At 41.8% G+C, this 72089-nt stretch overlaps 1 protein-coding gene across 3 annotated transcripts; it reads right to left on the bottom strand.

The window, feature by feature from the left end:
- Positions 1 to 23153: 23153 nt before the first annotated feature.
- Positions 23154 to 55073, bottom strand: LOC308321570 (rho guanine nucleotide exchange factor 26-like). Of its 3 annotated transcripts, XR_013964629.1 has the most exons (16): positions 54771 to 55073; positions 52823 to 54420; positions 51934 to 51985; positions 51298 to 51440; positions 49029 to 49085; positions 48228 to 48388; positions 44421 to 44573; positions 44107 to 44236; positions 43294 to 43368; positions 42820 to 42909; positions 41293 to 41447; positions 33798 to 34004; positions 26215 to 26285; positions 25724 to 25828; positions 23661 to 25305; positions 23154 to 23504 (listed from the first exon to the last, which is right to left on the bottom strand). XR_013964629.1 is itself a non-coding variant. In XM_080772522.1 (15 exons), exons 2-15 carry the CDS (start codon positions 54308 to 54310, stop codon positions 25163 to 25165), a joined length of 3030 nt encoding a protein of 1009 aa, XP_080628648.1. In that variant the 5' UTR covers positions 54311 to 54361; positions 54771 to 55073; the 3' UTR covers positions 23154 to 25162. The 3 variants fall into 3 exon arrangements, 2 of the variants coding, with proteins under 2 accessions (XP_080628648.1, XP_080628647.1); XM_080772522.1 differs by having other exon boundaries at positions 23154 to 25305; positions 52823 to 54361; XM_080772521.1 differs by having other exon boundaries at positions 23154 to 25305.
- Between the last annotated feature and the right edge of the window lie 17016 nt (positions 55074 to 72089).

The following is a 72089-nucleotide window of genomic DNA, read 5'->3' on the forward strand; positions in this document are numbered from 1 at the left end:
ATGATGAGAAACGAGGCTAACTTTTTTTTTTCAAAATTTCAAAAAACATGGGCTATAGCCCACCGTTTTTTTCATTTTTCATTTTTTTCAAATCCTCAAAAATAATGAAAAACGGCGTGCCATAGTATGCCGTACGATATGGGCTATAGCCCACGGTCCAAAATGATGAGAAACGAGGCTAACTTTTTTTTTCAAAATTTTAAAAAACATGGGCTATAGCCCACCGTTTTTTTCATTTTTCATTTTTTTCAAATCCTCAAAAATGATGAAAAACGGCGTGCCATAGTATGCCGTACGATATGGGCTATAGCCCACGGTCCAAAATGATGAGAAACGAGGCTAACTTTTTTTTTCAAAATTTCAAAAAACATGGGCTATAACCCACCGTTTTTTTCATTTTTCATTTTTTTCAAATCCTCAAAAATGATGAAAAACGGCGTGCCATAGTATGCCGTACGATATGGGCTATAGCCCACGGTCCAAAATGATGAGAAACGAGGCTAACTTTTTTTTTCAAAATTTAAAAAAACATGGGCTATAGCCCACCGTTTTTTTCATTTTTCATTTTTTTCAAATCCTCAAAAATAATGAAAAACGGCGTGCCATAGTATGCCGTACGATATGGGCTATAGCCCACGGTCCAAAATGATGAGAAACGAGGCTAACTTTTTTTTTCAAAATTTCAAAAAACATGGGCTATAACCCACCGTTTTTTTCATTTTTCATTTTTTTCAAATCCTCAAAAATGATGAAAAACGGCGTGCCATAGTATGCCGTACGATATGGGCTATAGCCCACGGTCCAAAATGATGAGAAACGAGGCTAACTTTTTTTTTCAAAATTTCAAAAAACATGGGCTATAACCCACCGTTTTTTTCATTTTTCATTTTTTTCAAATCCTCAAAAATGATGAAAAACGGCGTGCCATAGTATGCCGTACGATATGGGCTATAGCCCACGGTCCAAAATGATGAGAAACGAGGCTAACTTTTTTTTTCAAAATTTCAAAAAACATGGGCTATAACCCACCGTTTTTTTCATTTTTCATTTTTTTCAAATCCTCAAAAATGATGAAAAACGGCGTGCCATAGTATGCCGTACGATATGGGCTATAGCCCACGGTCCAAAATGATGAGAAACGAGGCTAACTTTTTTTTTCAAAATTTCAAAAAACATGGGCTATAGCCCACCGTTTTTTTCATTTTTCATTTTTTTCAAATCCTCAAAAATGATGAAAAACGGCGTGCCATAGTATGCCGTACGATATGGGCTATAGCCCACGGTCCAAAATGATGAGAAACGAGGCTAACTTTTTTTTTCAAAATTTCAAAAAACATGGGCTATAGCCCACCGTTTTTTTCATTTTTCATTTTTTTCAAATCCTCAAAAATAATGAAAAACGGCGTGCCATAGTATGCCGTACGATATGGGCTATAGCCCACGGTCCAAAATGATGAGAAACGAGGCTAACTTTTTTTTTCAAAATTTCAAAAAACATGGGCTATAGCCCACCGTTTTTTTCATTTTTCATTTTTTTCAAATCCTCAAAAATAATGAAAAACGGCGTGCCATAGTATGCCGTACGATATGGGCTATAGCCCACGGTCCAAAATGATGAGAAACGAGACTAACTTTTTTTTTCAAAATTTCAAAAAACATGGGCTATAACCCACCGTTTTTTTCATTTTTCATTTTTTTCAAATCCTCAAAAATGATGAAAAACGGCGTGCCATAGTATGCCGTACGATATGGGCTATAGCCCACGGTCCAAAATGATGAGAAACGAGGCTAACTTTTTTTTTCAAAATTTCAAAAAACATGGGCTATAGCCCACCGTTTTTCTCATTTTTCATTTTTTTCAAATCCTCAAAAATGATGAAAAACGGCGTGCCATAGTATGCCGTACGATATGGGCTATAGCCAACGGTCCAAAATGATGAGAAACGAGGCTAACTTTTTTTTTCAAAATTTCAAAAAACATGGGCTATAACCCACCGTTTTTTTCATTTTTCTTTTTTTTCAAATCCTCAAAAATGATGAAAAACGGCGTGCCGTAGTATGCCGTACGATATGGGCTATAGCCCACGGTCCAAAATGATGAGAAACGAGGCTAACTTCTTTTTTCAAAATTTAAAAAAACATGGGCTATAGCCCACCGTTTTTTTTTTCATTTTTCATTTTTTTCAAATCCTCAAAAATAATGAAAAACGGCGTGCCATAGTATGCCGTACGATATGGGCTATAGCCCACGGTCCAAAATGATGAGAAACGAGGCTAACTTTTTTTTTCAAAATTTCAAAAAACATGGGCTATAACCCACCGTTTTTTTCATTTTTCATTTTTTTCAAATCCTCAAAAATAATGAAAAACGGCGTGCCATAGTATGCCGTACGATATGGGCTATAGCCCACGGTCCAAAATGATGAGAAACGAGGCTAACTTTTTTTTTCAAAATTTCAAAAAACATGGGCTATAACCCACCGTTTTTTTCATTTTTCATTTTTTTCAAATCCTCAAAAATGATGAAAAACGGCGTGCCATAGTATGCCGTACGATATGGGCTATAGCCCACGGTCCAAAATGATGAGAAACGAGGCTAACTTTTTTTTTCAAAATTTCAAAAAACATGGGCTATAGCCCACCGTTTTTTTCATTTTTCATTTTTTTCAAATCCTCAAAAATAATGAAAAACGGCGTGCCATAGTATGCCGTACGATATGGGCTATAGCCCACGGTCCAAAATGATGAGAAACGAGGCTAACTTTTTTTTTCAAAATTTCAAAAAACATGGGCTATAACCCACCGTTTTTTTCATTTTTCATTTTTTTCAAATCCTCAAAAATGATGAAAAACGGCGTGCCATAGTATGCCGTACGATATGGGCTATAGCCCACGGTCCAAAATGATGAGAAACGAGGCTAACTTTTTTTTTCAAAATTTCAAAAAACATGGGCTATAACCCACCGTTTTTTTCATTTTTCATTTTTTTCAAATCCTCAAAAATGATGAAAAACGGCGTGCCATAGTATGCCGTACGATATGGGCTATAGCCTACGGTCCAAAATGATGAGAAACGAGGCTAACTTTTTTTTTCAAAATTTCAAAAAACATGGGCTATAGCCCACCGTTTTTTTCATTTTTCATTTTTTTCAAATCCTCAAAAATAATGAAAAACGGCGTGCCATAGTATGCCGTACGATATGGGCTATAGCCCACGGTCCAAAATGATGAGAAACGAGGCTAACTTTTTTTTTTCAAAATTTCAAAAAACATGGGCTATAACCCATCGTTTTTATCATTTCGTCATTTTTTTCAAATCCTCAAAAATGATGAAAAACGGCGCGCTATAGTATGCCGTACGACATGGGCTATAGCCCATGGTCCAAAATGATGAGAAACGAGGATAACTTTTTTTTTTCAAAATTTCAAAAAACATGGGCTATAACCCATCGTTTTTGTCATTTTTTTCAAATCTTCAAAAATGATGAAAAACGGCGCGCTATAGTATGCCGTACGATATGGGCTATAGCCCACGGTCCAAAATGATGAGAAACGAGGCTAACTTTTTTTTTCAAAATTTCAAAAAACATGGGCTATAACCCATCGTTTTTTTCATTTTTTCATTTTTTTCAAATCCTCAAAAATGCGTACTGCGGCGTGCCATAGTATGCCGTACGTTATGGGCTATAGCCCACGGTCCAAAATGATGAGAAACGAGGCTAACTTTTTTTTTCAAAATTTCAAAAAACATGGGCTATAGCCCACCGTTTTTTTTTCATTTTTCATTTTTTTCAAATCCTCAAAAATAATGAAAAACGGCGTGCCATAGTATGCCGTACGATATGGGCTATAGCCCACGGTCCAAAATGATGAGAAACGAGGCTAACTTTTTTTTTCAAAATTTCAAAAAACATGGGCTATAACCCACCGTTTTTTTCATTTTTCATTTTTTTCAAATCCTCAAAAATAATGAAAAACGGCGTGCCATAGTATGCCGTACGATATGGGCTATAGCCCACGGTCCAAAATGATGAGAAACGAGGCTAACTTTTTTTTTTCAAAATTTCAAAAAACATGGGCTATAGCCCACCGTTTTTTTTATTTTTCATTTTTTTCAAATCCTCAAAAATAATGAAAAACGGCGTGCCATAGTATGCCGTACGATATGGGCTATAGCCCACGGTCCAAAATGATGAGAAACGAGGCTAACTTTTTTTTTCAAAATTTCAAAAAACATGGGCTATAACCCACCGTTTTTTTCATTTTTCATTTTTTTCAAATCCTCAAAAATGATGAAAAACGGCGTGCCATAGTATGCCGTACGATATGGGCTATAGCCCACGGTCCAAAATGATGAGAAACGAGGCTAACTTTTTTTTTCAAAATTTCAAAAAACATGGGCTATAACCCACCGTTTTTTTCATTTTTCATTTTTTTCAAATCCTCAAAAATGATGAAAAACGGCGTGCCATAGTATGCCGTACGATATGGGCTATAGCCTACGGTCCAAAATGATGAGAAACGAGGCTAACTTTTTTTTTCAAAATTTCAAAAAACATGGGCTATAGCCCACCGTTTTTTTCATTTTTCATTTTTTTCAAATCCTCAAAAATAATGAAAAACGGCGTGCCATAGTATGCCGTACGATATGGGCTATAGCCCACGGTCCAAAATGATGAGAAACGAGGCTAACTTTTTTTTTTCAAAATTTCAAAAAACATGGGCTATAACCCATCGTTTTTATCATTTCGTCATTTTTTTCAAATCCTCAAAAATGATGAAAAACGGCGCGCTATAGTATGCCGTACGACATGGGCTATAGCCCATGGTCCAAAATGATGAGAAACTAGGATAACTTTTTTTTTTCAAAATTTCAAAAAACATGGGCTATAACCCATCGTTTTTGTCATTTTTTTCAAATCTTCAAAAATGATGAAAAACGGCGCGCTATAGTATGCCGTACGATATGGGCTATAGCCCACGGTCCAAAATGATGAGAAACTAGGCTAACTTTTTTTTTCAAAATTTCAAAAAACATGGGCTATAACCCATCGTTTTTTTCATTTTTTCATTTTTTTCAAATCCTCAAAAATGCGTACTGCGGCGTGCCATAGTATGCCGTACGTTATGGGCTATAGCCCACGGTCCAAAATGATGAGAAACGAGGCTAACTTTTTTTTTCAAAATTTCAAAAAACATGGGCTATAGCCCACCGTTTTTTTCATTTTTCATTTTTTTCAAATCCTCAAAAATGATGAAAAACGGCATGCCATAGTATGCCGTACGATATGGGATATAGCCCACGGTCCAAAATGATGAGAAACGAGGCTAACTTTTTTTTTCAAAATTTCAAAAAACATGGGCTATAGCCCACCGTTTTTTTCATTTTTCATTTTTTTCAAATCCTCAAAAATAATGAAAAACGGCGTGCCATAGTATGCCGTACGATATGGGCTATAGCCCACGGTCCAAAATGATGAGAAACGAGGCTAACTTTTTTTTTCAAAATTTCAAAAAACATGGGCTATAGCCCACCGTTTTTTTCATTTTTCATTTTTTTCAAATCCTCAAAAATAATGAAAAACGGCGTGCCATAGTATGCCGTACGATATGGGCTATAGCCCACGGTCCAAAATGATGAGAAACGAGACTAACTTTTTTTTTCAAAATTTCAAAAAACATGGGCTATAACCCACCGTTTTTTTCATTTTTCATTTTTTTCAAATCCTCAAAAATGATGAAAAACGGCGTGCCATAGTATGCCGTACGATATGGGCTATAGCCCACGGTCCAAAATGATGAGAAACGAGGCTAACTTTTTTTTTCAAAATTTCAAAAAACATGGGCTATAGCCCACCGTTTTTCTCATTTTTCATTTTTTTCAAATCCTCAAAAATGATGAAAAACGGCGTGCCATAGTATGCCGTACGATATGGGCTATAGCCCACGGTCCAAAATGATGAGAAACGAGGCTAACTTTTTTTTTCAAAATTTAAAAAAACATGGGCTATAGCCCACCGTTTTTTTTCATTTTTCATTTTTTTCAAATCCTCAAAAATAATGAAAAACGGCGTGCCATAGTATGCCGTACGATATGGGCTATAGCCCACGGTCCAAAATGATGAGAAACGAGGCTAACTTTTTTTTCCAAAATTTCAAAAAACATGGGCTATAACCCACCGTTTTTTTCATTTTTCATTTTTTTCAAATCCTCAAAAATAATGAAAAACGGCGTGCCATAGTATGCCGTACGATATGGGCTATAGCCCACGGTCCAAAATGATGAGAAACGAGACTAACTTTTTTTTTCAAAATTTCAAAAAACATGGGCTATAACCCACCGTTTTTTTCATTTTTCATTTTTTTCAAATCCTCAAAAATGATGAAAAACGGCGTGCCATAGTATGCCGTACGATATGGGCTATAGCCCACGGTCCAAAATGATGAGAAACGAGGCTAACTTTTTTTTTCAAAATTTCAAAAAACATGGGCTATAGCCCACCGTTTTTCTCATTTTTCATTTTTTTCAAATCCTCAAAAATGATGAAAAACGGCGTGCCATAGTATGCCGTACGATATGGGCTATAGCCAACGGTCCAAAATGATGAGAAACGAGGCTAACTTTTTTTTTCAAAATTTCAAAAAACATGGGCTATAACCCACCGTTTTTTTCATTTTTCTTTTTTTTCAAATCCTCAAAAATGATGAAAAACGGCGTGCCGTAGTATGCCGTACGATATGGGCTATAGCCCACGGTCCAAAATGATGAGAAACGAGGCTAACTTCTTTTTTCAAAATTTAAAAAAACATGGGCTATAGCCCACCGTTTTTTTTTTCATTTTTCATTTTTTTCAAATCCTCAAAAATAATGAAAAACGGCGTGCCATAGTATGCCGTACGATATGGGCTATAGCCCACGGTCCAAAATGATGAGAAATGAGGCTAACTTTTTTTTTCAAAATTTCAAAAAACATGGGCTATAACCCACCGTTTTTTTCATTTTTCATTTTTTTCAAATCCTCAAAAATAATGAAAAACGGCGTGCCATAGTATGCCGTACGATATGGGCTATAGCCCACGGTCCAAAATGATGAGAAACGAGGCTAACTTTTTTTTTCAAAATTTCAAAAAACATGGGCTATAACCCACCGTTTTTTTCATTTTTCATTTTTTTCAAATCCTCAAAAATGATGAAAAACGGCGTGCCATAGTATGCCGTACGATATGGGCTATAGCCCACGGTCCAAAATGATGAGAAACGAGGCTAACTTTTTTTTTCAAAATTTCAAAAAACATGGGCTATAGCCCACCGTTTTTTTCATTTTTCATTTTTTTCAAATCCTCAAAAATAATGAAAAACGGCGTGCCATAGTATGCCGTACGATATGGGCTATAGCCCACGGTCCAAAATGATGAGAAACGAGGCTAACTTTTTTTTTCAAAATTTCAAAAAACATGGGCTATAACCCACCGTTTTTTTCATTTTTCATTTTTTTCAAATCCTCAAAAATGATGAAAAACGGCGTGCCATAGTATGCCGTACGATATGGGCTATAGCCCACGGTCCAAAATGATGAGAAACGAGGCTAACTTTTTTTTTCAAAATTTCAAAAAACATGGGCTATAACCCACCGTTTTTTTCATTTTTCATTTTTTTCAAATCCTCAAAAATGATGAAAAACGGCGTGCCATAGTATGCCGTACGATATGGGCTATAGCCTACGGTCCAAAATGATGAGAAACGAGGCTAACTTTTTTTTTCAAAATTTCAAAAAACATGGGCTATAGCCCACCGTTTTTTTCATTTTTCATTTTTTTCAAATCCTCAAAAATAATGAAAAACGGCGTGCCATAGTATGCCGTACGATATGGGCTATAGCCCACGGTCCAAAATGATGAGAAACGAGGCTAACTTTTTTTTTTCAAAATTTCAAAAAACATGGGCTATAACCCATCGTTTTTATCATTTCGTCATTTTTTTCAAATCCTCAAAAATGATGAAAAACGGCGCGCTATAGTATGCCGTACGACATGGGCTATAGCCCATGGTCCAAAATGATGAGAAACGAGGATAACTTTTTTTTTTCAAAATTTCAAAAAACATGGGCTATAACCCATCGTTTTTGTCATTTTTTTCAAATCTTCAAAAATGATGAAAAACGGCGCGCTATAGTATGCCGTACGATATGGGCTATAGCCCACGGTCCAAAATGATGAGAAACGAGGCTAACTTTTTTTTTCAAAATTTCAAAAAACATGGGCTATAACCCATCGTTTTTTTCATTTTTTCATTTTTTTCAAATCCTCAAAAATGCGTACTGCGGCGTGCCATAGTATGCCGTACGTTATGGGCTATAGCCCACGGTCCAAAATGATGAGAAACGAGGCTAACTTTTTTTTTCAAAATTTCAAAAAACATGGGCTATAGCCCACCGTTTTTTTTTCATTTTTCATTTTTTTCAAATCCTCAAAAATAATGAAAAACGGCGTGCCATAGTATGCCGTACGATATGGGCTATAGCCCACGGTCCAAAATGATGAGAAACGAGGCTAACTTTTTTTTTCAAAATTTCAAAAAACATGGGCTATAACCCACCGTTTTTTTCATTTTTCATTTTTTTCAAATCCTCAAAAATAATGAAAAACGGCGTGCCATAGTATGCCGTACGATATGGGCTATAGCCCACGGTCCAAAATGATGAGAAACGAGGCTAACTTTTTTTTTTCAAAATTTCAAAAAACATGGGCTATAGCCCACCGTTTTTTTTATTTTTCATTTTTTTCAAATCCTCAAAAATAATGAAAAACGGCGTGCCATAGTATGCCGTACGATATGGGCTATAGCCCACGGTCCAAAATGATGAGAAACGAGGCTAACTTTTTTTTTCAAAATTTCAAAAAACATGGGCTATAACCCACCGTTTTTTTCATTTTTCATTTTTTTCAAATCCTCAAAAATGATGAAAAACGGCGTGCCATAGTATGCCGTACGATATGGGCTATAGCCCACGGTCCAAAATGATGAGAAACGAGGCTAACTTTTTTTTTCAAAATTTCAAAAAACATGGGCTATAACCCACCGTTTTTTTCATTTTTCATTTTTTTCAAATCCTCAAAAATGATGAAAAACGGCGTGCCATAGTATGCCGTACGATATGGGCTATAGCCTACGGTCCAAAATGATGAGAAACGAGGCTAACTTTTTTTTTCAAAATTTCAAAAAACATGGGCTATAGCCCACCGTTTTTTTCATTTTTCATTTTTTTCAAATCCTCAAAAATAATGAAAAACGGCGTGCCATAGTATGCCGTACGATATGGGCTATAGCCCACGGTCCAAAATGATGAGAAACGAGGCTAACTTTTTTTTTTCAAAATTTCAAAAAACATGGGCTATAACCCATCGTTTTTATCATTTCGTCATTTTTTTCAAATCCTCAAAAATGATGAAAAACGGCGCGCTATAGTATGCCGTACGACATGGGCTATAGCCCATGGTCCAAAATGATGAGAAACTAGGATAACTTTTTTTTTTCAAAATTTCAAAAAACATGGGCTATAACCCATCGTTTTTGTCATTTTTTTAAAATCTTCAAAAATGATGAAAAACGGCGCGCTATAGTATGCCGTACGATATGGGCTATAGCCCACGGTCCAAAATGATGAGAAACTAGGCTAACTTTTTTTTTCAAAATTTCAAAAAACATGGGCTATAACCCATCGTTTTTTTCATTTTTTCATTTTTTTCAAATCCTCAAAAATGCGTACTGCGGCGTGCCATAGTATGCCGTACGTTATGGGCTATAGCCCACGGTCCAAAATGATGAGAAACGAGGCTAACTTTTTTTTTCAAAATTTCAAAAAACATGGGCTATAGCCCACCGTTTTTTTCATTTTTCATTTTTTTCAAATCCTCAAAAATGATGAAAAACGGCATGCCATAGTATGCCGTACGATATGGGATATAGCCCACGGTCCAAAATGATGAGAAACGAGGCTAACTTTTTTTTTCAAAATTTCAAAAAACATGGGCTATAGCCCACCGTTTTTTTCATTTTTCATTTTTTTCAAATCCTCAAAAATAATGAAAAACGGCGTGCCATAGTATGCCGTACGATATGGGCTATAGCCCACGGTCCAAAATGATGAGAAACGAGGCTAACTTTTTTTTTCAAAATTTCAAAAAACATGGGCTATAGCCCACCGTTTTTTTCATTTTTCATTTTTTTCAAATCCTCAAAAATAATGAAAAACGGCGTGCCATAGTATGCCGTACGATATGGGCTATAGCCCACGGTCCAAAATGATGAGAAACGAGACTAACTTTTTTTTTCAAAATTTCAAAAAACATGGGCTATAACCCACCGTTTTTTTCATTTTTCATTTTTTTCAAATCCTCAAAAATGATGAAAAACGGCGTGCCATAGTATGCCGTACGATATGGGCTATAGCCCACGGTCCAAAATGATGAGAAACGAGGCTAACTTTTTTTTTCAAAATTTCAAAAAACATGGGCTATAGCCCACCGTTTTTCTCATTTTTCATTTTTTTCAAATCCTCAAAAATGATGAAAAACGGCGTGCCATAGTATGCCGTACGATATGGGCTATAGCCCACGGTCCAAAATGATGAGAAACGAGGCTAACTTTTTTTTTCAAAATTTAAAAAAACATGGGCTATAGCCCACCGTTTTTTTTCATTTTTCATTTTTTTCAAATCCTCAAAAATAATGAAAAACGGCGTGCCATAGTATGCCGTACGATATGGGCTATAGCCCACGGTCCAAAATGATGAGAAACGAGGCTAACTTTTTTTTCCAAAATTTCAAAAAACATGGGCTATAACCCACCGTTTTTTTCATTTTTCATTTTTTTCAAATCCTCAAAAATAATGAAAAACGGCGTGCCATAGTATGCCGTACGATATGGGCTATAGCCCACGGTCCAAAATGATGAGAAACGAGGCTAACTTTTTTTTCCAAAATTTCAAAAAACATGGGCTTTAACCCACCGTTTTTTTCATTTTTCATTTTTTTCAAATCCTCAAAAATGATGAAAAACGGCGTGCCATAGTATGCCGTACGATATGGGCTATAGCCCACGGTCCAAAATGATGAGAAACGAGGCTAACTTTTTTTTTCAAAATTTCAAAAAACATGGGCTATAGCCCACCGTTTTTTTTTCATTTTTCATTTTTTTCAAATCCTCAAAAATAATGAAAAACGGCGTGCCATAGTATGCCGTACGATATGGGCTATAGCCCACGGTCCAAAATGATGAGAAACGAGGCTAACTTTTTTTTTCAAAATTTCAAAAAACATGGGCTATAACCCACCGTTTTTTTCATTTTTCATTTTTTTCAAATCCTCAAAAATAATGAAAAACGGCGTGCCATAGTATGCCGTACGATATGGGCTATAGCCCACGGTCCAAAATGATGAGAAACGAGGCTAACTTTTTTTTTTCAAAATTTCAAAAAACATGGGCTATAGCCCACCGTTTTTTTTATTTTTCATTTTTTTCAAATCCTCAAAAATAATGAAAAACGGCGTGCCATAGTATGCCGTACGATATGGGCTATAGCCCACGGTCCAAAATGATGAGAAACGAGGCTAACTTTTTTTTTCAAAATTTCAAAAAACATGGGCTATAACCCACCGTTTTTTTCATTTTTCATTTTTTTCAAATCCTCAAAAATGATGAAAAACGGCGTGCCATAGTATGCCGTACGATATGGGCTATAGCCCACGGTCCAAAATGATGAGAAACGAGGCTAACTTTTTTTTTCAAAATTTCAAAAAACATGGGCTATAACCCACCGTTTTTTTCATTTTTCATTTTTTTCAAATCCTCAAAAATGATGAAAAACGGCGTGCCATAGTATGCCGTACGATATGGGCTATAGCCTACGGTCCAAAATGATGAGAAACGAGGCTAACTTTTTTTTTCAAAATTTCAAAAAACATGGGCTATAGCCCACCGTTTTTTTCATTTTTCATTTTTTTCAAATCCTCAAAAATAATGAAAAACGGCGTGCCATAGTATGCCGTACGATATGGGCTATAGCCCACGGTCCAAAATGATGAGAAACGAGGCTAACTTTTTTTTTTCAAAATTTCAAAAAACATGGGCTATAACCCATCGTTTTTATCATTTCGTCATTTTTTTCAAATCCTCAAAAATGATGAAAAACGGCGCGCTATAGTATGCCGTACGACATGGGCTATAGCCCATGGTCCAAAATGATGAGAAACTAGGATAACTTTTTTTTTTCAAAATTTCAAAAAACATGGGCTATAACCCATCGTTTTTGTCATTTTTTTCAAATCTTCAAAAATGATGAAAAACGGCGCGCTATAGTATGCCGTACGATATGGGCTATAGCCCACGGTCCAAAATGATGAGAAACTAGGCTAACTTTTTTTTTCAAAATTTCAAAAAACATGGGCTATAACCCATCGTTTTTTTCATTTTTTCATTTTTTTCAAATCCTCAAAAATGCGTACTGCGGCGTGCCATAGTATGCCGTACGTTATGGGCTATAGCCCACGGTCCAAAATGATGAGAAACGAGGCTAACTTTTTTTTTCAAAATTTCAAAAAACATGGGCTATAGCCCACCGTTTTTTTCATTTTTCATTTTTTTCAAATCCTCAAAAATGATGAAAAACGGCATGCCATAGTATGCCGTACGATATGGGATATAGCCCACGGTCCAAAATGATGAGAAACGAGGCTAACTTTTTTTTTCAAAATTTCAAAAAACATGGGCTATAGCCCACCGTTTTTTTCATTTTTCATTTTTTTCAAATCCTCAAAAATAATGAAAAACGGCGTGCCATAGTATGCCGTACGATATGGGCTATAGCCCACGGTCCAAAATGATGAGAAACGAGGCTAACTTTTTTTTTCAAAATTTCAAAAAACATGGGCTATAGCCCACCGTTTTTTTCATTTTTCATTTTTTTCAAATCCTCAAAAATAATGAAAAACGGCGTGCCATAGTATGCCGTACGATATGGGCTATAGCCCACGGTCCAAAATGATGAGAAACGAGACTAACTTTTTTTTTCAAAATTTCAAAAAACATGGGCTATAACCCACCGTTTTTTTCATTTTTCATTTTTTTCAAATCCTCAAAAATGATGAAAAACGGCGTGCCATAGTATGCCGTACGATATGGGCTATAGCCCACGGTCCAAAATGATGAGAAACGAGGCTAACTTTTTTTTTCAAAATTTCAAAAAACATGGGCTATAGCCCACCGTTTTTCTCATTTTTCATTTTTTTCAAATCCTCAAAAATGATGAAAAACGGCGTGCCATAGTATGCCGTACGATATGGGCTATAGCCCACGGTCCAAAATGATGAGAAACGAGGCTAACTTTTTTTTTCAAAATTTAAAAAAACATGGGCTATAGCCCACCGTTTTTTTTCATTTTTCATTTTTTTCAAATCCTCAAAAATAATGAAAAACGGCGTGCCATAGTATGCCGTACGATATGGGCTATAGCCCACGGTCCAAAATGATGAGAAACGAGGCTAACTTTTTTTTCCAAAATTTCAAAAAACATGGGCTATAACCCACCGTTTTTTTCATTTTTCATTTTTTTCAAATCCTCAAAAATAATGAAAAACGGCGTGCCATAGTATGCCGTACGATATGGGCTATAGCCCACGGTCCAAAATGATGAGAAACGAGACTAACTTTTTTTTTCAAAATTTCAAAAAACATGGGCTATAACCCACCGTTTTTTTCATTTTTCATTTTTTTCAAATCCTCAAAAATGATGAAAAACGGCGTGCCATAGTATGCCGTACGATATGGGCTATAGCCCACGGTCCAAAATGATGAGAAACGAGGCTAACTTTTTTTTTCAAAATTTCAAAAAACATGGGCTATAGCCCACCGTTTTTCTCATTTTTCATTTTTTTCAAATCCTCAAAAATGATGAAAAACGGCGTGCCATAGTATGCCGTACGATATGGGCTATAGCCAACGGTCCAAAATGATGAGAAACGAGGCTAACTTTTTTTTTCAAAATTTCAAAAAACATGGGCTATAACCCACCGTTTTTTTCATTTTTCTTTTTTTTCAAATCCTCAAAAATGATGAAAAACGGCGTGCCGTAGTATGCCGTACGATATGGGCTATAGCCCACGGTCCAAAATGATGAGAAACGAGGCTAACTTCTTTTTTCAAAATTTAAAAAAACATGGGCTATAGCCCACCGTTTTTTTTTTCATTTTTCATTTTTTTCAAATCCTCAAAAATAATGAAAAACGGCGTGCCATAGTATGCCGTACGATATGGGCTATAGCCCACGGTCCAAAATGATGAGAAACGAGGCTAACTTTTTTTTTCAAAATTTCAAAAAACATGGGCTATAACCCACCGTTTTTTTCATTTTTCATTTTTTTCAAATCCTCAAAAATAATGAAAAACGGCGTGCCATAGTATGCCGTACGATATGGGCTATAGCCCACGGTCCAAAATGATGAGAAACGAGGCTAACTTTTTTTTTCAAAATTTCAAAAAACATGGGCTATAACCCACCGTTTTTTTCATTTTTCATTTTTTTCAAATCCTCAAAAATGATGAAAAACGGCGTGCCATAGTATGCCGTACGATATGGGCTATAGCCCACGGTCCAAAATGATGAGAAACGAGGCTAACTTTTTTTTTCAAAATTTCAAAAAACATGGGCTATAGCCCACCGTTTTTTTCATTTTTCATTTTTTTCAAATCCTCAAAAATAATGAAAAACGGCGTGCCATAGTATGCCGTACGATATGGGCTATAGCCCACGGTCCAAAATGATGAGAAACGAGGCTAACTTTTTTTTTCAAAATTTCAAAAAACATGGGCTATAACCCACCGTTTTTTTCATTTTTCATTTTTTTCAAATCCTCAAAAATGATGAAAAACGGCGTGCCATAGTATGCCGTACGATATGGGCTATAGCCCACGGTCCAAAATGATGAGAAACGAGGCTAACTTTTTTTTTCAAAATTTCAAAAAACATGGGCTATAACCCACCGTTTTTTTCATTTTTCATTTTTTTCAAATCCTCAAAAATGATGAAAAACGGCGTGCCATAGTATGCCGTACGATATGGGCTATAGCCTACGGTCCAAAATGATGAGAAACGAGGCTAACTTTTTTTTTCAAAATTTCAAAAAACATGGGCTATAGCCCACCGTTTTTTTCATTTTTCATTTTTTTCAAATCCTCAAAAATAATGAAAAACGGCGTGCCATAGTATGCCGTACGATATGGGCTATAGCCCACGGTCCAAAATGATGAGAAACGAGGCTAACTTTTTTTTTTCAAAATTTCAAAAAACATGGGCTATAACCCATCGTTTTTATCATTTCGTCATTTTTTTCAAATCCTCAAAAATGATGAAAAACGGCGCGCTATAGTATGCCGTACGACATGGGCTATAGCCCATGGTCCAAAATGATGAGAAACGAGGATAACTTTTTTTTTTCAAAATTTCAAAAAACATGGGCTATAACCCATCGTTTTTGTCATTTTTTTCAAATCTTCAAAAATGATGAAAAACGGCGCGCTATAGTATGCCGTACGATATGGGCTATAGCCCACGGTCCAAAATGATGAGAAACGAGGCTAACTTTTTTTTTCAAAATTTCAAAAAACATGGGCTATAACCCATCGTTTTTTTCATTTTTTCATTTTTTTCAAATCCTCAAAAATGCGTACTGCGGCGTGCCATAGTATGCCGTACGTTATGGGCTATAGCCCACGGTCCAAAATGATGAGAAACGAGGCTAACTTTTTTTTTCAAAATTTCAAAAAACATGGGCTATAGCCCACCGTTTTTTTTTCATTTTTCATTTTTTTCAAATCCTCAAAAATAATGAAAAACGGCGTGCCATAGTATGCCGTACGATATGGGCTATAGCCCACGGTCCAAAATGATGAGAAACGAGGCTAACTTTTTTTTTCAAAATTTCAAAAAACATGGGCTATAACCCACCGTTTTTTTCATTTTTCATTTTTTTCAAATCCTCAAAAATAATGAAAAACGGCGTGCCATAGTATGCCGTACGATATGGGCTATAGCCCACGGTCCAAAATGATGAGAAACGAGGCTAACTTTTTTTTTTCAAAATTTCAAAAAACATGGGCTATAGCCCACCGTTTTTTTTATTTTTCATTTTTTTCAAATCCTCAAAAATAATGAAAAACGGCGTGCCATAGTATGCCGTACGATATGGGCTATAGCCCACGGTCCAAAATGATGAGAAACGAGGCTAACTTTTTTTTTCAAAATTTCAAAAAACATGGGCTATAACCCACCGTTTTTTTCATTTTTCATTTTTTTCAAATCCTCAAAAATGATGAAAAACGGCGTGCCATAGTATGCCGTACGATATGGGCTATAGCCCACGGTCCAAAATGATGAGAAACGAGGCTAACTTTTTTTTTCAAAATTTCAAAAAACATGGGCTATAACCCACCGTTTTTTTCATTTTTCATTTTTTTCAAATCCTCAAAAATGATGAAAAACGGCGTGCCATAGTATGCCGTACGATATGGGCTATAGCCTACGGTCCAAAATGATGAGAAACGAGGCTAACTTTTTTTTTCAAAATTTCAAAAAACATGGGCTATAGCCCACCGTTTTTTTCATTTTTCATTTTTTTCAAATCCTCAAAAATAATGAAAAACGGCGTGCCATAGTATGCCGTACGATATGGGCTATAGCCCACGGTCCAAAATGATGAGAAACGAGGCTAACTTTTTTTTTTCAAAATTTCAAAAAACATGGGCTATAACCCATCGTTTTTATCATTTCGTCATTTTTTTCAAATCCTCAAAAATGATGAAAAACGGCGCGCTATAGTATGCCGTACGACATGGGCTATAGCCCATGGTCCAAAATGATGAGAAACTAGGATAACTTTTTTTTTTCAAAATTTCAAAAAACATGGGCTATAACCCATCGTTTTTGTCATTTTTTTAAAATCTTCAAAAATGATGAAAAACGGCGCGCTATAGTATGCCGTACGATATGGGCTATAGCCCACGGTCCAAAATGATGAGAAACTAGGCTAACTTTTTTTTTCAAAATTTCAAAAAACATGGGCTATAACCCATCGTTTTTTTCATTTTTTCATTTTTTTCAAATCCTCAAAAATGCGTACTGCGGCGTGCCATAGTATGCCGTACGTTATGGGCTATAGCCCACGGTCCAAAATGATGAGAAACGAGGCTAACTTTTTTTTTCAAAATTTCAAAAAACATGGGCTATAGCCCACCGTTTTTTTCATTTTTCATTTTTTTCAAATCCTCAAAAATGATGAAAAACGGCATGCCATAGTATGCCGTACGATATGGGATATAGCCCACGGTCCAAAATGATGAGAAACGAGGCTAACTTTTTTTTTCAAAATTTCAAAAAACATGGGCTATAGCCCACCGTTTTTTTCATTTTTCATTTTTTTCAAATCCTCAAAAATAATGAAAAACGGCGTGCCATAGTATGCCGTACGATATGGGCTATAGCCCACGGTCCAAAATGATGAGAAACGAGGCTAACTTTTTTTTTCAAAATTTCAAAAAACATGGGCTATAGCCCACCGTTTTTTTCATTTTTCATTTTTTTCAAATCCTCAAAAATAATGAAAAACGGCGTGCCATAGTATGCCGTACGATATGGGCTATAGCCCACGGTCCAAAATGATGAGAAACGAGACTAACTTTTTTTTTCAAAATTTCAAAAAACATGGGCTATAACCCACCGTTTTTTTCATTTTTCATTTTTTTCAAATCCTCAAAAATGATGAAAAACGGCGTGCCATAGTATGCCGTACGATATGGGCTATAGCCCACGGTCCAAAATGATGAGAAACGAGGCTAACTTTTTTTTTCAAAATTTCAAAAAACATGGGCTATAGCCCACCGTTTTTCTCATTTTTCATTTTTTTCAAATCCTCAAAAATGATGAAAAACGGCGTGCCATAGTATGCCGTACGATATGGGCTATAGCCCACGGTCCAAAATGATGAGAAACGAGGCTAACTTTTTTTTTCAAAATTTAAAAAAACATGGGCTATAGCCCACCGTTTTTTTTCATTTTTCATTTTTTTCAAATCCTCAAAAATAATGAAAAACGGCGTGCCATAGTATGCCGTACGATATGGGCTATAGCCCACGGTCCAAAATGATGAGAAACGAGGCTAACTTTTTTTTCCAAAATTTCAAAAAACATGGGCTATAACCCACCGTTTTTTTCATTTTTCATTTTTTTCAAATCCTCAAAAATAATGAAAAACGGCGTGCCATAGTATGCCGTACGATATGGGCTATAGCCCACGGTCCAAAATGATGAGAAACGAGGCTAACTTTTTTTTCCAAAATTTCAAAAAACATGGGCTTTAACCCACCGTTTTTTTCATTTTTCATTTTTTTCAAATCCTCAAAAATGATGAAAAACGGCGTGCCATAGTATGCCGTACGATATGGGCTATAGCCCACGGTCCAAAATGATGAGAAACGAGGCTAACTTTTTTTTTCAAAATTTCAAAAAACATGGGCTATAGCCCACCGTTTTTTTCATTTTTCATTTTTTTCAAATCCTCAAAAATAATGAAAAACGGCGTGCCATAGTATGCCGTACGATATGGGCTATAGCCCACGGTCCAAAATGATGAGAAACGAGGCTAACTTTTTTTTTCAAAATTTCAAAAAACATGGGCTATAACCCACCGTTTTTTTCATTTTTCATTTTTTTCAAATCCTCAAAAATGATGAAAAACGGCGTGCCATAGTATGCCGTACGATATGGGCTATAGCCCACGGTCCAAAATGATGAGAAACGAGGCTAACTTTTTTTTTCAAAATTTCAAAAAACATGGGCTATAACCCACCGTTTTTTTCATTTTTCATTTTTTTCAAATCCTCAAAAATGATGAAAAACGGCGTGCCATAGTATGCCGTACGATATGGGCTATAGCCTACGGTCCAAAATGATGAGAAACGAGGCTAACTTTTTTTTTCAAAATTTCAAAAAACATGGGCTATAGCCCACCGTTTTTTTCATTTTTCATTTTTTTCAAATCCTCAAAAATAATGAAAAACGGCGTGCCATAGTATGCCGTACGATATGGGCTATAGCCCACGGTCCAAAATGATGAGAAACGAGGCTAACTTTTTTTTTTCAAAATTTCAAAAAACATGGGCTATAACCCATCGTTTTTATCATTTCGTCATTTTTTTCAAATCCTCAAAAATGATGAAAAACGGCGCGCTATAGTATGCCGTACGACATGGGCTATAGCCCATGGTCCAAAATGATGAGAAACGAGGATAACTTTTTTTTTTCAAAATTTCAAAAAACATGGGCTATAACCCATCGTTTTTGTCATTTTTTTCAAATCTTCAAAAATGATGAAAAACGGCGCGCTATAGTATGCCGTACGATATGGGCTATAGCCCACGGTCCAAAATGATGAGAAACGAGGCTAACTTTTTTTTTCAAAATTTCAAAAAACATGGGCTATAACCCATCGTTTTTTTCATTTTTTCATTTTTTTCAAATCCTCAAAAATGCGTACTGCGGCGTGCCATAGTATGCCGTACGTTATGGGCTATAGCCCACGGTCCAAAATGATGAGAAACGAGGCTAACTTTTTTTTTCAAAATTTCAAAAAACATGGGCTATAACCCATCGTTTTTGTCATTTCGTCATTTTTTTCAAATCCTCAAAAATGATGAAAAACGGCGCGCTATAGTATGCCGTACGATATGGGCTATAGCCCATGGTCCAAAATGATGAGAAACGAGGATAACTTTTTTTTTCAAAATTTAAAAAAACATGGGCTATAACCCATCGTTTTTGTCATTTTGTCATTTTTTTCAAATCTTCAAAAATGATGAAAAACGGCGCGCTATAGTATGCCGTACGATATGGGCTATAGCCTACGGTCCATAATGATGAGAAACGAGGCTAACTTTTTTTTTCAAAATTTCAAAAAACATGGGCTATAACCCACCGTTTTTGTCATTTCGTCATTTTTTTCAAATCCTCAAAAATGATGAACGGCGCGCTATAGTATGCCGTACGATATGGGCTATAGCCCACGGTCCAAAATGATGAGAAACGAGGCTAACTTTTTTTTTCAAAATTTCAAAAAACATGGGCTATAACCCACCGTTTTTTTCATTTTTCATTTTTTTCAAATCCTCAAAAATGATGAAAAACGGCGTGCCATAGTATGCCGTACGATATGGGCTATAGCCCACGGTCCAAAATGATGAGAAACGAGGCTAACTTTTTTTTTCAAAATTTAAAAAAACATGGGCTATAGCCCACCGTTTTTTTTCATTTTTCATTTTTTTCAAATCCTCAAAAATAATGAAAAACGGCGTGCCATAGTATGCCGTACGATATGGGCTATAGCCCACGGTCCAAAATGATGAGAAACGAGGCTAACTTTTTTTTTCAAAATTTCAAAAAACATGGGCTATAACCCACCGTTTTTTTCATTTTTCATTTTTTTCAAATCCTCAAAAATAATGAAAAACGGCGTGCCATAGTATGCCGTACGATATGGGCTATAGCCCACGGTCCAAAATGATGAGAAACGAGGCTAACTTTTTTTTTCAAAATTTCAAAAAACATGGGCTATAACCCACCGTTTTTTTCATTTTTCATTTTTTTCAAATCCTCAAAAATGATGAAAAACGGCGTGCCATAGTATGCCGTACGATATGGGCTATAGCCCACGGTCCAAAATGATGAGAAACGAGGCTAACTTTTTTTTTCAAAATTTCAAAAAACATGGGCTATAGCCCACCGTTTTTTTCATTTTTCATTTTTTTCAAATCCTCAAAAATAATGAAAAACGGCGTGCCATAGTATGCCGTACGATATGGGCTATAGCCCACGGTCCAAAATGATGAGAAACGAGGCTAACTTTTTTTTTCAAAATTTCAAAAAACATGGGCTATAACCCACCGTTTTTTTCATTTTTCATTTTTTTCAAATCCTCAAAAATGATGAAAAACGGCGTGCCATAGTATGCCGTACGATATGGGCTATAGCCCACGGTCCAAAATGATGAGAAACGAGGCTAACTTTTTTTTTCAAAATTTCAAAAAACATGGGCTATAACCCACCGTTTTTTTCATTTTTCATTTTTTTCAAATCCTCAAAAATGATGAAAAACGGCGTGCCATAGTATGCCGTACGATATGGGCTATAGCCTACGGTCCAAAATGATGAGAAACGAGGCTAACTTTTTTTTTCAAAATTTCAAAAAACATGGGCTATAGCCCACCGTTTTTTTCATTTTTCATTTTTTTCAAATCCTCAAAAATAATGAAAAACGGCGTGCCATAGTATGCCGTACGATATGGGCTATAGCCCACGGTCCAAAATGATGAGAAACGAGGCTAACTTTTTTTTTTCAAAATTTCAAAAAACATGGGCTATAACCCATCGTTTTTATCATTTCGTCATTTTTTTCAAATCCTCAAAAATGATGAAAAACGGCACGCTATAGTATGCCGTACGACATGGGCTATAGCCCATGGTCCAAAATGATGAGAAACGAGGATAACTTTTTTTTTTCAAAATTTCAAAAAACATGGGCTATAACCCATCGTTTTTGTCATTTTTTTCAAATCTTCAAAAATGATGAAAAACGGCGCGCTATAGTATGCCGTACGATATGGGCTATAGCCCACGGTCCAAAATGATGAGAAACGAGGCTAACTTTTTTTTTCAAAATTTCAAAAAACATGGGCTATAACCCATCGTTTTTTTCATTTTTTCATTTTTTTCAAATCCTCAAAAATGCGTACTGCGGCGTGCCATAGTATGCCGTACGTTATGGGCTATAGCCCACGGTCCAAAATGATGAGAAACGAGGCTAACTTTTTTTTTCAAAATTTCAAAAAACATGGGCTATAACCCATCGTTTGTCATTTCGTCATTTTTTTCAAATCCTCAAAAATGATGAAAAACGGCGCGCTATAGTATGCCGTACGATATGGGCTATAGCCCATGGTCCAAAATGATGAGAAACGAGGATAACTTTTTTTTCAAAATTTAAAAAAACATGGGCTATAACCCATCGTTTTTGTCATTTTGTCATTTTTTTCAAATCTTCAAAAATGATGAAAAACGGCGCGCTATAGTATGCCGTACGATATGGGCTATAGCCTACGGTCCATAATGATGAGAAACGAGGCTAACTTTTTTTTTCAAAATTTCAAAAAACATGGGCTATAACCCACCGTTTTTGTCATTTCGTCATTTTTTTCAAATCCTCAAAAATGATGAACGGCGCGCTATAGTATGCCGTACGATATGGGCTATAGCCAATGGTCCAAAATGATGATGAGAAAAGGAGGCCATAGACTCTATTGCCATAGTCTATGGCAATAGCACAAACTTTGGCATGCTACTAGTCCTACATACTTACACCTAGAAACACCATTCAAACCCATTTAGGTTCATCTTACGGTGGACATGTTTACCTGAAAAGGAATCTTTGAAATGTGTCATAGTTTTAGAAATATAGTGCTTTTAAATTCAGAATGGGTGTCAATGGCAGATTTTGGCAAGTAAAGATTTGAGTGGGGTTTGAACCCACAACCTCTGAGAACAGCATGCACAGTGGCTCACTGGGTACAGAGCCTGCCTGGGAATCAGGAGGCCGCAGGTTCAAGTCAACTTAAACGCCCAATGCCTTCTCAATGGCAATAGCACAAACTTTGGCATGCTACTAGTCCTTTTTTAAATTACATTTTATATAAAATACATTCAATGCAGCCTAATCTGATTGCTTAGATTTTTACTCAAATAATTACAATCAATAGAAAGCTGAATTTTACCAAGCTTGTAGCCTTTACCCACAGGCTGTCAGGCTGTTGAATGAACAACTTTTTTTTTTTTTTTTTGATGCCAGTGGTGAAGCTCTAAACTGAATTTCATTGTTTCATGCAAGCAATGACAAATAAAGATCTATCTATCTATCTGTATATTTTCTAACTTCGTCCCTTATAAATGAAATAAATTTTGTTTGGAATGGATACCAAACAAATTGTGTCACTACATTGCTGAGAAATGCTTGTAAAACACATGGTTACGCTTTTATTAACAAGCAGTATGGCAAAGTTGACTAGATATTCTCACAGGTTTATGGCATAATAATGTACACATTGGGGATTTTTAGGCTTGGTACATACATGGTGATTTACAATGGAAAAGCAAACTGAGTGAGTGGTATCTCATTTTCCCTGAGCGCAAATGCAAAACCTGGACTGGTTTTCATTTGTCCCTTTCTGAACAGGCAGCTGTTCTTATGGTGCAGGATTGTGTCTACTGTACATAACATCTAGCTCTGCATCTGATCAGGGCCAGCACAGGGTTTGATGGGTGGTGCTATCACCTTACTCTGACCTGCCATTCATTTAATTTATTTGGACTTAAAAAATGATGTACGCTGACAAACAAGTTAAGCCACAGCTGGGAAAAGACACACACACACACACACACACACACACACACACACACACACACACACACACACACACACACACACACACACACACACACACACACACACACACACACACACACACACACACACACACACACACACACACACACACACACACACACACACACACACACACACACACACACACACACACACACACACACATTTCTAAGGGGTATATTTGTATATTTACTCTACATCTGGCAAAGGCACCTATGCTCAAGCCATATGCCAATGCCTGGCTATCATAGTCACTTATGACACATTTGATGAAATTAACCTGCTATAGAAAAATACACAATAGATTATCTTCTGTAAGCCAACACCACAGATGGAAATATATAAACAATATGGACAATCTGACATTGCCCAGATGAACTTTCTAATGAGATATAATTAATGGTCCTCTCCTATTTACACAAAGTGCTTTGGGCTTTTGAGAATGGATGGATTCATTTCATCTCCAATTCAAAACATAAACTACAATCAGTTGTTTAACAATGTCATATACAGTACATACATACAGTAGCTATGCATGCTGTTGTACATATGTGGGGGTGTATATATATATATATATATATATATATATATAAACAGATAGCTTCTCATTAAGTTGTACGAGTCTTTATGAGCCGAATGAGTCTTTGAGTTGTATGAGTCTTTATGAGCCGAATGAGTCTTTGAGTTGTACGAGTCTTTATGAGCCGAATGAGTCTTTGAGTTGTACGAGTCTTTATGAGCCGAATGAGTCTTTGAGTTGTACGAGTCTTTATGAGCCGAATGAGTCTTTGAGTTGTATGAGTCTTTATGAGCCGAATGAGTCTTTGAGTTGTACGAGTCTTTATGAGCCGAATGAGTCTTTGAGTTGTATGAGTCTTTATGAGCCGAATGAGTCCTTATGAGACATATGAGTCCTTATGAGCCGAATTAATCTTTGAGTCGTACGGTAACCTCCTCAGTGTCCATTTAACTTCAGGTCCAGACAGATATATTAGCACTGAGGACTGTACTGTGCCACAGTGGCACTGTAGTTGTACAACTGCATTTGCGCACCACTCCAACATGAACAGCTCTGAGAAGCATGACGTCACACCAAGCACGCTTTTTGGCAGTTTCCAAAAACGTCCCCAAGTGTGAATGATATGAATCCCTCCTGAATATAGAAGAATGGCAATTAAAAGTAGCCGGCCCATCCATTGTTCTTCTGGACACAGCTTTTCGCATGAAGCCACAGATGACAGACTGCAACATTGAATCCCACCCAAGGATGGAAGACTGACCATTAAAAGAAGCAGGTCCAATCCATTGTTCTTCTGGACACGGCTTTTTGCTTGAATTCACAGCTGACGGACAGCAATGGATACCTGCCATGTCGGAAGCAGACAGTACTGTAACCCTTTACTGCCAAAACAGTCACCAATGATGGTTTCAGCATGCTAGAGTGACAAGCTAGGTGCTAGTCAACACAGACAGCAGGTCACTGCCACTATTAAATGATGGAACAAGCTCATTAGATGGGTGTTGTTGAATGTGGGTCATACGGGCAGAGCTAGTGCTCACCAACTGAGAGAGCTCTTATACAGCGGCAGACTCTCTTAAATCATACAAGCCAATCTTGTTGGGTTCACACGTTGGTCTCTACACCCTGGAGGCGGTCCATCCTCTGCATGTTGCGCTCAATGGTGGCCTGGCACGTGATCGGTTGGGCACATTCCGACAGGAACCATCCTCTTTCCCCGTCACGTAGTCTCTCACCCTCATACCAGCCTGAAAGAGGAGAGCTCAAATTAAAACAGTGAAAAGAGATCTGTGTGTGTGTGTGTGTGTGTGTGTGTGTGTGTGTGTGTGTGTGTGTGCGCGCACTGCCGGAGCTAAAGATGACTTTTTTTTTCATCTATGGCATAGGGAGATCAAGCAGCATAGATTCTATGCTGCTTGATCTCCCATTACCCTTTCAACATGAAAGACAGTTGCCATGTATGGACACATACAGGGATGTGACCTTTGGCCTCAGAGTGTGGTGTGTGCGTGCGCGTGTGCGCATTAGGAACGTGCACAATGACTAATATCGCTCAACATGGTGAGAGAGTTTTTGAAAATGGGGGAGTCCTGTTAGAAGAATGGGAACAAAGAATGTGGATGAACATGGTAAATGAACACAGTGGAAAGATGTGGGAAGGCATACCATCTTCTACTGTCTCTGACACGAGAACCACGTCAGCCACCTGCAGGGACAACTCATCAGGCTGCTTGGCTGTGTATGTCCTGGTCACTTCCACCTGCATGGCATCTAGGACACGCAAGAAGGAAATCACTTTACAATTTAGGCATTTAGCAGACACTCTTAATCCAGCGCGATTTACATTAAGCAAGATCAAAACATGGCGAGACATCATAAAGACTAGTTATCATGAAACATACGTAAACTACGATCATAACAGTGGAATATATCTATATAATGAAACTATGCATATACACTATATGGTGATATGTCTACATAAAATGCAGCAGACCTTATTTGGGAAATGTAAACTTGTCTTATTATTACTGTATATATAAAATAGATCAATGGCACTTTGATTAAACCACCACACGGTGGTGCTGTAGGCTACAATTACTGCAAGTTAGAATGCTTTGTTGGTGTGTGTGTGTGTGTGTGTGTGTGTGCTCACTCACTAGTTCTGTCCTGGTTTTTCTTGTCATTGTTGCTCTGACCCAGGGCTCTGATCCATCGAGCACGCTCATTCCTACACAGATATTGGACACAACACATGTTTCACACTTGGTTACACCTTTGAACTAAAGTACTGGAACAGTTACAGTATGAACAGATGCCAAGAGGCTTTATTGACCTACAGTGACATCTCTCCCACCATGTGTCCTCATTACACATTCTTAATGTATTCGCCTGTCTCTCCCCCTCCCCTGTCTGAACCAGTCTATGCTATGCCCAGTCACGACTGTTCTGTGTGAACATGCATACACACAAAGGCCATTCAGAAATGAAGAAGAGCAGTCTGGCAACAAGAACTACGTCACACGGCCCGGACGTTTAGCTCAACCGTCTGGGCACCTACTGTAGGCTGCTGAGCCAGTCTAACGGGGGCACCTAGGCTGCTGAGCCAGTCTAACGGGGGCACCTAGGCTGCTGAGCCAGTCTAACGGTGGGCACCTAGGCTGCTGAGCCAGTCTAACAGTGGGCACCTACTGTAGGCTGCTGAGCCAGTCTAACGGTGGGCACCTAGGCTGCTGAGCCAGTCTAACGGTGGGCACCTACTGTAGGCTGCTGAGCCAGTCTAACGGTGGGCACCTAGGCTGCTGAGCCAGTCTAACGGTGGGCACCTAGGCTGCTGAGCCAGTCTAACGGTGGGCACCTAGGCTGCTGAGCCAGTCTAACGGTGGGCACCTGGGCTGCTGAGCCAGTCTAACGGTGGGCACCTAGGCTGCTGAGCCAGTCTAACGGTGGGCACCTATAGGCTGCTGAGCCAGTCTAACGGTGGGCACCTAGGCTGCTGAGCCAGTCTAACGGTGGGCACCTAGGCTGCTGAGCCAGTCTAACGGTGGGCACCTAGGCTGCTGAGCCAGTCTAACGGGGGCACCTAGGCTGCTGAGCCAGTCTAACGGGGGCACCTAGGCTGCTGAGCCAGTCCAACGGTGGGCACCTAGGCTGCTGAGCCAGTCCAACGGTGGGCACCTAGGCTGCTGAGCCAGTCCAACGGTGGGCACCTAGGCTGCTGAGCCAGTCTAACGGTGGGCACCTAGGCTGCTGAGCCAGTCCAACGGTGGGCACCTAGGCTGCTGAGCCAGTCTAACGGTGGACACCTAGGCTGCTGAGCCAGTCCCTCCTGTCTGTCCACAGCACACAGTAAGTGAGAGAACAGAGGTGTGTTTTTAATCGGAGAGCATTCTGCAGGACCAGGAACAAAAGGCCAATTCTCATGAGGGACAGACCTGCTTTTGCTCACTCACACACAATCTGGTGTGTGAGAATGGGTGGAGACTGGAGAGACATAGGTCAGATTCCAGGTAACTCTAGAGTACCTCTAACTCATAGAGAGAGAGAGAGAGAGAGAGAGAGAGAGAGAGAGAGAGAGAGAGAGAGAGAGAGAGAGAGAGATGAGAATGAAGATGAGATGAAACGGGCGAATAGACAGAAAGGGCAAATATATACAATGTACAGGATATATGTATACACACACAGCTGGCAACTGCAGCACACAGTAATAAAAACAAAACAAACAACAACGTCGAGTATCGGTATCACACACACACTTGATATAGAGGCCACAGTGAACTGTCACAAAGTAAGACTATGAACTCTCGTGGAGCTGAGCAATAATGTAAGTTTACAGCCTTTCCTCCCTGTGCAAAGGTTGCCTATTGAATTGATGGCAGATTCCTCAGCTCTGCAACAATCTGACATATTTCCTTGTGGCTTTTACGAGTCATTCATTCATTCTACAGCCATTTGGGCGGCTGTGGATCAGGAGGTCGTCCAATGTTATTCATGTCCTCACTGTATTGCATCATGTCCTCACTGTATTGCATTACTGCTCTTGTTTTTTAATGTTTATGCCTTGCTTTTCTTTTTTTCTCCATTGCTCTGTAAAGCACTTTGAGCTGCATTTCATGTCATGAAAGGTGCTATACAAATAGTTTTATTATTATTATTAATGATCCATGGGTCGGCGGTTCGAATCCCAGCTCCTCCTGTCAATATGTCGAAGTGTCCTTGGGCAAGACACTGCACCCTACATTGCCTCCACTGAGTCGGTCGGTGCCTCACATGGTAGCGTGCCACCTTTGGTGTGTGAATGTGGGAAGTGAGGACGCTGGCCTTGACTGTCCGCCGCTTCACCTCCCAGTGTATGAATGGACCATTGTAAAGCGCTTTGAGTGCCTAGAAAAGCACTATAAAAAATGCAATGAATTATTATTATATTTTACATATAGTAAGTCCCTTAACACATGGAATAACAAACATATGGATTAATTGAGAAATGGTTTGCTTACAGTATGTTCAAGTAGTGTATGCCTATCTCCTCTCCATGACTACAGGAGAACACAGCTTTTCATCGAAACTGCTTAAACGTGGGAAAGGCAGCAGTTGTCCTTGACAGCCAGGCACACATGCAAACACATACAGTACATTGTGTGTGTGTGTGTGCGCGCGCACACACACACACACACACACACACGCACACACACACACACACACACACACCTGCCAGAGTCTCATGGAAGACGTGAGACACACACAATGAACCAAGTTGGTACAACACATGGATCTCCATGTGGAGCTGATTATCATCACCTGGATCTCCATATATGAAGATCACGACACTGACCTCTGAAACCCTGAGGATAGCCATGCATGGTTTGACGTACTATAACGGCATATATGAGCCGGCCAGCAACTCTACATCTGACCTCACTGACACCAGATTAATAGTTTAACTCCTGCTTCTCAACTGTGCTGTATTAAGAAGCTCTATTGTTTCAGCGCGACCTCGCCCTCAGGTGTCTTACTGGTATTATGGACTATGAACTTAAAACAAAAATGTCCTGTGTAATTTTGCAGAAACTGCGATTCCCTCTTATTGCGACCATACTAAAAACCTGTCAGTCCGTCACACCACCATATATGGCCTGTGTGAGTACCAGATCTTCTCGGCTGCAAGAAGTTCCCGGCAGTCCGTCATGCACGGGCAGGGCGTCTTACTGGTATAGGATACTGTAGTGTGTATGTGTGTGTGTGTGTGTGTGTGTGTGTGTGTGTGTGGTGTACTGAACATGTAGGCGTATGAACCGTGCATAAGCGCAACCAGGTGTTTGTCTTCCTCTCCCACAGATGGAGCGGTGTCTGTACAGGACCTGGCTATTCAGGGTAGAGAGCCCCCTGTCTGTCTGTACAGGACCTGGCTATTCAGGGTAGAGAGCCCCCTGTCTGTCTGTACAGGACCTGGCTATTCAGGGTAGAGAGCCTCCTCTTTCTGCCCATTCATCCCTCTGAACAGAAGAAGTCCATGCATCATAATTCCATTCAAGCTCTATTGTCAAAGGGTCCTATTTCACCTCTGAGAGCATGTGAGAGGGGAGGCCTGGCTGCAATATGAGGCTCTCGAACACAGCCATAGAGAGGCTGATGACATTGTCTGTCTCTCTCTCCCTTCACTGCCAACTCCAAATCACTTACAGACTGATGTTTTTCATCAGTTCCTCCGCCCCCCTCCCCTCCCCTCCCCTCCATAGCTCCCCTGTTCCCCCGGTCTTGTTTGTTTACTCTCAAACACGTTCCTCCTTCCTTCCTTCATACACTTAACCAGCTGAATTCCCACTACGAGAGACCAAAACACTCCACTCTGTTTTTACATACAGACCGTAGTTACTACACAGTAAAATCCTCAGTCCATTTGGCTACATTTGTTTACATACAGACCGTAGTTACTACACAGTAAAATCCTCAGTCCATTTGGCTACATTTATTTACATACAGACCGTAGTTACTACACAGTAAAATCCTCAGTCCATTTGGCTACATTTGTAACTCTCAAGATAAATGAACAATGAGGATTTTACTGTGTAGCCAAGAGTAGTGTGCATGTTTCCAGTTTAATGGTAACTAATCTTTTATAAAAAAAGGCAGGTCTCGGGTAGGCCGGAAGAGGGAGTGATTTCAGTCAAGTTTCTCCTTTATCATAATTGAAAGCAGACATGCTTTTGTTTGTGATGTGCTGAATGAAATGCCACAACAGTGTGTGTGTGTGTGTGTGTGTGTGTGTGTGTGTGTGTGTGTGTGTGTGTGTGTGTCCAACAGAGAAGGAGAGCTTGGCTGTTATGTAAGCAGGGCTGCACTGTATCTCTCTGACCCATGGTTGTTTTGAGCAGACTTCTGTGGCTGTACTGTTCTCCTAATAGAGAAGCACTGTCGACTGTCTCAAGTCAACAACAACAGGGTCAGCGCACACACACACACACAGTATAATTGTATAAATGCTTTTTTTTACTCTTTTTGCCATGTCTGACCCTCACCCGCTTTAATCCAAAGCCCTTAATTTACATAGATTGTGATATACTTGTATGTTGCGGATCAAAAATAGATCTAAAAGCTCACAGCGTGTTGCAGCTTGTAGATCTGGTATTTACGGTGTACGACACCAGCACACGACTAAGTACAAATCAGGCATAACACTAACCCCAACCCCTAAACCTAGCCTTTAAATGCCTAATGTGAATATCTTAGTAAATGTAAGCCTAACTCCCCAAATGCTTATAAACTATAAAACAACGTGTATTTGTGTGTGCGCTCGCACACAGTCACACACCTCACTTTTACTCTCTCTACCTACTAAGGCCAGTATCTTCGACTGGCCATTGTTTTGTCCTCTGTGTGTGTTCTGAAGTCCTGCTGTTTTTGTTATTTAGATACTTATCCTTGTGAAACAAACACACACACACACACACACACACACACACACACACACACACACACACACACACACACACACACACACACACACACACACACACACACACACACACACACACACACACACACACACACACACACACACACACACACACACACACACACAAAAGAACAAAACAATGTTAAACAGGCTGTCTGGGCCACAGAACAGAGGCATCCTTGTGCCAGTCCTATTCCAGCTGTCTGTTTGTCTGGCTTAGTTATTATGTCACTGTTGTGGTCGGTGCCAAAACGAGTGGTCTACTGCAGTTTAACATTTGCAGTTGCTACAGTATCTTCCCAGATAGCCTACACAGCCTGGACCACAGCCTGGACCCTCGGCCCCAGACAGCACCACACAGCCTGGACCCTCGGCCCCAGACAGCACCACACAGCCTGGACCCTCGGCCCCAGACAGCACCACACAGCCTGGACCCCAGACAGCACCACACAGCCTACACAGCCTGGACCCTCAGCCCCAGACAGCACCACACAGCCTACACAGCCTGGACCCTCTGCCCCAGATAGGCACAGACAAATACAATACAGCAGTGGACGAGCTGAAGGCAGTCAACCACCAATACATACGGGGAAACCACAAAGTCAATAAAGTCCAGCTCTGTGAAGAACAGCGGAGCCCCGCCTCCTGTCAGAATGTGTGGAATTTCACGTTTGAGCCACAAATGCTCAACAGCACTCCTTTTCTCGTCCATTGTGGCAGTATTTGGGACTGGTCTCTTAATACCTTTCGGTATGAACTTGGCATTGCTGTTTAGAAATGTTTTGAGGCAAAACATCTCAAAAGTAAAAAGAAAATAGCAGACTTAAATCAAATTAATTCGAATTGAGTTTGCACATTCTGACAAAGTATCGTCAAAACATTGGTAATCAGTAGGACAAAATCAGGATCAGATCAGACCCAAAAATCGGGCACTGGTCAGGCTCTACTTTAAACACCCTCTCTCTGTGAGAGTGCTCGATGCTGGATAATATGATGCCACTTGCACCCGTCATGTTAGGATTAGACCAGTCATCTGGGATGAAGGGCTGGAGGAAGACAGAAGTTATGCCACGGCTATTGAGAAGACAATACGTATACAGAGCACAGTGTAACAGAGGAGACAACATGGGGCACGATGGGACAGTCATAAAAGGGGAAGTGGGGACAGTCGTGGGAACGAGCCTGCTCGACAATGGTCCGGTGCTAGGCAACCACTGTAACAATGCCTAGCAACCGCTATATAACAATGGACGGTCGCCACGGAGTCCTTTTGTCAACTCATTCAGTCAGCAATACGGTGCTTAGCTCCATTAAACAACACATACACACACACACACACACACACACACATACATACACACACACAAGACACAGACATACATACACACGCACACAAAAATTAGCCAGGGGCCCCACCAGACCCTCGCTTTCCAAGGGGGTCGAGGGACTTTCCAGGACAACAAATACACTTGTACTGTAGGGACAGTTAGAAGAGACCCCCTACCCCATCCTGTATGACTCAGGATTCTGTCACAAAACCTAATTTCCTCACTTGTCTCCCCCAGTTTTCCCCTCTGCAACACTCTGTCTGACTCACATCAGTAGCCCCAATTACCAAATCAATATACACCCCTCGCATTCTTTCTACAGAAAACGTCCTCCCAGAGATATATAGATGCCACATCATACACAGGGTATAATTAAGATATAATAAAATATATAATTAAGATCTCGTGGCGACTTCAGAGCCAACAGAAAGTTGAGACACGTTCAACATTGTTGTGGTTTGTGAGTACAGTGTACTGCGTAGCCCTTTAGTAATGAGCACACTGAGGGAGGTTCTACATCCTTAAAGGAATGAGGAGGAACAGGCCCTGCGTGTGAAAACACTTCATAACAAAGCCACCTTGAACCACAGCAAATACACAGTAAAATCATCAGCGTTCATTTAACTCTGAGTGTCAAAATGAACACATAATTGTACAGTTAACCACTTAAACACTATACTTCATTGTACGAGTGCCCCAGGAGTCTATACTAGGCTGCCATATTCTTTTCCCCCTCTACACCATATCCCTTTGTCAAAAATATCCAATCTACAAGCTCACAGTGAGCTTGTAGATTGGCTCCATGTGGTTAGATTAACACTGAGGATTTGACTGTGTAGTTACAGCACAAAGCAGTGCGTATGTGTATGTCTGTGTGTGACAGATTACACATTACAGTACTGTACAATGCCTGCTAGTTTATAAACAATAGATAGAACAAACACACCCAGCATTGAGTCTAATAAAAGGACAGATGTGTTTGTTTCTGTGCGTTACATAATCTGTGGATGATTGTTCAGACAGATAGAGCTGTTTAAGCTTCACCAACACAGCCAAATTATGGCCGGAATGTCAAGGAAGTAAAGCACAAGCTGATTTAATTTCTAGCTCATAAGTAATCATTCACACCCGGCTACAAACTTCAGCATATGCCAGCCAACTTTAAACAGTCTTGCTGCCTCCGGGGAGATTCCTGGACTGTGGAGACGCCCAATCAGACAAAACCATTACGGTGACAAGCATCATGCATAACTTACAAATGTCTCCGCATATCATGCAGCTAGTACACGGACAAATTATTTCAACCTCATTAGCATGGTTTAAAGAGATATGTTGGTGTCATATTTTGAAGTGAACAAACACATCACATTGATTTGTATTTGAACGTACACATGAAAAAACTTAACTAAACTAAAACAAAAAAATAACGCAGACAAGTTGGAGAGGAAAAATAAACACTCACATCAGTTCCACCCCCAGGATCATCAGCACTTCACCAGAGTGGTTGCTGTGGAAACGCAGGCGGAAGAGGTGGTTGGTGCCAGGCTGTCGTGAGGTCAGCATGCTGGCAGTAGTTCTGATTGGTGACAGACAGAGATCCTCCGGCTGGCAAGGACCCACCGAGATCTGGTCCCTCAAGGCGTAGTCTATCACCGTATAGTTGTCTTCGCTGGGAAAGAGAGAAGGGAGGCTAGATAAGATTGAGTCCAGTGTATTCCAGCTATCATGGTCGAACAACAACTATTCGAGTGAAAAGTGGACCTTGCAAGACGTGCAGATTTGGTCTCCAAATGGCCACTTCTCCACTATGGCTGTTACCTTAATGCTTGACTACATTTCCCATAAGCACCATTTTAACATGATCATCCACCCAACAGTTATTCCCGTTAGCTGGAGACATCTGGAATGCATAATAAAAAAAACCTCCCATGAGACCTCTAATTCATTGCTGTACTGAGAAAGAGAGAGAGAGTATTCATTCCATGTGGCCCCACTTCATGATAGCTGAAACCTACCTGTGTTATGTCATTCAGGAGTCCAGAACAGCAGTCGGGCAAAGAGAGTGCTGGACAGGAACTAGCTTCCTGTGAGCCAGCATATGGCATGCACTCTACTTCACACGCACACATGCACTCCACTACACACGCACAAATGCACTCTAGTACACACGCACACATGCACTCTACTACACACGCACACATGCACTCTACTACACACGCACACAGCTACCCAAGGCTTTTGTTTTCAATTCAGTGACTGTTTTCAATTCAGTGACTCATTGGTGGCTCTGCTAGTTTTAGTTGAGCTTTCTATTTTTGTTTGTATTAACACATGCACCAAATGCATCCCCCTGCTTGCTGTATTGACACATTTGATGACTTCTGAATTTAAAAAATATATATAAATCTAAAAACATATTTGGTATATATCGTTTCAATATAATTTCAATTAGTCCCCCCCCCCCCCCCCCCCCCTCCTAGTATTTTATTTATGTTTCAGTTATATATTTATTTTTTCACCTAGCTTTAGTTTGGTTTTAGCTAACTCACACATGCGCACGTACAGTCGCACACACACACACACACACACACACACACACACGGTCGCCAGGCTTGGGAATCGATTCTGTGGCTCACTGACAGGATGCACTGGAGCCTAATGCCTATGTGTGGTATGCACCGTAACCGCTAGGCCATCAGCCCCCCCCCTCACAGCAATTGGAACAATACAGAGAAGAAATTAGAACGAATCGTTACAGAGAAGAAATTGGAACGATACAGAGAAGAAATTGGAACGATACAGAGAAATTGGACGATACAAATTGGAACGATACAGAGAACCAATAGACGGGAGTTGCGGATGCATGGATAACAGAATAGGTCATAATGACTACTACATGTGGAGTCAACTCCCGCAATTTCCTTCTTCCCATAGTGCTCTGCAACGTAACTGGGATGTTTCTATGTTTCTAGTAATATACAAAAGACAAGACAAATAAACAAAAATAAGAAAAACAGGAGAAGATAAAGACTGTTTACTGTTACATGATTCTCTCACCGACTCATCCGGTCTCCATTCCTAAAGCTTATTTTGAATGAGAGAGAGAACCAATTGAAATACTTTCTGCAACGGAGGCTTCGATCACGGATATGACATTTCAAACTTCAAGTTTGTCTCCTTTTGTGCCACAGAGACGTTTAAACAGCTGGTGCATGGCATTTCTGACTGAGTGTCAGATTCCTTTTGGGGGACTAGGCATTTCAGGCTCATACAGCCCATGTATGCAGACCCTCCTTGCAAACCCTCCAGCCCAAAATGTCTGGAATGCCATTTACATTACACTGTGGAATGGGATGGGTGGATATTCTACATGTGGGATGTGTGTGGGCGTGGTGGTGGTGGTATGTATGTGTGTGTGTGTGTGTGTGGGGGGGGGGGGGGGGGGGGTATTAGAAATGTGCGTGCAAAGGGGGGGAGGGGGGGGTGTGTGTGCGTGCAAAGTTTCACAGCAATTGGACGCTGCGTCCATGATTTGAGGCATTTGTGTAAAGTTTAGATGTAAATCGTAGTCAACCACAATGGAATATTAACATGACACAGATCTGTGTTGATCACATGACTATAGAGATCATGTGTACCGATTTGCGTGACGTTTGGATAAAATCTAAAGGAGTAATATAAAAAATGTGTTTTACATAAGTCAGCCTCCTGATGGCGCTATAAGGGGCAATTTTTCCTTGTCCTCTAGGTGGTGTACATACAAAGTTTTACACAGATCTGTGCCGTTATACAGTAGGTAAAAACATGAATCGGCCTGTTATAGCAACACCATGAGGCTGATCTGAAATTCGTAAGAGAATTATGAAAAACCTCTTCCTCGGCCTAGAGGGAATGTGCGTGCATAATTTTACGGAAACCGCACGCTGTGTTCATGATTTGAGGCATTTGAGATAAAACCATGCAATTAGCAGAGAGGAATAGAAAGGGAGTGATAAAGAAAGAAAGAAAGGAGAGAGAGAAAGAAAGAAAGAGAGAGAGAGAGAGAGAGAGAGAGAGAGAGAGCGAGAGAGAGAGCGAGAGAGAGAGAGAGAGAGAGAGAGAGAGAGAGAAAGAAACTGTTCCACACATCCTCAACAATAACAGTGGTTGGATGTGAGGCCCAGCAGTATGAGACAGGAGGAAAAGGGGGTGGGCTGAGCAAAGATGAGAGAGGGGCCAGCTGGTGTAGTCAGTATTATATAAGTGTTCCAGAGTGCCAGAGCTCTGCAGCACATTGTCCTGCCGTGAGACTCCATCACAGTGGAGTCTATTCTCACAGGACACGACTAACCATAACCAAGCTGAGCTTACTAGTTCTCAAACATTTTCATGTCAAGGACCCCCCACCCCACCCCTCCCCCATCTGAAACTATCTTGTACCAGTGACCCCAATACAACATTTGTGTTGTTAAATGTGTCTAAAATATTCTGACATTATTAAAATAGCAGATCTACAAGCTCACCACGGCCATTTTCTAAATTAATGCCCTATATATCATATGATTGTTGATTGACAGCTTCATAAGTGCCAATATTTGGCATTTTCTAGGACGCAGCAGATTAAGACATCATGAATCCAACGTTTCGGTCGGTTAAGCCTTCATCAGGGAATGCAGAGCACATAGTAGTTCACTGAGTCATACAACCAATCAGAAGGGAGTAGGGAAACACGGTTTTAAATAAGACCAGCCCCTGTGCTGTGAGAAGTCGGGATCATGGTCATGTGGTGTTTCAAGTTCAAATAAAGGAGGGGTTAGCTCAAAAGTGACTATAAGGCCTCAATTATAAGAGGCTCTGGAATATTAATTCCTTGTCAGAGACAATTAAATAAATAATAAATGAGCATTGGGCCTGTCACAGACATGCGCAGAGCAAGTTGCTGCCGGCCGTTAATTGGGCAGCCTCAGCATCACGTTCTCATTCACATGATTCACTTCATCCAATCACACACTCATTCCAGTTCCATACCGGCTATTTAAACTGGAAGTTTGCTCTGCTCAATCTGCTTGCTTACTTGCTGCTGCACACTGATACTGCTACGCTGCTGCCTGCTTAAACTTTGCTGCTCACCCACCTCCACCCCAGCTACCACCTATCATTTTGGATCTGCTGTTTAGGTACGGGGGATTTGGAGTCCCTATGGTTGGGACTGATGCACTTGATCTCAGTACCTAAAAAGCAGATTCATCGCCAAACCATAATAAATATATTGCTCATTTTATATTCAATAAATATATATTCCATCCATTCTAGAGTTGTCCTGACTGAAATAAAATATTGGCACTTTGGCTATTAGCATGTGCGGCCTTTCTTGTTTATTCAAGATTCCCTCTGCACATCATTGTCATTGACCATATCATTGATTCTGGTGACACAATGTTATAGATTCATGTTCGAGGAAAATTTGTACCAGTGGTACATGTCCTGCGTACCAGCACAGGTATACGTACCAGTGGTCACTGGTTGGTAACCTCTGTTCTAGGAGAAGCGTTTTGGGCAAACACCATATAAGACCTCACACTCTTGAACCTCTGACAGGCCAGGCAGAGTGTACCTTTCTGCAGTGGAATAAAGCAAGATACATTTTACCTGCATTGTTCTTGCTTTTTGTTTGGCTATAGTTCTACAAACTTAGGAATGTTTATATCTATTGTCTGTGTCCTGTGGTTTTGGGCCCTTGAGAGATTTAAGCTTATTCAGTTGTTTCACTCGTAAGTCGCTCAGCTAAATGCCTAACATGTAAATACAAATGGGACATGGAATCCCACCGAGCTATTAAGTTGCTTTTGGCATCCATGTGTGGGTTTAGCTGCAAAGTGGCTTTAACTGCTCAAGTCGAAATGCCAAGGGAGAGAACAATTATGCATTCTCCGACCTGTGCTTGCCCAACCTGCTCTATAGCCTCATGTACCCCTGGAGTGTTTTGGTTTTGGTTCCTGCAGATGGAGTGCAGTGCAGTAGAGTAGCGTGCCACAGCAGGACTTCCTTTTCTCCACGGAACAAACCAATATTATAACAGCTTCTCCCATTCTCAAGCATAGAGCACGCACACATACACACTCTAATTCCGGAGCACTCCCTATCCACAATCCCTCCTCCAAACACGCGACTGCCACCGCACACTGCTGGAGCCTGCTATTGCGTATCAGATTCCCAGAAAAATATCATATGGAATGTTTTTTATGATTCTTAGGAATTCTGAGTAGCGAGTGGCAGGACAATCAGTTCCAGGCACTGTGGGGGATGGAGGGGAACTTTTTTCCCCCCCTTGTTCTTAATGGAGAAAATAGACACATGTGTGGACTGTGCATACCACGCACAATCGAAAAACGGCATTTCAAGGCAGCTCTCTTATGTGGCTTACTTCTTAACGTTGCAAGAAACTATGCAAAACGCGGGGGATAAACTCCTTCTGACAGGGCTGACAATGAACAGCTCCACTCAGCTCACACATATGACAGCACATGTGCAATGCTCTATGTCTGTCTTGACTGTCTATCACATGAAAGGTTCTCCAAAAGCAGCCCATCCATACGGGGAATCGGGAACACATTCCAAACAGCAGCACTGCACTAGCAGTACATACAAAGAAAGAATCAATGAAGACAACCATATAATCAATAGGCAATGCTGGAGCATGTTCAGGTGGAATGACAGTCCAAGGCCTTATATAGCGCCTGTTCAACAGTCACACACCTGTGCATGAGTCTACAATACAGTGTTGAAAAGTACTTACATTTACCGTCCAGTTCACCAAAACGTTGCTCAAAAGGAATGTTATTGCCATGTTACGGCCTTCGCGCCATGTCTGTGAAATGATGCATTTTGCGCTTTCTTGACGGTTCATATGTTTCAAGGGTCTCACACTCACACTCTGGCTAGGCGATCTGGAGACCCAGCTCATTGGGCCTGCTTTCGTCTAATAAGAAATAAATGCACATCCTCTCTTAGAAAGGCTACATCGGACTACTACCTAAATTTAATTACACGTTCACAGGGAAACTCTGTGGAATTCTGGAAAGAAGTAAATTCCCTTAATAATAACTCCTCTTCTATGCTACCTCCTCAAGTAACCGACAGTAATAATAGTTTAATCTCTGACCCTGTGGAAGTTTGCTCTGCTTTTAATTTGCACTTTGCAGAAGCTGGTCACTTATTTAACAATACCTACAACACACCCCCTCTTACCACTCATCACCACAATACTAGAAATAGCTCAATAGACCAGTTTTCCATCCAGCCGCTCTCTACATCTGTTGTTCTGGAAGCCCTGCTTAATGTCAATCACAAGACCTCCACTGGAGAGGATAACTTAGACCCTTTCTTTTTAAAAACAGCAGCACCTCTCATTGCAACACACATTACACATATCTTCAATCTCTCTATTTCAACCAATTGCTTTCCCCGTATCTGGAAACTAGCTCATGTGCTCCCACTACACAAAGGTGGTGACAAGCAAAATTTAAATAATTACAGACCAATCTCTAAACTGCCCTGTCTTGCCAAAATGTTGGAATCCCTCATAAATTCACAGCTCAAATCATTCCTCACACGTTTTTCAATCTTAAATATAAATCAATCTGGCTTCAGAACCAACCATAGCACTATAACTGCTGTCACCTTAGTTACAAATAACATTTTAATTGCTTTGGACAACAAATTGCATTGTGCCGCCCTCTTTGTGGATTTGTCGAAAGCGTTCGACACAGTACATCACACTATTCTCTTACAAAAATTACACAACATTGGTTTTAGTAATACTTCTTCAGAATGGTTTTATAGTTATTTACATGGCAGACATCAATCAGTGAAGTCCGGGAGCTCCCAATCTGAGTTTTGTCCAGTCTCCATGGGGGTCCCCCAGGGCTCAATCTTAGGTCCTGTGCTTTTGGTCCAAAGCAGCTTTTTCTGTCAGTGCTCCTTTTGATTGGAACAAACTCCAAAAATCCTTAAAAATCAGATCACTGCCTTCCCTAGGTCAATTCAGGGAAATTATTTCTAGCACTTTTACTCAGCAATGTAACTGTTTTAATTGAGTCTCATCTATTTATTATATTTATTCTAGCTTTGGACACTTTCTGTTTTACATTTCATATTTTGATATTGCTGTATTTCGGCTACATTGAAAATGAGGGCTTGCCCCTCAATTGTACTCCGAGTTTAAATAAAGGTCATGATGATGATGATAATGATTGAGTGGACTGGAAAGTTTAGTCCGTCTAAAAACAACCAGGCACACATGCACTTGTTTCCCAGGACCAAACCCATTCGGTGAATGGAGACAATATGACACACCAAGACCAAGACCTTAGTTCTTACCACAACATAATTGTGCGCATATGGTAAATGGTGCATTTATATAGCACTTTTATCCAAAGCACTTTACATGTGCATGTACATGTGCATTACATTCACCCATTCATACACCGATGGCAGAGGAAACTATGCAAGGCACCAACCTGCACATTGGGAGCAATTAGGGGTTCAGAGTCTTGCTCAAGGACACTTCGACACCGACTCTGGGGAATACCGCGATCAAACTATATCTGCCTGCTCTACCGGCCACTCTATTCCTGAGCCACCATCACTGCAGTGCCACCCCTATACATACGGCATTACGGCACACCTACCCACCCACATCCATACAGGTACAGGCTTTAGTTCCGACACTATTATTGAGCCGACAGTCATTAGACCGATAACCAACCTCAAACCCTAACCTAACCATAACCGCAAGCACAGGAGCAGCACATGTTCGAGCGCTAGTCCGACCGTTCCCGCATGTCGGACTAATGCTCCGTCGGAATTACCACCCAAACACCCACCCCCACACACACACACACAGCCGTTATCTCTTGCTAGGCTAGTAGTGAATAGCTGCTGAGTGAATATAGTTGCCAGTAGTGATATAGGCTCACCTCTTCTTCCTGGTGATGATGAGGACGTCATTGAAGAGGAAGAAATAGACTTGTTGTCGTGACACCCTTTTGGAGAAGATGCCATTCTCCTCCCCTAAAGCTGTGAGCTCGCCTCTCTTCACCATCCACCTGGAGGACGAGACCAGAGGGAAAGCCTGGGGGCAGCAAAGTGAGAGAGAGTAAATTAAGATTAGATCAGAATTATAAAAGCTCTAAAACCAAACAAAAAAACATGTATGGTTATGTGGTAAGCATGATATAAATTACACACCACTTGGGCAACAGTGGCTCGGGTGATAGAGAGAAGCCGCTTGGGAATCGGAAGGTTATAATTTCGATCCTTGGCTCACCCTGGATTAGTGTTGATTCTGTTGAAGTGTCCTTGAGCAAGACACTGAACCCCTAACTGCTCCCGATGAGTAGGTTGGTGTCTTGCATGGTTTCCTCTGCCATCCCCACATCGATGTGTGAATGAGTGTATGTATGGGTGAATGCAATGCACAGTGTCAATAACTTTGGATAAAGAACCTTTTACCATTTATCTATCTATATAAGGTTTGGTGTTTTGTTCAGCTATGTGTTTAGCTACGAATGCCACGTGGACGGACCACATCAGAAATGTCGTCCTCTATGGGGACGTACAACAGGTCTCAGACAAAGTCGGAGAGAGAAGGATGAGGCTGGCAGGGCACTGCATCGGGCACCTGGAAGTGGAACTAGAGTAAAGGAAATACTATGGGAACAAACCCAGGGCATAGCCAGGATAGAAGCGCACCACCTACATTATAGAAGCACTGTGGTGGCATGACAGCTTAGCTGACAACACTGTAGAGCTCAAGAACCTGATGTTAGATATCTATGGACTCCTATCCTGGATCGCTGCCCTCCACTCTCTCCTATCATAGGAGAGAGTGGAGGGCAGCGATCCAGGAGTCCCGAGTTGGTATTGACTAGACCGCACTCTCACATCACGCATTGTGTATGGCTGCGTGCACGAGTGCATGAACAGCTGGCTATGCAGTTTGAGGATATGTTCAGACATCTGTTAATTCCAAATGTGCCAAGAGGTTTTTCCCACAGTGCACACGTGTGCACACACACACACACACACACACACACACACACCTGTGACTGTCTGTATGTGCACATACGTGTGACCATGCTGCATATATGTTCTTCTACATGTGTTATGTTGTACATGTGTCTGTGCATGGTTGTATGAAATAAAACACTCCATGTCCATATCACAATATTAGAGACACCTGTCAGCACATCCATGCCAATTGCTAACAGGAATGAATAATATGTATGTTTCAAAAAGAATGCATGGGAAACAGCTTGGGAACAGCCTGTGTGTGTGTGTGTGTGTGTGTGTGTGTGTGTGTGTGTGTGTGTGTGTGTGTGTGTGTGTGTGTGTGTGTGTGCGCGCGATTGCAAAGTCTACCAAGTGTACCAAGTACAGAAAGGCATGCCATTGTTTTTTGTTGCATTTTCCTGCCTGGTGTATTCTTCACCCCGCATCCTTACCTTGATCTTGAATTCCAGCTGGGAGTTGATGGTGTACATCATCTCTGTTCTCTCCATGGTGCGAGCTCCTTCATTACACTTCCTTACCACCTACACACACACACACACACACACACACACACACTTTAGTTCTTTATTTGATTCCACAAATTACAATTAATTTTACAAGGAAACAAAAATAATGGGGTTGACAGTTCATGTTCACTTAAGGGTACACATGGCACCTCCTCCTCCACACAGACAAACTGCCTATAACAGCCGAAACAGAACAGTATTTGGCAAGTTGTTTGGCTTTGCTCTTTGTCATGCCAGCTATTCTTAGGCCACTCATGGTCAGTTTATGCACATGGGCCAGGCTTCAGAATATCAGTATGGCAAATCTACAACTACATTTTTCAAACATTTTAACCATCCCATTGGTGAGTGTGTATGAACATCGAAAGTTCACCCCTAGCTGATTTCCGAGTGACTGACCTTGCTGATTGCTTGTAATGCCTTCTTACATTCCTCATATCGAGGAGAGTCTTTTGGCGTCTTCTGACAAATAGTCTGCAAGAGAGGGAACAAGGGAACAGGTCGGGTATGTTGACATTCCACCCTAAAAGAATCATGTTGGTACATTTGCACGGCAAAACCTTCAACATTGAACGCATGGAATTTCAGGGCTCAACGCGCCTTGACGTTATCAAAATACTGATAACACATTGAAGCCTAAATAAAGTGAAATCTAAAACTTTCTCAGGGTCCACAAAGCCTCAGAGGAAGTCTACAAGCTTTACAAACCAGAGTCCCCGGGGAGCCTCTGACAGAGCATGAGAATGGAGACGGATGAAAGCAGAAAGGAAGAGCAGGAGTGAGAATATGAGGGGTAGAGGCTAGAAGAAATCAGATAAAAGAAGCATGAAAAAAGGGGAAGTAAAGTTCTATTATTCTGGTCTGGAAAATGGAGGGATAAACTAAAGTAAAAGCTACTTTGTCTAGGTATGGGATGTTGGATTGATCGTAGGGGAACGAAATGTGCAGACAGTCTTTTTGGAGGAAGTGTTCAACAAAGGATGCCAAATTGTCTCCTAAATGTAATAGTCTTGGAGAGGAAAGGGGACTTAGGGGGAAAGTAAATGCCAGCGCAAATGAATGATGCTAAAAGAAAAAAAAAATAACAGATTGGAGAGCAATATAAGTCATCAACTTCTATAGTATAGTAATCGTTGCGCAAGTTGAGAGTCCACAGAGCCAACATCCTGGGCTGTGTCTGGCAGTCAAGTACAGTTGAATCTGTGTACTCACGTCCATGAGTAGCGGCAGCCGTGTGATCCTCTGCATGGGGAGGATAAGGAAGGAGATCATGGGGAGGTTCTTGCAGTCAGGGTGGCCTTCTATCCTGGTCAGAACCTCTTTAAACGCTGCGCTCTTAGACCTGCAGTGGGAGGAATTCATTGGTTGGAAAATAATTCTGGTTCAAAGAACAGTTCACAGTGTATCTGTGTTATCAGTCACTGATAAGATAACACATCGCTGAGGGATATAATAAGGGCAAATGTGTCGTGCATCATGCATGTGTGTGTGCATGTACGTGCATTTGAGTGTCCATGTTCACTCACACTAGCCTCTGCAGGCTCCTCTGTTGGTAGACCTCGTTGGAGCAGTAGGTGATGTAAGGATCAAAGTTGGCCTGGGCGTGTTTGAAGACGATGTCACTGATGTCGTCAATCACTATGTTCTGCTGGTGTCTGTCTTCCAACTCGTTAAAGAACCTGGGTGGTGGGGACAGAGTGGTAGCAGAAGTAGGGTTAGTAGTAGTGTTGGAACTAACTCCCTTACATTAAGTTACTTTACATAAAGTAACTTGTAACGTAACTCTTTACATTTTTCCATTCAGTAACACCATTATAGTTACTGTGTTTTCAATGGGTGAGTTATTAGTTACCCACGTTACGTAATGTAATACAAAAGAACCGTCTCCTTCTCCTGCCAGTGTGGAGTCTGTCATGTAAACTGACATGGTGCGCTGAGTGGGCTCCCAGAGTGAAACACATTCCACCTGAGAAAGAGGCTTCCACAGGGCATCATCATAATGATGATGATTGGTCAACATAGGGTAACATAGGGTAATTACTTTAGGCCTGTCTGTGCATGGGCAGGGCATCAGTATTATATCCCTATCATTAGACTGGATATTGTCTGCGTTTTTTAGAGTAGAGCTTAAAACAAACCACAACTGGACCAGTGACATTAGGGAATATTTGTGTCTGAATTGGAAAATCTTATATATTTTTAAACCTTTATTTGTTTTATAAAGTAGAGTAAAGTAACTAGTAACTAGCTACTTTTATAATTTAGTAACTAGTAATGTAATTAGTTACTTTTTCAGACTAGTAACTAGAACTAATTACTTTTTAAAAGTAACTTGAACAACACTGGTTAGTAGTAGTACAGTATGTCAGAGATGTGCCATACATGGAAAACACATTAAGTCAAAAGCACCGGACCACTTTCATCATCCCACTAAAGGAAAATGAATATAGGATACATGGTCAGACACAAAGTCAGGAAGCATAGTGTCAAACATGTTTCTTCTAACCCCCCGTTATAAGATCACAGAAGAGGAACTCCTCGGCCGCCTAAAATAGGAGGGAGCGGCTATTAGACGTGTAACACAAAGGCTTTCCTCTTCCTGCACACGGACAGATGGCTCGTTTAATAGCACGCCATTCCAGCCACCAGTGAGTATGTGTCGCCATGTTTCAAGGTGACAAACAGGAAACTCTGACACAGGCACAGGAAGCTGACCTTGACCAGATGGAAGTTGGTTTGAGCTCATCTGTAGAGCGGAGCCATTCTACTCTAGGACCCATTTCATCACTGTGTGTGCACGCACATGCAAACACGCACACACACGTTTCCATCACTGTGTGCACGGCACGCGCATGCAAACACGCACACACGGTTCCATCATAAGTCATGAACCAGGCACCTATTTCTAGGTAACAGTTGTGTAACACATTATTCTCCTGACATGACCTTGTGCACACATATGACCCTATAGCCTCTGAACTTTGATCCTAAAGATGTCACAAGGCCCCATGATAGCCATAGCACCACACACACACACACACACACACACACACACACACACACACACACACACACAAGGAGGATGGGGGTGATAGAATGAAGGGAGGAGAGGTCAAGGCTGCTAGGGGGTAGTGGTGGTAGGCTGAAGTCAGACTAAAGTATGTCAGCCCTCAGGAGAACATTCTCCCTGTGACATTCTGCCCCTCAAGTAGTAAAACGTGCTGTGAATGTGATTGTGAATCAAGTTTGATAAACCCGGAGGCTGCCAGTGAAACCTGATCAAGCAAACCAACTGGCATTATAAAATGATCACCCACCCGGCGCCCACACACACACACACACACGAGTCTGCAGCCTGCAGCCAGAGAGGAGGAGCTGCTGTTTAGTCTGAGGAGCTGCGTTCTAACCATGGGATACAAGTCAAACATCCTGTTGAACCAGTGCTACAGGCTACTGACCGAGGAATCCTTCTATTGTCTTCAGTGTCTCTGTATCCGTCTACCTACCCATCTACACTCTAAATTTGTTTGCTCTTGTTTTGGTTTTTTCCATGGGGAGGGCAGAGTAGAGATTTGATGCAAATGGTGTGAGAGCACCAACCCTGATAAGTAATTAGTGGACCATCACAATCTCAGAACACAAAACCCTAAAGGTAAGGATGCCAAACACAGAGCAGAGAAAGTGACACACAATAATGGTATTATGTTTGTTTGCTTATTGCGGCCGTAGGTCGCATATACTATGAAAACCTGCATCTGCCGTCCGTCCGTCACCCCACGTCTCCATATATGGTCACACCTCGTGACATCACGTGACATCATGGAGACCCTTAGATCTCCATATCGTGACATCATATCGTCTCCATATATGGCCGTCTCCATATATGAAGATCACGACACTGACCGCTCCAAAGTTATTAGTAGAGTTCTCAACAGGCCCAGCCCTACCTGGGCCCCCTGTACTCTCAAGACACTGCCCCCACTGCCACCCTTAGATGTCCATATATGGAGCTGACCTGTTCTGACATTCCATATGTTGATCTGACCTTATCAAACCCTGTACACTCAAGATACATATATAGATACAGATACATATACAAGATACATATAATATATATGATACATATATGGCCAGTACATAATTCATGCCATATGTTGATCCCCCCCATGCCAAAGCGCAAATTGATAAAGAAATATATCCCCCCCCACGACCTAAAAAATTATCCAGTCTAATATTCTGTAATTGGTGGGCTAGGACTCTCCAAAAATCTGGATTGGCATCAGACTCAAAGGTCTGGCATCAGTCGATCTCTAGAAATTATAACTTAACATTAGCGGGTGATTCAGGCAGTAGCAGCCAATGTGGGGGAAGGTTCAATAGACAGTGGCACGGGAGGGAAAGGGTGTGGTGTGGAGGAGGATGTCACACAGCAGTTGTTGGAGAGTTAACAAATGTTAAAGAACAGTTGTGGTCCTGGTCCTGCATGCACAAAATGTTACAGCACATCACCAAAGTGAACTTGATAAAAATGAGTCCGAGCCTCACAGAAGACTTTTAACAGCTTTCAGCACTGGGAGAGCATGTTCAATGACATTAATCGCTGAAGCAGAAGTCCTCATCTGGACTTTCATGTTCTCTCATGCGTGTGTTTATAAGATCCTTGGAAACGAATGACTAACTGACCAGACCAATAAGCCGGCAAATATAAAAAGGACATGTGTCTTGTAAACAACACACATAAAAAACAATTTCATGATGACTCATAATAATGCATGGATATAATGCATGTTATTTTTTTCTACATAATTTGCCCCTGGTTTATTGCCTGGCTCTGTACTGTGTCTATCACCAGATGCAGCCGAACGGTGACAACACCCTCCACCAAGAAAATACCACTTCAATTACCTCCGAAAACAATTCAGAGGGGTACGTGAAGCGTCAGGCTTAAAGAATGGTCTCATCATCAAAAACAATGAGTGTTTACACATGGACAGGAAAAGAAAACAGAGACACACACACACACACACACACACACACACACACACACACACACACACACAGTTGAATCAACAGTCACACTCATTAGCGGAAACAGCGCAACAGCCTAGGAAATATGCAGGCATGATAAAACAAAGACTTCAGCACTGCATGCTGATAATAAATTCACAAGACATACTACAGTATATAAACCTAACATGTGCTGCCAGGCATAAAGGTGACAGCTCTGTAAATTGCATGTCACAAGAAGCTATAGGACTTTCTTGCAAATAAAGCCAGACACCCACCCATCCACCCACACCCACACACACACAGACACAGACACACAAACATACTTCTTGCTGGCCTCGCTGACGTCTGTGATGTTGGAGAAGAGGTGGTGGCACTCTGTCTTGGTCATGGCATCACTGAGCTCCACAGAGTCCTTGAACATTCGGATTAGGATCTCCAGACTGTGTAGGTAGGAGTGCTCTGAGGAGATTACTTCAAAAATGGCCTAGCGGGGGGAGAGTGAGACAAAAAGTGAGACTTGCACAAAGGAGAAAAGCAAGAGAGTATAGTTGACAATGTCACCTGCCAAAAATCAGCTAAGTTATAAATAAACAAAGTATAAATGAGACTTGAGTGAGTGTGTGTGTGTGTGTGTGTGTGTGTGTGTGTGTGTGTGTGTGTGTGTGTGTGTGTGTTCATACTAAGCAGTTTCTTTACATCCTGTCATGAATCACGTGGCAATAGGCTGGTCTCCATCTTTACCATGCTTGACATACCTGCATTCTACTACAGTACATTCATGTTCCTGGCATGTTAATGAGCAATCCCATTTGCCTCTAAAACATTTTGTATCACTGTGATTGACTGCAGGTCATGCACATGCACAGTAAAACCCACTGAGTTCATTTAATTCTGAGACTTCATTCGCTGGGGGTTTTACTATGTCTAATGAGCTTGTTGTTTGCTGTTTATTGCCTTAAAGGGCTTTGTTTACTGGTCTGGTGGAGTTTACAGCAGCCAAAAGGATGGTCATATACTACTTTACCGCCTAGAGATGCTTCACTGTGTGTGTGTGTGTGTGTGTGTGTGTGTGTGTGTGTGTGTGTGTGTGTGTGTGTGTGTGTGTGTGTGTGTGTGATTCCCACCTCTTGTCTTTTGCGTTCCTCTTGACTCAATTTGTCAGCCAGACCACATTTCTTCACCTGAACAGAAAATGTGATGATGTGGTTTAGACTGAGGACACACAAATGTGACAAGAGAGGCACAGAGTAGCATAAAAGTCACAGGTAAATAAATAAATCTCCGCCACAAGTCAGCTTATATTCAATATTAACGATGAATCGTTAATATTGAATTATACTAATCGATTTTCATTTTGGACACATTTACACATCCCTAGTGTGTGTGTGTGTGTGTGTGTGTGTGTGTGTGTGTGTGTCCCACACTAACAAAGGAGCACTTCTCATACCAAACTCAAGGAATTGAACTAGAGCTCCACTAAGCCGCTTTAGACAAAAAGGGGAGGAGAGGAAAGGCCTTCACAAAGAAAAACAGAGAAAAGAGTGGGAGGGTATACACAGAAATATTGTAGGGCTTTTTTTTTTTTATCGGTAGCCTTTGTAATGAAAGCTCTTGTTTTTTCTCTTTCGACTAAATGGTTTGTCAGGGAGACAATGTTTGTGAATTTTACAAATTCTGTCTCATTCATAAATACAATACCTTCTTCAAAAGTCAGATTTTGATCCAGTTCCAGAGAGCTCTCCTGTGACGACACACTACTATTTTCACCACTGACTAAAATGAATGTAATATCTGTTTTTTTAAGAAAATAATGTAGTTGCAATTCAGTATTTTATAATTCCAAGAATCTGACCACGATGGTCTTTCCCTTGAGAAGAACAATCCTCCAACACCATAAGACTGACCCAACCCCCCACACACCCACAAGGGGGGCACAAGGAAGCGATACTGCTTCATTAGTAAGGTACTGCTCTCCGGTCTCTGCCCTGTAGCCCTTTGCAAACACTGAGAACAAACAAGACTTTGGACAGACTAAACAGCTCTCCAGGTCTCTTCCACTTGTTTTCTATCTCACCAGTTAATTCACCAAACTTGTTCCAAGACCAATTCCTGATGGAACGAGCTATCCATGAGAATGTGTACGATTACATTTTTCAAGAAGCCAACCAGAATGACTGGCATCACTTCCTGCGTAGGCAAAACAGTTACTGGAAACCAGATATCTCTGGGACACTGCGTGTATTGTAGTCAAAAGCGAAACCTTAGTCAACAGAGAAGTAAGTAGCCTACCTATCAGGTGCCAGCGAAATGGAAGGGGTCAGTGTGTGTGTGTGTGTGTGTGTGTGTGTGTGTGTGTGTGTGTGTGTGTGTCTGTGTGTACAATTAGCTTAATATTGTGCGTGAGACCATTTTGAACGGCAAAAGCAAGGACTGTGGCTCTCCACTGCATGTTTATCCATTTCACATGCAATTATCAATCTGAATCAGATTCCAGTAAAGCCTATCTTTTGTGAGGAACCCCTACCCCACAGTTACATAATTTACTGGCCAAGCATAGTGTCAACAGCTGCAGAAGAAAATGAAAAACATCAGACAGTGGTAATCGACAACAGAAGCAGAGCAGCTCCCCTCGCTCAGTAATGTCTGCTGGTGCCCACTGTTCTGTGTTCCCTGCAGTGCCTTTACTTTACTTGCTGATACAGCCAGACACACGGGAAACAAAGATGCCTTAAGACATTCCCTGAATGTTATCCATTCTGAAGCCAATTTCCACTTCATTCGTGTCATCCTCCAGTTCTCTGCCTCTGGAATTTGGCAGCTCAACTTTGCAGTCTCGGTCGCACTGTTCTTCTATCTCTCGTCCCGAGCTTGCCCTCGACAGCAACCCCAGATAAGACTGAGCATCAGCAGGCTGAAAGGAACTCCTAAGTAGACAACTACATTAGTCAATTACCGCTCTATATTCTATCACTCCATTCTGAGCCTAAACTATATTATGCAATGCAGAGCCACCAGACTGCTGCTGTTGTTAAAAAAACAACATTCTTTCACTCTAAAGAATATCAAGTTTGCCAAGAGACTAGATTTGTGCCCCTAAGTCTTCCTGTATTTTTACTGTATGTCTGTCCGTCCCAGCCCCAGACTGGACCCTTCTTCTTCACTCCGAACCATGAGGACACTCAGGACAGTGAGATACAGAGAGAGAGAAAAAGAGACAGAGGGAGGATGGAATGGGCTGTTGCCAAACCGGATAGGACGGCATTCTTCACAGCACTGGCATTCCAAACCAGAGAGCTATGTGTTTGTCTGTGTACTGAGATACAAGTGGGATAAGGAAGAGGCAGCAGTTGCTACATCCATTCTGTGTGGCAGAGTGCCTGTGCTATGGCTCACCACACTAAGCTGGGCCCAGGAGATCCGTATGGGCCGGTACTGCACCACGATGCGCTCATCCGGTTTGGGCTCTCTAGAATCGGCATCCTCGTCCGAGTCATTGTGCAAGGCCTTTTCCTGGTAATTTTGATACAGCTCCTCCTCTGTGGAACACACATATAAGAGAGCTTTTAAAGTTTTGATTATAAGCCACATGCATCCTAGCATCCTTAATATGGGCATGTTATAATAGGCAACCATCCGGCAAAGATAACCATCTACAAGTTCACAATGAGCTCGTAGACAGGCTATTTTCACAATTTGATGTACAACAAGGGTTTAAGTGGTTAAGACTATTTTGTTCATGCAGTTTATTAAGATGGGACAGCATATAGACATGAAACAGAAGGGGAAATGAACAACACCAGGGGACATTGTGATTATGTGGTGAACAGATAATCCGGTTAGCCACCAGCACACTCCCTAGATATCAGACAAACATGAAAACATGAAAGCATGGCCAATTTAGGCAGCAAGGGAGAGTAAGATGTTAAGAGACATTCAGGGAGCATCAGGTATGGAGACAAAAACAGACAGGCAGACAGGAAGGAAGGACGAGTATAAGAGAAAAGCTGAGAGAGAGGGTGTATCTTTCACCTTCACTGTCAAACGTGCGCTGACTGGTTAATACTTTCTTCTTATCAGGACTCTGAAAGAGAAACAACAATGGAACCACTGGCTATTTCTGAGGCACAAACCTTAGTGTTTTCTTTATTGTGAAAACACTGATATTACAGGGTTGACAACGTTTTGGCCATTGTTGACCTTCATCAGGTGAAACACTGGAGCAGAGCTGTGTGCAGACTTTTTATCCTTTCGTACGGTTATCTAGTGTTCAGCACCAGCAAGGAACTGGATGTGCGTAACTTGTTTTGAACAAATCTCCCGTAAAACACATACAGTACACACACAATTACACCAATTATTTACAATTACACAATTAACCTAAAAGAAAACATGTGCGCGCGCACACACACACACACACACACACACACACACACACACACTCACCTTGTAGTGTCGTATGAATACATGTAATGTGATACTGCCCCTCCTCTGTCCAGTATAGTGTGTGTGTGTGTGTGTGTGTGTGTGTGTGTGTGTGTGTGTGTGTGTGTGTGTGTGAGAGAGCATTACTTTTCTCAAACAATTGCATCCACCATCTCCTGGTCAGGACTGTTTCATTGTTTGATGGGATGCTGCCTTGTTTGTTGTATTATATTTCACACATGTTGCTGGTGGATACTGTATGTTTAGTTCTGAATCAGATTTTAAATGTTTTACTACCCTTTGCCTGTACATTTGTTAGGCAGACCATGACAAAGCTTTAGTGTCTGTCAGACACTAAAGCTTTGTCATGATCTGACTAACAAATAATGAAAAGATGCAGTATACAAATCTAATCTGCTTCAGAATTCTGTGTAGAACAGAACATCTGTGCTATTGAACATTCTGGTGCCTACTTCAAATAGTATGTAGTACCAACCTTGTTCTTCGCAGGGCTTGTAGACTTAGCAGAGCTGGGACTGCTGGCTTTGACAGTACCAGGAGGACATGTAGGCTTAGCAGGGCTAGGAGTGCTGGGTTTGGCAGAACCGGGAAATGTAGTCTTGGCAGAGCCAGGGCTGCTAAGCTTAGCAGAGCAAGTGCTACTGGATTTGACACAACCAGAACCTGCAGGCTTGGCAGAGCCAGGGCTGGTGGGGCATATTAGTTTATTATTTCCTTCTTCTTGCAGCCCTTTGAGGGCAGGCTGGGACAGACGATGGGCCTTGGGGTCAACAGACGGTACCTCCAGGTCTACGCCACTAACCACTGCCCTCCTGTAGGATGTACTTCTCAGCCCCCTCTGTAGACTTCCTGGGCTGTCACCCTCAGCATCTGTCCCCTCTCCACATACCCGAGAATCTCCCGTAGAAAAGAATGCTCCCGTCTCCACCATGCTGAGGGATTTCAAGGCCCGCTTTGAGTGATCTAGCCCAAGCAACCCTGCCATACTTTGGCCCTGGTGCACAGCAGAAGCTGACTTGTGTCGAGAATCGGAGGCCAGTCCTTTGGGAATCAGCTGCTGGGTGCCCATCTTCAGGGCAACCGGGCTGTGAGTGCTTAGGACAGGCGGGGAGACGGACATGGACGGGGTCAAGGAGGGGGAGGGAGAGGCAGTGCACGTAGCATCCTGAGAGGAAGCCAGCGAGGACGAGGACTGTCTGTTGCTCACTGACCACCTGTCCGCTGGGGATGGCGAGCGTGGGGTAGGGGGGTCCGAAGAGTTGAGGGAAGACAGGGAGGGGATGCTGGACGTGGAACTGTGAGAGGGTGTGGGGGTGCAGCTGCCAGGGGGAGAGGAGTCGCTGTGCAGGTACTGATGATTGTGGTTGTAGTTGTTATTAGAAGTGAGAAGAGAGAGGACAGCGGAAGACTGCTTTGGAGGAGCAGATTCAGGGGTCGTTCCTAAAGCCATCTGGTCTCTCCGGGAGTCAAGTGACGTGCGCTTCTGTTGGTGGTCGAGCAGACGTCGGTCATGCCATGTTGAGACTCCGTTAGTGCCTTTCCCATTGTACACCTTATTGTCCAGGGACGCCGACCTGGTGTCCTCCCTCCTGAACCTGGACAAGGGGAAGCGCTCATTGCCATTGGACACATGTCCAATACTGATACTGCCATTGGACACATGTCCAATACTGATACTGCGAACCACTCGTGACTTCTTGGCAGGTTTGTTCAGAATGTGTTTCAGCACTGCAATGTTCCCGCTCACTCGTGTGGTCACCAGTCTCTCGGCAGGCTGGGTCAGGGTGAAGGAACACCTGTCCTCCACAGGGAAATCCGTCACCATAACCCCATCAATTTGGTAACTAAGGGGTCGCGGTTTGGGCTTCCTGGAGTCCCGCGGGCCAGTCCCAATGGCTGTGCGTCGTTTCCACAGTGGAGTGATGTTGTTGTTGGACAGATCCACTTCATTGCTGCCATCCATGGCTCTACTGTCTGCCGCCTCTTATTCTCTGTGTCGCTGCTCAAAGCAGTCCTGTCCAAAGCCACAAATCACAATGTAAACATGGTAGCCCTGCAGGAAACTGATATGACCTTTGGCGGTAAACAAACATAATTTAGAAGTTAGAACCTAAACCCCAGTCCCCAGAGCCGTGTTCACAGTGAGTGCAGTCCAGAAGTTTAGGCTACTGATTAACGCAGAGTGCTGACCCAAGATACTCAACTTCAGGGTGTAACTGTCTGAATGAATTGGGGAATACTATATTGAAATGTAATAAACCCTAGAAAGACCAATTCGTGCCAAACGTAATTCTGTTTTAGCATTAGTCAGTCATTGAGTTAGTGGCTAGGCTAATACCAAATCACAATAACAGAAAACAAACATTACACTAGTAGTTGACTAAAGCAACGTGTCTTTATTTTACTTTAGGCATTCAACTTACCTTTAATCAATCGTTGTTTGACAGCAGACTGATCATGATTGTGCCTGCGCTGTGTGGACAAACTTTGTTTCGCGAAACAAAAAACAAACTAATTGTTATTTTCTGCTGTGTCAAAAATATATACTCAGTTATAAACCGAACACGCGCTTTGGGCTTGGCTGAAAGTTAAAGTTTAATTAATTCAACTTGGCAGCGGAGTTGAACTGCTGTCTGTCTGCTCTCTCTACACTAGCCTATACGGACGGACACGGACTGAATAACGCTTGAGTAGCGCGGGACCTTGCATGGGAGGAGGAGGTAGGAGGGGAGGGGAGGGGAGGTAGGAGGGGAGGAGGAGGAGGAATGCCATACAGAGTACAGACTAGAGGGGCAGAAGGACTCCCAGTGGTCCAGACAGTTGAAGCCAAGGCTTTCCAATTTAAGTATAGCGAAGTACACCAGGTTAAAAATGTGCTTCTTCTACTACAATTTATGGCCTGGCTTGGGTAAATTACTCAAAGAAAGTCATAATAGCTTATAGGCTACTGCTGGTGGGAGAATTAAGTAAGAATGTGGACACGCAATGAAATAAATGGCAGTGAGAGTGAGCTAGGTTGCCTGAGGTTAAATAAATATTTCTCTACTGAGAACACTACTTTACAGAACATCCCATCATGTCGAGGAATCTTTTTAAATAACTTCCAGTGATTCCTGTGTGTAGGCCTACACTGACAATCTCAATCTGAGCTGCCAATGTGGCTGCCCTGCATGTCACCAAGATAAATACAATCCTGTAGTTATTGGTTGTACAGTCATTCATTGTCATTCAATAGCAGATGATGCTGCACTCAAGAATCTGCTTTACGCAATGAGGTTCAATTTAGGCTGGTAGCCTAATCAGTGTCACCACCACAGTCCACAGAGATGTTACGCAACGCGTTTTAACGAGCATTTTAAAATTAAATCACATAAATAACACTGCTCCTATTGCATTTGTCCACAGCAAATGAACGGCATAGTCAGTCACTTAACACAAACTCATGACATGATCGTGCATGCATGAATCGATGCAGCTGCTCAACTGCGAGGCTCTGCAATAAACAGTGACCCATTATATTGTGTGGATAGTGCGCCACCATGTGGTACTGGCGTGCTACTATTTCAATCACTTCGCCGCTAAGGGGCGCGATTGCCAAGTCTATCATGACATGATACTGCACCAGCAGAATGCAGGGCTGCTATTTTGTATTGACTATAAAGTATGACACACGCGCACACACACACACACACACACACACACACACACACACACACACACACACACACACACACACACACACACACACACACGCACACACACACACGCACACACACACACACACACGTCATGCACTCGTGGTATGCGTGTGACATAATCGTACCTGGAAGTTATGCGGGAACGCCCACTGAGTGGCAAAAAACTACTTTCTGGTCTTGACAGCCCATTCATCCAAACAGAAAAGTCCTGTTTGATTGCATTGAACAATGTTAAACTCACCAACATTGCAGCTGTACGAAAAGCTTGAATTATCCTTCTATCTGCAAAGTTATTGTTTCATAAAAATCCACCATAGAATTAAACGTTATGAGCTACTTTCTGTCAAGAAATGCCCTGCATTTGATTATTTTTTATTATTTATTTTAAGTGTCAGAGTTACAGAGCTACATATTATAGCCTATAATCCTATATAGGCTAGAATGTGAATGTATGCCATATTTAAGTGCGATTTGACATTCTGATATAGGCCTATCTCTTGTCAGCTGCAGCTCCAACACTTTTCTTGCAACATAGCTAGTTGTCAGTGTCTGACTCAAGTACCATTTACTGATATTATGTTAGGAGTGTGTGGAGCTGCAGCATGCATTACAACTCATTTATTAGCCTACTCTGTGGGTGTTGAAGAGGGAGAAGTTGATGGGTGAATGCAGTGGACCAAACCAAATGTATGCACACACACACACACACACACACACACACACACACACACACACACACACACACACACACACACACACACAAACCCCCCGCAGGGAGGAATCAGGAAGCAGGAACTTGGAAGCCATATAGTGTGAGTGAAACACAAATCAATCTTTGATATCAAGCTTGTGTTTCATTATTGGCTTTTTTGTTAATCTAAAAAAAGTTACATAGGCTAGTGCTGCTATAAGATGTCTGTCCCCTTTTCATGAAATGGATTGTCACAAGTTTTACTTTTACTGGGGCGACTGTGGCTCAGGAGGTATAGTAGAGCAGGTCGTCCAATGATCCATGGGTCGGTTTGAATCCTGGCTCATCCTGTGTACATGTCGAAGTGTCCTTGGGCAAGACACTGAACCCCAAATTGCTCCCGATGTGCTGGTTGGTAGCTTGCATGGCTTCCGCCGCCATCGGTGTATGAATGTATGGGTGAATGTAATGCACAATCTATGTAAAGCGCCTTGGATAAAGGCGCTATATAAATGCACCATTTACTGCAAATGTCATCCTTTGTCATTTTCTGTCCGGACTTGCGAGCGACACCGTTGTTCCTCACCAAGCTTACACAAATACTTCAGGGGTCTTACCTTGATGATGACAATAAACACACCAGGGGCCATGTGTGGCCCCCATGGTCCCCTAACATGCCCCCCGGGGGCCACAGGCACACTGCTGCGCCAATCTGCAACAAATTTCACAAACAATGTGTGTTCAGGGGTCTGCCAGGAGTATAGTCACACATCAGGGGTCCCTGCGGCGGCCACAGGCACACGGTTGTTCCAATCATCATAACATTTGGCTCAAATGCTGTTCAGAGGTCTGACGTGATCAGCCATGTAAAAAAAAATACATTAGTCGGAAGAAACACACCATTGACAAAGTTTAAGGATTTTATTGATTTTATTGACATGGATGAATGAAATGGGGGGGTGTAGGTTTCGGGGGGGTCACCAAACCTCGAGTCTTTAGGGAGGAAGTCGTATGGCGGTAGTATCATGGCGGTCGTATGGCGGTCGTATGGTGGTCGTCTTGCGGTGCGCATGGACAGCAGGAACCTGAGAAATGGAAGAGGGAGAGAGAGTAGGAGAGAAAAGAGAGTTTCGTATTGTTCGTTTGTTCCACTTTAGCGATGTGAATGTAGGTTTTCTAGTGCCGATAAGGCTCCTTTGAGGGGAGCATGGAAAGGAGCTACTATGGAGGTGAATGGGGTGGAGGTGGGATGCAAGAAGCCTGTAGGAAAGTGGCTTGTGTGCGACACATGAGGCGGGCGAAACATGGAGGATTCGGGTATAATAGGGTTGGGTAGATTGACATGGAGGGCGGAGAGTGGCGTGGAGGGCATGGATCAAGGTGTGTTGCTCCACCTGAACATCTGTTGTTCCAACTTTATAAGTTGGAACAGCCGGTTCCGGCGAGCCAGAATGCATGGGCCAGATGATTCCTCACCATGGTAATGACAGGACAATAAAAAAGTGTCAATGGAGAGGGAGGAGATGACATCAAGTCCTACGGTTTTATTTACAATGAATGGACAGGAATTGCAGTGCCTTGTTGACACACTCTACATACATGATATGTTGTCTTTGTTTGTTTGTTTGTTTGTTTGTTTGTTTGTTTGTTTGTTTGCTTGTTTTATTTCTTTTCGTTTTGACAAAAAGGTGATGCGGTACATCATAGTTTAGACTTAGGCATGTCTTAAAGTTGGGCAAGCTTGAAATATGCCAAAAAGAATATAATGTTGACAATACAAAGAAAACAACTAAAAGCATTATATAGAAAAAAATGAACATGGACACCTTCTCAAGACTCAAGCCCAGTGTACTGTCTGTATAATGTTATAATGTATTATAATGTGTGCTTGAACAGAAACGTAATGTTATTTTATTCTCTCTCTCTCTCTCTCTCTCGCTCTCTCTCTCTCTCTCTCTCTCTCTCTCCCCCCCCCTCTCTGCAGTGTGATTCAACGTTGAGGTAATCACCTATTCAGTTATCGAAGGTAAAGCTGGCATTTGAAAAGAACCCTCTAAACACGCTGACCTTTGCAAGACTCTTTCTCACCATCATGCCTGACTCAACCTGACTCAATCACTATGATCTGTTCTTCTCCAACTCAATAGCACGTTCTGCTTCATGTCCTTGCCTCCCGCCACCCTCTTCTACTCATCCGCCCTCTCAGAGAGCAGCCGTGCTCTCTCTGCCCTATCATTACCATAGCACTGTGTCAGTGTCAGTGGAACTGTAATTGACAATGGTACAAAATGTGTACTACTTTCTATTGTCTATGTGTCTAAACAATCCACAGTTAATGCATGCACAGTAACATTCTCGGTGTTAATTTAACCATTTAAACTCTATACTTAGTTGACCGGATTCCCAAGGGCTCTAGTCTACTGTACTGTATACCAAGCCCCCAAGCTCCAACTGTTTTCTCTCACTGACAGCTTGCAGATTGACTATTTGTGTAGAACGTCCACCCCCAGAATAGGGATGCTGGGGTTCACTATCTCAGAGATAAATTAAACCCTGATGGTTTGACTATATTTGTTGTATGGCATTAAGGCCATAGGTCATAGAAGTATGTTTATGTCTTGGTATATACTTTACAGGGCTGAGTAGGTTGACCTTCTCCTAGTTCACTGCATGGTTCTCAGCACGAGGACCGTCAGGGTCCAAATGGGTCTTGGTTCCATTTGTACACTTTCAGAGTTAAATGAACACATGGATTTTGCATTGCAGATGTAGATTGGGGTCCCAGATAACTATTATATCAAATGGCCCATGTCCATGGCCTTAATGCACATCAAACTGTGGGATCAATGAAAGGGTTGAGAATCACTGTCCTAGTTCCATTGTAATACAGTCTGTTATACTGTTCTGGCCTCATGCATACTTCAGTCACCCACATGATATGATGCATTCAGTGATGTCTATGTTAGTGCATATGGGACCCACACAGGGGGCATCTGCCACACGTACGCATGTTTGAACCCAGGCTCATTGCTATGGTTACAGGCCCCCTGCCTTCTTCTGATTGGCTGACATCAGTGCAGTGACCCGCGTTTCACTTGCCCCCTGTGGTTTCCCATTGGCTGGATGCCCCAAAGTGATGATGTCATTATCTGTGCCATGCTGCAATAGACGGGGCATGAAGGCAGAGGGGTTTATATTATAGACAGCCAGAGTGAGAACAAAACCAAGTTAGTGTAAAGAAATTGGTGATGGCTGACTTCATTGTTGGCTGAGATTGTTAGCAAGGATTCACAGCAGTGTTCTGACATATCAAATATAGGCCCCTTCCCAAAGCTAGCCAGATAATGCCTCCATGGATCTGGAAGATATTACTAATAAAACAAAAATCACACCCTTGTGAAGTGAGGGGTGCTCTTATCATCGTACATCATCATGATGTAAAATAGACACTATGTCTATTTGCTCAGACACTATGAAGTAAAATTGTCTATTCATTGCCAATGGGAATTTAATGTTCATGTAGGACAAAGTTTGTGCACACACACCAAAAGCTGGTTGGCACATAATTGAGTATAATGGATGCTGGATATTTGCAAAACCACTATCAACTAACTTGGATATTTTGACTTTTAACCAGTAGAGGTCACATCATCAACAGCAGGCACTAGGCAGCCCAAAAATGATTTATTTCAAATGTGTGAAAGTATCTCAAAAGCCTGCCTCAACATGTTTCTTTGACTATAATTATTGTAAGTTATGGCTCCAATTATCAGAAAGTTCGTCTTTGATATAATAACTGTAATTTCTGTTCTATTGACCATTATTGGGATGCCTGGTGGCTCAGCCAGTGCACAGGTAGCCGAAAATAAAAGCCCATGGGTACCGAGGCACGTGCACAGACCATGTATTCCGTTTGAACTTGAGTTATAAATCAATTGGATTGCATGTCTGTCCTCTCTCCTTGGTTTACTGTCTCTCTTATTCCAGACAGACCTTACCATCAGAGGGTGGCCTGCTTTTATCTAGCCTCCAACTGTGATTGCAGTCTAGTCATCCTGAAACACCACCCCGCACTTATGACCCCCCTCTGCCTCACTGCGTTCATCAAGCCAACTAATTACTCTACTGAAAAAGCTGCTTCTGCCTCATTCACACGTACCAAACGCCAATCAAGCAAATGTTTGGTCGTTTTTTGGGCCACCACAATGCTTTTCAAATGGGAGTCACATGGTTTGACCAAACATTTTTGTTTGATGAGGGGGGAGAGGCAGAACACCACCAGCAATCAGAAATCAAACACAAATGTTTGATCAAACCATGGGGCTCCCATTGGAAAAGCATTGTGGTGGCGCTTTCTACTTGCGCGAGTTCTTCTCGCGCAAGTTTTTCTCGCGCAAGTTTTTCTCACGCATTCTCGAGAGCGCGAGTTTTTCTCGCGCAAGGTTTTCTCGATTGTGCCGTTTTGCCGTTTTCTCAATTGTGCCGTTTTGCCATTTTCTCGATTGTGCCGTTTTGCCGTTTTCTCGATTGTGCTGTTTTCTCGATTGTGCCGTTTTCTCGATTGTACCGTTTTCTCGATTGTGCCGTTTTGCCGTTTTCTCGATTGTGCCATTTTGCCGTTTTCTCGATTGTGCCGTTTTCTCGATTGTACCGTTTTCTCGATTGTGCCGTTTTGCCGTTTTCTCGATTGTGCCGTTTTGCCGTTTTCTCGATTGTACCGTTTTCTCGATTGTGCCGTTTTCTCGATTGTGCCGTTTTGCTGTTTTCTCGATTGTGCCGTTTTGCCGTTTTCTCGATTGTGCCGTTTTTCTGTTTTCTCGATTGTGCCGTTTTGCTGTTTTCTCGATTGTGCCGTTTTGCTGTTTTCTCGATTGTGCCGTTTTGCTGTTTTCTCGATTGTGCCGTTTTGCTGTTTTCTCGATTGTGCCGTTTTGCCGTTAAGCGCATGTTTTTGTCACGATATCGAGGAAGCGCAAGTTTTTGTCGCGCTATCGAGGAAGCGGGAGTTCAATACCACCCAGCTCAATACCACCATGAGAACCATAACCGGGACTATTCGCTCCACACCACTACCCTGGCTCCCAGTATTATCAAACATAGCACCCCCACACATCCGGCGAGCAGCAGTCTCTCAAAGGATGCTTCAAAAGGTCAAAGACTCTCCCCATCTACCAATCCATGCAGACATTTTCAACCCACCCACTGCTCGACTCGAGATCCCCCCCCCCCCCATCAGCTGACTTCACCATCAAATCAGCTTGGAAAAGGGAATGGGAGTCCAATGAGATCCCAAATAAACACCTGGTGTCAGACCCCAACCAACAGGTTCCTGGTACCACCCTCCCAAGGAGACAGTGGTCTACGCTCAACAGATTCAGGACTGGACATGGCCCTTGCTTGGCCAGCCTCCACAAATGGGGCAGTAGCCCAACCCCAGTGTGCGTGCGGTGAGGAGCAAACTATGAAGCACATCATAAAAGTGTATCCTCTCCAAAGACTGGAAGGAGGATTAATTACCCTCCATACAGCAGACCAGGAGGCAACCGTTTGGCTTAAGGACTTTGCATTCGCTAAATAAAATAAAATTGTATGAGATGTGGAGACAGAAAGCAGTCAAATGTTTAGAAGATGGAGAGAGAGAGAGAGAGAGAGAGAGAGAGAGAGAGAGAGAGAGCAGAGCTAGGAATGTGTTGTTTAACACAAAGGTCTGTTCAAACACTGTTCAGTTTACCCTTGGGGATAACATACACAGATTCCTTGGTCTTCTTACACACAATGTATGGTTTTACATGCTCGTGCACATACACAAGGGGTCAGCACAAGCACACGGCCACACGCACACGTGCACGCTCAGACACACACACACACACACACACACACACACGCACACGCGCAACACATTTTGAAAGGGCTGACAGATAGATCAGTGAGAAAATAGTCGTTTTCTCAGTCATAGAAAAATAATTGGCTGGTCAGCAGTAGCTTTGAATGGTCCGCGCACGCACGCATGCATGCACGCACACACACACTATAGAGGGTCACCTCCCAGTCCCTCTGCAATTAAAGTCTTAGTCACACTGCGCCAAATCTATTTCAGCCCCACGTCTTCCATCCCAGTGTCCCTTGCAGACCTCACAGCAGTGTGATGTCTTTTCTATTCCATATCTTAGTCCACAGCTTCTCTCTCTCTCTCTCTCTCTCTCTCTCTCTCTCTCTCTCTCTCTCTCTCTCTCTCTCTCTCTCCCCCGGTCCCCCCTCTCTCTATCCCTCTCTTCCCCCCACTCTCTCTCTGTCCCTCTTTCTCTCCTCTCTCTAATCGCTCTCTTTCTCCCCCCACTCTCTCTTCTCACACTCTCCTTCACAAAATTGTTGGAGATTACATGCAAACGTTTTCCAACCAATGAGAGGTGTTGTAATCAACAACATTCATTTATGCACAAATCCCAAAAACATCCACTATCACTATTTGTTAACATGCATGTACAGTATATCATTCATACTCAGTATATTAATCCTACTGTAAGATATTCTGTTGAATGACAGCTCTGGTGAACATGCCATGTCTCACTCTGATACTGACACTTTCTCTCTGACTCTCTTGACTCATAAGCGTTGTTCAAACAGAGCATGATAAGTTGACTTCACTTAATAACGATAACGATAAAATATGTTGTTTTTATAGTTTTTCTTAAGCAGATGGCACAGTCCTTTTTACAACTACAACTACAACGACAGCTTTGTACTAACAATATCGTTTGGATCACTTTCAGAATGATTTCATGTCAGTGTTTGAAACCCGGACAGCAATTCGAAATCCACCAAGACATCTGGGATGCACGCAGCTTCTGAAAGTTTTATGATTAAGGAGATGAGGAGATGATTATGAATAGAATAACAGTAGCTGGTAGGCTAGCTGGCATTACCTCAGACTACCTATCTCGCCTCGTTATAATTAATAATCAGGGTCAGATTATCCTTTCAGCACTACAGAGACACTCTCTTCCTCCTTGACACAATGACACACAGACACAATTCCTTCGTTAGTACGGACACTAATATAATTATCGTTTGATTTATAGTTATCGTGCTTGGTGTGAACGGCCGCTTACTTTGGCTCTCTCTGGCTTTAGCTCTCTCTCTCTGTAGTACCAAACCACAAGCTTGTACTGATATTTCAGTTGCCCTGGTATTGTTTTGGTGCTACAGGGTAGAACTTTTTCATTCCTTTTAAAGATATTGCTGTTCATCTTTAAATTATGCAAGGCTAAAATATATCTCAGACTTTCTTTTGTCTTAGAACCCGTCAAAAGTCTCAGGTTGTCCTGGACTGGTCTACTCAAGTTAGAGCAAAACATGGTGAGGCAGTGTATAGTTACTATGCCAGACATAGAACTAACGTCCGGAGGATGTGAGACTCTCGCCAACTCTGACTTAGCCAAAAGCTTTCATTTTCTCCAATGCCCTTTTCTAAAAGGGGAAAAGAAAAAACATCACCCCCGTCAATCAACATTTCTTTCTGCTATCATGTAGTATTGTATTGGTAAAGTGGAAATCGTGCTCACACAATTTCCACTCAAACTTGGGGTGCGTGTGCGTGTGCGCGCGTGCGTGTGTGTGTGTGTGTGTGGTGGGGGGTACCTATATATTTAAACAAAAGGGGTTTGTATAGGCTGCCTCTTGAAGCAGGAACAAGGTTCCACAGTGTGAGTGTATTGCTGATAATGTAATAATTAATCGTAAAGCCATGTTACAACCCCCAGTCTAGGGTTAGGGGAAGCAACAAAACATGCAAAAAGACAATTGGAGTAAAAAGGAATATATATATTTATTCCAGACAAAATTAGGAATATTTACAATATACAATTGTACATACAATATAAACAAACCTAATCTAACAAAACCCAAACTACAAACCTAAGCTAAACACAAATCAAATAATAGAACTCAAACTTAGCACAAGTTGCAGCACAGTCTTTCAGCTTCCAGAGGCAGGTTATGTGGAACTGGGAACACGGTCTCTTTATAGGCTTTCAAAGACAGATGGTGGAAGGATTGGTTTTGGGTGAAAGGACAGAGGAAGCGATTCTCTGCTGCCAAAGGTGACAGTCCTCTGATCAGAATTGTTTGTATTGTGAAGGAGCTTTATAGTAGATTGGGTGTGGCCTACTCTAGTCTGTAAGTATGAGCCACCTTTGATTGTGTGTCTGAAAGCAAACCATGAAACAGGTAGACGAAATATTAGAAAGAGTCAGCCCTTGACCATCAGTGAACAAACATACTGCAGTATGATCTCATATACCACTGTGCAGTCACAGTAAATGAAGTCATCTTCTGTGTGTGTGTGTGTGTGTGTGTGTGTGTGTGTGTGTGTGTGTGTGTGTGTGTGTGTGTGTGTGTGTGTGTGTGTGTGTGTGTGTGTGTGTGTTTGCATCTCATTGCAGTTTGTTAAGTGCCATAATGTAGATTCCATGTAGACATTGCACCAGACTACACATCTACTCACACATAGAACAGGATCACATGAAAATGCTCAAAAAAGAGAGGAATATTGAAATGTAGAAAATGTCACCAAAGACAGTGGGTATAGATAGATGGACATGGAACGAACATAAGGACAGCCATATGACGGACGGACGGACAGACAGACAGCATAGATAAATGGATTTCACGTTTGTGTGAATTCTCTGTTTCTACAGTATGCAGTGAAGAAAAAGCCAGTGGGTCCACAAAACTAATCAATTTCTCCTGCACCTACACACTGTGAGTCATCTATCCACACTCGACTGGCCCCCAGCCCCCGTCAAATGTACGCACGCACGCACGCACAAATCTCTTACAATATAGGACAGCACATTCTCCTGAATATATAAAATGTCACAGGGTTCACTGTTGATGAGTCATCATGACCCATTCTACAGTTCAAGACTGTGTCACAAACATAGAATGGCATGCGCGCAGATTTGGTAGGGTACATTTGAATAGGGGTCAAGTGGTCTTTGAGTAACAAAATAATAAGAAATTAACACTGACAATGAATTGTAGGCCTACTGTCTAGCTTAACGGCATCATTCATTTTAGAAACATCTGAAACTGATAGCATACAGGATGTACCCTGAGCTATGGGGTTCCAGATGGGAAACCCTTCTCTCTCCATTTCTGCTTTGTTGGGCTGATTCTGACTGACATGTAAGTCAAATTCCACTAATGCACCATAAGTCAATTACTGGAATGCTGTTCGAGCTGCACTGATGAGTAGAGAGCAGCGCAATATAAATTAACTCTATATGTGTTTGTATGCTTGTAACAGGGCCTCCATTCACCCCTTACACAATGGTGCCAGCCAGTACAGTCACCCCTCTGTCTATTCTGCTGACCAAGTGGCAGAATGCAGTCTGACCTACAGTAGGGCTCCTCTCTTTTTGCTCTCCCTATGGGCATTCACACACAACACAACACAAGAGACCACACAGTCCATGAGTGACAAGAAGCATTCATCGAGGAAAACGCTGAATTTGGCAAAGAAGTTGTCCAAAGTTTGAGACCGAGCGTTAGCAGACGAGCGTTAGCATTCAGACAACAAATGACAAACTTTGCACAGACGCACACGCACACGCACACACGCACACGCACACACACACACACACAGAGGCATGAAGCCACGCCAACCTATCCCAATTTTGCTTCCTGTCAACGGTCACAAGTAGACCTATCTGTCTGTAGCCGTAACAGAACCCTATCTTATCAACTGCAGACTTAGTCATAGTCAGGGAAAGAATGTTTGTGTGTATGTGCGTGCATACGTGCATACGTACGTGCATGTGCATGTGCTTCTCATCGGGCATGTGGAGTGAATTCACCTCAAAGGAATGCACAGCTGACTCTGATTCGGTCTGTGTTGTGTTAAAGATGGCATCTTTCCATCAAGGACACCCACTGTATCTTTGTAATGAAAGATCAACTCCAACTTTTCATTTCGGTCTGAATGTGATAGTGTGGGTTCACTCTGCACAAAGTGTACCAGCTTAAATAGTTGGGACACTGTACAGCTGGGCTCACAGATCCAATTCAAATTAAAAAAGATTGGGGATCCCAAGTTTAGTGCCTGACAAATAACGAATTACAACGATGAACCTCGCAGTCACTGTGAGTGGTTCTCACCTTTTCTGGATCAGGGCCCTCTTGAACATGTTGACATTCAAGAGACCCATCTGAATGACTACCGTGTTATAAGTGGTCAGATTGATGGGCCATTTACATGTCTATTTTAAAGATCTGTCACGATGAGTAGGGATGAGGAGGACCCAAATGCAGGCGACAGCAGCCGAGCAATAAACTTAGAAGGATTTATTAATTCAACTGAGGTTCTTCCATAAACAGGGCAAAGAAGGCAGGAAGCATCACAGAAAACATACAGGAACTCACACAACAGAGAACTACGAACCAACAAGAACATAATGCAAACACAGGACTTAAATACACACAGGATAACAGGGCACAGGTGGAACCAAAATACAATCAACACTAGGATAGGCTGGGGGACTAAAAGGACACAGGTGGAAACACTGACAAATTACAAGGTAGGTTAGACAAGGTAACTAACAGTAACTAGGAAGACAGGAAACACAGGAAAAATACTACAAAATAAGAAACACAAAACCAAGGCAACAACAGAGTATCAGAAAACCAAAACCAAAGAGAAACAGTCAGGAATACATGAGCAAATACATATAAATGACAGAAATACATATTAAAGTCCAAAATCAAAATAAGGGCAGTCAAGATCAATCAAACGATTGTGTTCCGGTTTATTGGATTCAATGCAACGTGGTTTATTAAGTTCCTCGTATATTGGTATCACGATGGAAAGGGGCAAAATAACACCATGACATTTGTTTTCTTTTTTCGTATTATTAAAATCGTAGACTATAGTGCTTTGCCAATTATTTGGAGGACCACTGGCAATTTCCTCATGGCCCACCAGTGGGCCACGGCACACAGGTAGAGAGCCGCTGCTCTAAGCGGTGCACGGTCGCCTGCTTCGCTGTAAGCCGACGGTGCACAGGGGTTTCATTATGGCCTAGCTTTGATACTACAATACAGTTATTGAAATCCTTAAATAGCCTCACAGCCAAGGCTGTTGGAATTTACTTTCCTTGCAGCGTGGCATTCAGCTCAGCTCTGGAATCCTGTTGTCTGCTGCTGTGATATGAAATGGAAAGAAACTACAGTATGTATTTTATCCAGTGTGTTGCATTATAAATATGAGATAACAAGAGCCCTCTGGCTTAGACCAATAAGATACTTGTTTGGAGCCTAATCTTCTCGGGTACATAATAAAATCCGGTGTTAACAGTCAAATCCCCTCAGGGTCCATCCCTTAAGGGGTTTTACTGTGCAGTGATGAGGATGTGAGGACAACACAAATCCCATGTCCTCATATAACTTGAGGGTTACCGAGGCTGTGAGGTGAACAATGGAGTAGCAACCTCAAGACCATGTGTTGGGAGGAGTGCTGCATCTAGAAAGAATTATATTCACTTTGTCAAAAACGGAACCCCTATTTCAGAAGATCTGGTCACCCATTATTGAGTGAATGCAATGTTATGCTGCCCCCCTATGTCTTCTTTTTTTTTAATACATCAAAAAAATGTGTTACGATTGGTTTGTGATGTTGCTTGTGTTGCCCTTGGAGTGTGGTATAGTCATCAGCCAAATGTTTTTTGTCTTTTGTTTTTAATGTTAACTAAAAAAGACAATACACACAAGCGCGCACACACGCGCGTGCATGCACACAAGAACATGTAACATCACTCTGCCACTTAATTACCGTACCTACACTAACATATACACACATGCATGCATACACCAAGACGCCAAAGCATTACTTTCACCACTAATAAATAATGATATGAAACCATATCTTGCGGACATGTTTATGCTGGCATATACATACACGCAAAAACCCACAACATCACATTGTAATTATATTGTACACAGAGGCAGGGGATAAAAGGTGCAGACAGCACCAATTAAATGCCAGTTTGAGTGTGTTGTCATGGCGACTACCTCAGAAATGCCGTTTCATATCGTTGCTGTCGGGCGGAAACCTTGTATGTCCAAAATTGTTACTTTTCAGGAAACTATCAAATGTGTTCCAATGGATCCCAGTTATTATTTAGTCACAAGCTCTTCACAATCCTTTCAATTGGTTCAATGCTAAAAGAAACTGAACTTTTGTTCTGGTCATCCTCCATTAAAGCTCTCTCTTCATGTGTTTGTCCAATAGAAAACTTCAGGTCCTGGCCATCCACCCTCTGAGAGCCCAATCCCGTCTGACGATGCCTAGGATGCACCGATGTTCAATATTTGTCTCACCAGTTTAAAGACATGGAGGTAAACAGCTTAAATGTGATCTGTCTAAGATGTGATCTGTGTAGAGAAAGACCAAATGTGGAGGAGAGACGTGGGAGGGCGGAATGACTTTGATTTCAATGACAAGCCGTTTTCTAGACAGATCAGACAGACAGACAGACAGACAGACAGCCAGACAGACAGACAGAACTGGTTCAAAGGCGTATTATGTAAGAGTTGCATTAGTAACAAGGACACAGGGTGAGAGAAAGAGAAAGTAGGGAGGTGGGTGGACATGACACAGCGCTCTGAGCAGGAGAAAACAGAGAAAACATACAGTAGAGTAGACCGACGACAAGTTTCTGAGGGGTACGTGGGAGGGGAGGGGTGAGCAGGTACAAGGTATATGCTTTTTTATGTTGGTTCAGAAAAGGCCGGATGACTGGTGGGCTGCAGACAAGTACAGGCAGGGGGGAAGCATGGCAACTGCTGTAGGAGGTAGGAGGCATGTAGCAGGAAAGACAGGCCGGCAGACAAAGCCAACAGAGTGTGCCAAGCAGTGGAACAGTGCAGATCCACACTGCACAGCCTGGCGGGAGACCAGAGATGCATAATTACAGTGCCTGGGCAGTCACTCATCAGCACGTTGGTAAGGTGTACACTAAATCACAATGTAACAAATGTTTATATGCTCCTAAGGACAGGGTAATGCTGCAAATGTGTGTGTGTGTGTGTGTGTGTGTGTGTGTGTGTGTGTGTGTGTGTGTGTGTGTGTGTGTGTGTGTGTGTGTGTGTGTGTGTGTGTGTGTGCGCGCGTCTGTGCATACCATTCTCCTGCCTTTGCCTGTGGGATTTATCTTTGCCCAGCGGGCTGTGTTGTACCATATGGTACAGAGAGTAGATATCCCCAAAACCACACATGTGTATGCGCACACACACACACACACACACACACACACACACACACACACACACACACACACACACAACAAGGGAGACAGAAGGAGACGAACTTCGTCACTGAAGAAGTGGGAGAGTATTGTGGTGAAGAAATAGACCGCCGGGGGGTTGTAAGAACCATCTGCTTGTTGTGTAATGACAAAGTCTAGATCCCTGAACCATGCTATCATAATATGCTACTGGTTGGTCAATTGAATCCCCCAGGGCTCACTTCACACCCGTGTGAAGTGAGTGGCGCTTTTATCATCATACATCATCTCATTCCGGTCAATCAGAATTTGCGTCCTCAACGTCTTCAATGTTTGTGTTACGCAATGTTTGTGTAAACAAACTCAAAACTGTCCATTCATTGTCAATGGCATTTAATGTGTTAGGACAAAGTTTGTGTTTACACACACACCAAAAGCTTGACATAAGAGGGGCTATCGCCCATCAAAAACTAGAGTGTAAACTCAAACATTGTTTTGCTACCGTTTCCACCCAAAACTATAGTTTTGAGTGTTTGTGCACTCAAACACATACAGTACATTGATGACAAAAGTGAGGACGCGAATTGTGATTTGCCAGAATGAGATTATGTATGACGATGTATGATGAGTGCCCCTAACCTGGCTGACACAATTCTACACCAGGATCGTACAGACAAACTTGATCCCAAAGAAATGGCGGACAGCTAAAGTAATTGCCATACCAAAACCTGGCAAGGACCACAAATTACCAGCAAGCTACCGCCCAATCTCCTTACTCAGCGTCCCCTTCAAAATCCTGGAACGCCTAATACTACAACGTATTTCTCCAAGAGTAGAGGACATTCTCTGTGTGGATCAGGCAGGTTTCCGCAAGGACCGCAGCACAGGAGAACAAGTACTGGCCCTAACCACCTTCATCGAAAATGGTTTTGAGAACAGACTAAAGACAGGTACTGTGTTTCTTGACCTCACAGCAGCCTATGATACTGTCTGGCACAAAGGCCTCATACTAAAGCTCACAAAGGTGCTCCCTGCTTGGACAACAGCAATTATACAAACTCTGCTGACCAACCGGAGGTTCAGAGTCCACCTCGGACAGAACATAAGTTCATGGAGAACAGTTCTAGCCCCAACCCTGTTCAACATCTACACAAATTATCTACCAACCACCAAATCCCGCAAATTCATCTACGCTGACGACATCTGTCTGGCATTTCAAGCACCAGACTTCGACCCACTGGAACAAGTGCTCACCGAAGACCTCTCCAAACTGGACCAGTTCTGCAAAACATGGCACCTAATACAGAGCCCAGCAAAAACTGTTTCCAGTGTATTCCATCTCCACAACGCTAAAGCAGCCAGAGAACTAGACATCTACCTGAGCGGACTCAAACTGAAGCATGCACCCTATCCAACCTACCTTGGTGTGACCCTTGACAGAACTCTGTCCTTCAAGGAACACCTAAAATGGACGGCAGCTAAGGTGAAGTCCAGAAACAATCTGCTCTGCAAACTTGCTGGTGCAAAATGGGGGGCGGCAGCCTCCACACTGCGCACCTCAGCACTGACCCTGTCATACTCTGCAGCAGAATATTGTGCCCCTGTCTGGTCTAGGTCATCACACACACACCAAGTGGACACCCAGCTCAATACCACCATGAGAACCATAACAGGGACTATCCGCTCCACACCACTCCCCTGGCTCCCAGTATTATCAAACATAGCACCCCCACACATCCGGCGAGCAGCAGTCTCTCAAAGGATGCTTAAAAAGGTCAAAGACCCCCATCTACCAATCCATGCAGACATATTCAACCCACGCACTGCTCGACTCCCATCGAGACGACCAATTTGGAGGAACCCCCCCATCAGCTGACTTCACCATCAAATCAGCTTGGAAAAGGGAATCGGAGTCCAATGAGGTCCCAAACAAACACCTGGTGTCAGACCCCAACCAACAGGTCCCTGGCACCACCCTCCCAAGGAGACAGTGGTCTACGCTCAATAGATTCAGGACTGGACATGGCCCCTGCTTGGCCAGCCTCCACAAATGGGGCAGTAGCCCAAGCCTAC

This window comes from Protomyctophum bolini (assembly GCF_963924005.1).
Source record: "Protomyctophum bolini genome assembly, chromosome: 9".
Classification (NCBI taxonomy): Eukaryota; Metazoa; Chordata; class Actinopteri; order Myctophiformes; family Myctophidae; genus Protomyctophum; species Protomyctophum bolini.

Excerpts from the sequence above, each read along its gene's own strand:
- LOC308321570 (XM_080772522.1), bottom strand. The coding sequence starts at position 54,310 with ATGGATGGCAGCAATGAAGTGGATCTGTCCAACAACAACATCACTCCA. Across the intron at positions 51,441-51,933 it reads GCGCACGTTTGACAGTGAAG|AGGAGGAGCTGTATCAAAAT; the intron begins GTGAAAGATACA and ends TGTGTTCCACAG. Across the intron at positions 48,389-49,028 it reads AGGAACGCAAAAGACAAGAG|GCCATTTTTGAAGTAATCTC; the intron begins GTGGGAATCACA and ends TCCCCCCGCTAG.